The sequence below is a fragment of the Pelophylax lessonae genome, assembly GCF_965119305.1.
Source record: "Pelophylax lessonae genome assembly, chromosome: 2".
Lineage (NCBI taxonomy): Eukaryota > Metazoa > Chordata > Amphibia > Anura > Ranidae > Pelophylax > Pelophylax lessonae.
Genome location: NC_138769.1, coordinates 510,317,388 through 510,389,476, shown reverse-complemented (window position 1 = coordinate 510,389,476; position 72,089 = coordinate 510,317,388). Strand labels below are relative to the sequence as shown.

At 44.1% G+C, this 72,089-nt stretch overlaps 1 protein-coding gene across 1 annotated transcript; it reads right to left on the bottom strand.

Moving 5' to 3' along the window:
• Positions 1–30,576: 30,576 nt before the first annotated feature.
• FBXL3 (F-box and leucine rich repeat protein 3) lies at positions 30,577–64,771 on the bottom strand. Its single transcript, XM_082246265.1, has 5 exons — positions 64,611–64,771; positions 42,983–43,349; positions 34,848–34,970; positions 33,068–33,239; positions 30,577–31,235 (listed from the first exon to the last, which is right to left on the bottom strand). Exons 2-5 carry the CDS (start codon positions 43,346–43,348, stop codon positions 30,592–30,594), a joined length of 1,305 nt encoding a protein of 434 aa, XP_082102391.1. The 5' UTR covers position 43,349; positions 64,611–64,771; the 3' UTR covers positions 30,577–30,591.
• Between the last annotated feature and the right edge of the window lie 7,318 nt (positions 64,772–72,089).

Genomic DNA, 72,089 nt, shown 5'->3' with positions numbered 1-72,089 from the left:
CACAGAAGGCTTTTTATCTTAATGCATTGAATGCGTAAGTTAAAAAAACTTCTGACTTTACTACTCCTTTAAACTGTATCAACAGGCGACATGATTCGATTCGACACCACATACAGTGCAGTGTTTTTCTGCATCAAAAATGAATGGAAATTAGTTAGTCAGTCAAGTTTTTTAGGCGGATCTGATCGGATCCTCCATGCAGCTCTATGGGGCAGCGGGTGTCAGCGGAGACACCTCCGCTGACACCCACTGCCATCCGCATCCGATCCTGTGCTTGAAATCTGGACGGATGGAAACCCTATTTTTCCATCCGTTCAGTAATCGGAGCGTAGCGGATCTGATGAGAGCGGACAAGCGGTCTGCTCTCATCAGATCCCCCATAGAGGGCAGCGGGGGGCTGAGACACCTCCCTCTCCGCTCTGCAAGTGTGAAAGAGCCCTTACATAGTAGTTGAGGTTGAATAAAGACTATAGTCCATCCAGTTCAACATGTGTAGGTGTGTGTGGCCGTAATCATTTTCCATACCCCTGAATGGTCTGATCCTTGAGATGTATGTCCATCTCTGGACTCTCTCCAGCTCCAACACATCCCTTCTGAGGACTGGCGACCAGAACTGGACAGAATACTCCAGATGCGGTCGGACCAGAGTTTTATAAGGTGGTAGGATTATAGTTTTATCTCTGGAATAAATCCCCTTCTTTATGCATGCCAATATTCTGCCGGCTTTGGCAGCTGCAGCTTGACATTGTATGCTATTGCCTAGTCTATCCTCTACTAAGACTCCCAGATCTTTCTCCATTACTGCAAGGTTCCCCCCCTAAAGTGTATTGTGCTTTTATGTTTTTAGTCCCCAAGTGCAAAACCTTACACTTCTCCACATTAAACTTCATTTGCCATTTATTTGCCCACTCTGTTATTTTGTTCAGGTCATTCTGTAAGATATCTGCCTCATGTTGTGAAGTTATTGCCCTGCCCAATTTTGCGTCATCTGCAAAAACTGAGATCGAGCTACTGATCCCGTCCTCAATGCTGTTTATGAATAAATTGAACGAGGTTGGTCCCAGGACTGAGCCTTGGGGGACCCCATTTACCACCCCAGACCAGTCTGAGTACGGGTTATTTATTACCACCCTTTGGACACGCCCTTTTAACCAGTTCCGTATCCAAGAGCAGACCTTGTGGTCGATGCCTGCAGACCTTGTTTTATAAATTAAGCGCTTGTGGGGCACTGAATCAAACGCCTTAGCAAAATCCAAGTACACCACATCCACTGGTCTCCCCCTATCTAGCTCACCTCCTATTAGAATGTCAACAGATTGGTTTGACAAGAACGCCCTTTTGTAAACCCGTGCTGATTACTGCTGATGATGTTGTTGGCTTTAGCAAACTCTTGCATATAGTTGCTTTTCATCCCCTCCAGAAGTTTACATACTATTGACATCAGGCTGACCGGTCTATACTTTCCCAGGATATGCCTCTGCCCTTTTTGAATATCGGTATCACGTTAGCTTTCCTCCAATCACCTGGTACATTTCCTGTCATAATACTGTCAGCAAAGATCAGGAACAGTGGTCTAGATATAGTTTTACTAAGTTCTTTGAGTACTCTCGGATGTAAGCCATCCTGGCCTGGTGATTTATTTGTGTTAATTTTATCCAGCCTTTCCCTGATTTCACCCTCTGTTAGCCATAGCAGGACAATCCTGTGAAGTACTGCTAATCATACAGTCGTGGTCAGTATATCCCTCCTTTTCCTATTTAAAGACTGAGGAGAAAAAAGCATTAAGCATGGTTGCCTTCTCAGTGTCCTCTGTAACCATCCTCCCCTCATCGTTAATTATGTTTGCAACATGCTCGGACCTCGTTTTTTTGCTGTTGATATATTTAAAGAATTTCTTAGGGTTCTTTTTGCTATCCTCCGCTATTTGTCTCTCGAAGTTGATTTTATCCATTTTGATTTCGTATTTACATTTCTTATTTGCTTCCTTGTATTGCTGAAAAGCCGCTATTGTGCCCTCTGATTTATTGAAGGCTATTTTTTTTCCCCTAATAAGTTTTTTTACATTACGAGTTAGCCAGCCTTGTTTGATTTTGGCTCTTCCCAAAGGAATGCACTGCGAGATGCATTTGTTCCTAAAACATTCCCATTTTTCCTCCATGGCCAGTGTTCCTAGGGTTTGGTCCCAGTTTACCTTCTCCATCATTGAGCACAATTTGGGAAAGTTTTCCCTTCTGAAGATTAGGGTTCTTATGTTCCCCTCTTGCCTTGTTATATTGTTATTTAGGCTAAGGCTCCATTCACACCTGGGCGTTTTTCAGCTCCAAAAACGCTAAAAAAAAACGTTGCAAAACGCCCAACAAGTAAAACCCCATTCATTTAAATGGCCCCTGTTCACATCTGAGCGTTTTGCAAAACGCCTGTAGCTGAAAAAAGTACATGAGCTTCTTTTTGGGCTGATTACCAGCGTTTTTGATAGATGTCAATGCCTGCCTGCAAAAAAGCCTTAAAATCGCGGTAAAATCGCAAATTAAAAAACGCGTGAAAACGCTACGCTCAAGTGTGAATGCAGCCTAAATGTGATCATCCTGTGATCGCTAGAGCCCAGGTTGTCCTGGACTACTACCTCCGAGATTAGGTCTGGGTCATTAGTGATTAATAGATCCAGCACTGCATTTTCTCTAGTAGGAGAATCCACCAACTGAGACATGTAGTTGTCCTGTAAGGTTTCCATGAAGAGACGGGCATTCTGTGAGTGAGTACTCCCCTCTTCCCAGTCAATGTCGGGATAATTGAAGTCCCCTAATATGATGACTGATCCCAGCTTTGCCACTTTTCTCAACAGTGATATAAATTCCAGCTCTACCTCCTCCCTTTGGTTGGGTGGCCTATAACAAACCCCCACAATTACTTTCCCCTTTCCTCCTTCCCTATGGAGTTCTACCCACACGGATTCTAACTCAGTACTCATCCCTTCCATAATATCACTCCTCTCCACCACCCTTACATTATTCTTGACATAGAGACATACCCCTCCCCCTCTTTTTCCTACCCTGTCCTTCCGATACACAGAATGCCCTTGGATATTGGCCAGCCAGTCATGTGAGGGGTCGAACCAAGTTTCTGTTATTCCCACAAGGTCTATGTCCTCCTCATGTACTAACATTTCCAACTCATCCATTTTATTAGCTAGGCTCCTGGCATTTGCATATACCCCTCTTAGTTTTATGGAAGTTGACAGTGAATGGTGCTTATTTTTATTCCTGTTTGGTCTGAGGTTTGCCCGCACAGACCCCCCAATTGACGCTACGGATCTACCGTCGCTGCTGGTCCCAATAATACCTTCTGTTCTTTGTTTCCTCCTGACTGACTCTACTTCTGAGCCCTCCCCCCATCTCCTAGTTTAAAAGCCCCTCCAACTTGGTGACCATCTTTCTCCCCAAAAGAGCTGTACTATCCCCATTAAGGTGCAGCCCATCCTTACTAAAGAGCCGGTAGCTGACTGAGAAGTCAGCCCAGTTCTCCAGGAACCCAAACCCCTCCTTTCTACACCAGTTCCTCAGCCACTTGTTAAGTTCCCTAATCTCCTTCTGCCTCGTGTGGCTCCAGGTACCGACAGTATTTCAGAGAAAACCACTTTGGAGTTCCTATTCCTCAATCTATTCCCTAAGTCCCTGAAATCATTCATTAGGATCCTCCACCTTCCTCTTACTTGGTCGATGGTGCCCACATGCACCATGACCGCCGGGTCCTCCCCAGCCCCGCCCAATAATCTGTCTACCCGATCCGCGATGTGCCGATCTTGAGCGCCCGGTAAACAACATACTGTTCGGCTACGACGATCGTTTTGACAGATTGCCCTCTCTGTCCTCTTGATAATTGAGTCCCCTACTACCACTACCTTTCTAATCTTTCCTGAGTTTCAGCCCCCCTCCTTCCTGGAGCTGCCACTTCCCTGGCAGCCGGGGGAGGGCGCCTGCTCCAGCACTACCACCCCTGAGCTGATATCCCCATCAACATGCAACTTGGCAAATTTGTTAGGGTGTACCAACTCAGGACTGGCCTCCCTGGTGCTCTTCCCTCTACCCTTTCTAATGGTCACCCAACTGCCTACCTCTGATGCCTGCATCTCCTCTACTCCTCCCTCCTCTATGCTGGCCCCTGCCAGCACCTGATGGGTAATGTCCAAGCTCCTTTCCAGGTTGTTGATGCTACGCAGTGTTGCCACCTTGTTTTCTAGATTCAGGATCTGGACTTCCAGAGAAATAGTCGCTCACATCTTGCCCTCGATTAGTTCATTAAGGAACGCATACATGCAGCAAGAAGTGCACTGAGCGGTATTCCCAATTCTGTCGGACATTATTACCCTCTACTATATGGGGATAATTTGTAACGACCTGCTATTCCTTACCTACACTACCTTTATCTTCTCTGGTACTCACCATTCACTAAGGTACTTACAAGTCGCTAAGATACTCACCAGTCGCTAAGATACTCACCAGTCCTCCAAAGTACTAACCAGTCGCAAGGTGCTCCCTGACAGACGGTTACTCCCAGTCGCAAGAAAGTCGCCCGCAACTCAGCCGCAACAAAGTCGCCTGCTACTCAGTCACAAGAAAGTCGCACGCTAATCAGTCACCCGCTACTCAGTCGCCCGCTACTCAGCCGCAAGAAAGTCGCCCGCTACTCAGCCGCAAGAAAGTCACCCGCTAATCAGTCACAAGAAAGTCACATGCTAATCAGTTGCCCGCTACTTAGTCGCAAGAAAATTGTCCGCTACTCAGCCACAAGAAAGTCGCCGCTACTCAGTCGCAAGAAAATTGCCCACTACTCAGTCGCAAGAAAGTTGCCCGCTACTCAGTCCCAAGAAAGTCACCCGTTAATCAGCCGACATGATTCGACACGACATGCAGTGCAGTGTTTTTCTGCATAAAAAATGAATGGAAATTAGGTTATATGGGTTTCAATGTCATAGTTCACACCAGCGTAATGCGCTCCAGTTCAAACCAGCTTTTTGTTCCAGAAAAAAAAAAAAGTACATGGTGTTTTTTTCCTGCAAAGATCTGTACTGGAAAGCACTAAAATGCATCAAAAAAGCACCAGACCCCAGTAAAGTGGGGGAAAAAAACAAAACACCTAAAATGCATCCGGGAATACATTAAAAAGTGCAATGAAATGCTGTTTTAAAAAAATGCGCATGCAGAAACTAATCCGTAATGGATCTGGAGGATGTTTTGTGGTGTGAACTGGCCCTCAATGAGACTTTCCATCCAAAATGAAAATTAAAATATCTTAGAGAACCCTGCTATGATTCTCAATTCTGTTCCTGCCTTTCTTTAGCTGTCATGCATCCTCATCATATGCATTTAAAACCCTGTGAGGAGAGTGGGACAGCTTCTAAAGCAACCTATCTCAGCCAGGGTTTTGTGAGACCCTAGGGCTCCTCCAGAGGTTGCTAGGGGTTCCTTGATCATTGTACCTAAGAGATTCCTTGCTCTTTTCTGCCCATTGGTGCCAGTGGTCACTTATCTATCTCTAGGGTAGGGATAGGGAGTTCTTTCCACTGACGACGTATGTAAGGAGCATTCTTCTCACTGATCATTACACTAATATACAGTGAGCTGTAGCTATAGTAATTATTGTGAGGGGTTCCCTCTGTGTTAAAAAAGGTTGAGGAAGGCCACTGTCAAGACTATGGCAGTTACTGTATACAATTACAAACCTGAAGAAAAAAAAAAAGTACCTGCAGTGACAACATTTTAGGGGTTACCATTTCTGACTTATTAAAATGTTAGTTGCCTAGATGTTATGCCAATCCACTGGCCTCAGTATTTCTAGTGTCACTGACCCACATCAAGTATGCAAATTAGCAAAGTCAGAAGTCCTTATCTGCATACTTGTTCCAGGTCAGGAATGCACAAGTGTGCAGTCATGCAACCAGTATTTTCATAAGGAAGGGTTGCTAATGGCAGACTCTAGGTTTCTTTAATGATAAATTGCCTTTAAGAAAATCTTCAGCCAGGACAAAATTAGCTTGAAAATGTATAATTTTAGTTATATATACAGCAGTTAGAATTTGTTTTAAAAAGACAAGAATGTCTTGTCAAAGTGTAAAGATCCAGCACCTCCAAATTCATTACAAATCACTGTCTTTTTTTTTTTAAATGTGCATGCTTTGCTTACTTAAAGCGGTTGTAAACCCTAAAAAATAAAAAAAAAAAACCTGCAAGACAAAGGCATAATGAGCTAGTATGCATCGCATACTAGCCCGTTATGTGTAACTTACCTTAGAACGAAGCCCCGACACGGACCCCCGGACATCGCTGCGGGCGCTGCCATGATCCCTCGCCGTCTCTTCCGGGTTCGGCGGCTCCGGCGCGGTGATTGGCCGGAAGAGACGACTCCGGCGCGATGATTGGCCGGAGCCGCAATGACGTCACTCCCGCGCATGCACGCGGGAGTGATTTTCCGGCAAGCTCCCGGCAAATAAATTGAAGGTTCCCCCGGACCTTCAGAGCGCATGCGCCGCTCGCGCGAGCGGCTGCATGCACTGTAAATATCTCCTAAACCATGCCATACTGATCATGAGATCAGTCTTTTTGCCGATGATGTCATGCTTATTTTTACAAATCCGTTGACATCTTTATTTGAGTTAGAAAGAGTATTAAATGATTTCAGTGCAGTATCTTATTACAAATTGAATACTACGAAATCTCAAACACTGAGCTTTAATATTTCCTCCTTGGTACAAGCACGTTTAATGAATAGATTTTCCTTCACTTCCTCCTCGTCTATACTATCCAACTCACCTTGTGTGTCTCTCAACTTTATAATTACAATTATAAACCTTTTTTGGACACTGTGTCCCAACAATTAGCTAAAGTAAAGGTCCAAGACCTGACTATAACCGGTATGGTAGCGACCTTAAAGATGATTATTCTTCCTAAACTCCTTTACTTATTTCGTACATTGGGGATTCCTTTACCATCTCAATATTGTGTTTCTGTTCAAAAACACTTTACTCAGTTTATATGGGAAGGTAAACCCCCTAGATGTTCCCTCGCTATTATGATGAGACACAGGAAACATGGAGGGATGGGAACTCCTAACGTCTCAGCCTATTATAAAGCATGTGTGCTGGATCAATTGAAGTATTGGTGGTCTCCTGTACAACATAAGATATGGGTGAGATTGGAGGCTAATTGTAGCATCCAGGGGGCCCTTAGGACATCATTGATAGCTGTTAAAATTGGAGCCATCCCACCTACCTCTAGATCCTTGACAACGCAAGCTGCTTATAATATTTGGTCCAAATTTTTTTATACATCATTTAAGGCGGAGACGATATGTGAAATTCCTATCCCTCTTTCGAGCCTTTCAAACTATATTCCAGGTATTGATATATCGTTTTTGCTAAACAAGGGAATTTTATGTCTGAAAGACTTGTTTAATGAGACAGCTATATACCCCTTTGAATACTTTGTTCTCCACTACCAATTACCAGTTTCTGTTTACCTAGTTTACTTTCAAATGTGCTAATTTTTACGGAAAAATCCTCTACCTCTATATCTGAAACTTCCAATTTTGATTTATAAACTCTACCAGGGGACTATGTTAGCTATGAAAGGTATCTTGATTTCTTATGATATACTTAATGTCCATAATGTCTTCTCTAAAGCATCTACTATTGTTAAAAAAGAATAGCGCACACATGCAAAAGAAATTCCTACCAAATTTGAAGACAATCCATAAATAAAATGGGGATTTGGTCCCACCATATGGCCATATAGTGCTCAAGCCCACCACTACGTCAAAGTACCCCATTATCAGTGGGTCCTACACTATCCATGAAAAATAGATGAATCCAGCCTTTCTAACCCTTGGAGATAATACTCCTTGCTGGGAAAGATGTGCAAATGCACTACAGGGGACTCCTCCTATATCCACTTGATAGTGGACACTGATGGAGTACAGGTGTGTGTGGGGGGTGGGGTGGGTTGCTCAACCTAGGTAGTCTGGTCAGACCGAATACATAATAAACAAGCAAAAAATTTGGGGGAGCATACCCATGTATTCTAAAGCTGGTGCAGCTATGAACCAAAAGACATGTATATTAAAAAAAGAATAGCGCACACATTGCAAAAGAAATTCCTACCAAATTTGAAGACAATCCATGAAAAAGAGATGAATCCAGCCTTTCTAACCCTTGGAGATAATACTCCTTGCTGGGAAAGATGTGAAAATGCACTACAGGGGATAGTGTAGGACCCACTGATAATGGGGTACTTTGACGTAGTGGTGGGCTTGAGCACTGTATGGCCATATGGTGGGACCAAATCCCCATTTTTATTTATGGATTGTCTTCAAATTTGGTAGGAATTTCTTTTGCATGTGTGCGCTATTCTTTTTTAATATACATGTCTTTTGGTTCATAGCTGCACCAGCTTTAGAAATACATGGGTATGCTCCCCCAAATTTTTTGCTTATCTACTATTGTTAAATGGGAAAAGGTACTAGGTAAGTTGTGACGGTATTCACTGTCACTGGAAGTGAAAGACAGACAGATACTTAACGGTTTGAATTGCTTCAGATGGGACAGTACTATTTGTCAGCAATATCTTCATATAGAATTAGGATTGCTATGCTCTTCATACTCCCTTGGATAATCACAAACACTTGTAAGAGCTTGTTCCTGCTTCACTCTCTGGGGAAAAGAGAGGGTCACCCACAGGAGCCTTGTCGTAGTTCCAGGGTGGGTAGGAAACGGTGGGACCCCAACCAAGCTGCAGCAGTTCATGGGGTCTGAGGTGGTTATGGTGTCTGGTGGAGTGCTTGGAGCCCTCGGGAAGCACTAGGAGTATCCGTCAACGGAGGTACCCAGTCGCGGTGACAGTTCATCCGTTACATAAGTTACATAAGTACTTTCCAGAAGTTTGTTGGGAGAAAGCTTTTGCCGACATTGTTTTGTCAAAATGCATTAATCATTAGGAATTATATCAGAAAACTCTGAACTATTGGTATCTCACTCCTATTAAGTTATCTAAATGTTACCACTCTTGCTCATCTCTATGGTGGAGGAACTGTGGTGAACAGGGCACATTGTTTCATATAATGTGGTCCTGTAAATCAATCAGGTAATTTTGGAATAAAATATTCTCTATGATCTCTGAGATCGTGGGGTACACTATTGCTCCTAACCCTGAATTAGCTATTTTACATTTGACTATACATGAGATCCCATTTAAATCCCATGCAGTGATAGTACATTTGTTATTGGCGGTAAAGCTTTCAATCACTAGATTGTGGAAATCCCAGAATGTTCCATCTCCATCAGACACTGTCATTTTGCTTAATCGACAGTGTGAGATGAAAAAATTCTAGCTATTATACATTTGATAAAAAAACTATTTAAAGTTAGATGGAGTTCATGGTTGAATCATTCTAGATGTACAGTGTTAATGAATTAAGGAATTTCGGAATCTCGGCTTATGTGTGATGGTTGAACATACATGTTTAGTCTCTATTCGTTGCTGGGATATTTTGGAAGGGGTTTTTTTTTTTTTTTTTGGCTCTCTCCCTTCCCTTCCTTTTTCCTTCCTCCCCTCTTTTTTTTTTATTTTATTCTTTGTTTTTGTGTCGTTTGTTATTATTATTTTGTTAGGCTTTACACCTGCTTTAAATTTAGTGGACATTGCAGAGATTTTTGATTGACTATTTGCTGTTAAGGATTATTTGCATTGATAAATTGGTGTTTATGGTATTGATATCTCTTTCAAGGGGTAATAGATTTTTGACTTATGATCTTCGGTCATATGTATGCCATTATTATTTATTTATCGATGTTGCCATATATGCATTGTTTCCCTTGATATTTTGTATTATTACTATTGAAAACTTTAATAAAGAAATATTGAAATTAGAATTACAAAAAGGGCTAGTTTACACTGGTGTCAGCCCTTGCCGTCTCTCTGAAAAGTGATCCACTGCAGATGTCTTTTCAGGGAGTGGTTGACAGGCAGCTGGGAGGTGATATGCTACCTCTTCACTGCCTGTTTTTACCCTGAAAACCTCTCCTTAACTTACTGCAATGGTGTGTACTACACGTGATTGCGGTGCAGCGCCATTCACTTGAATTAATTCCACTCCCCTCCAGCTGCTGTTTTAAGCAAGAGAGAGATCAGTTTCTGGTAAAATCATGGCTCAACTGTCTATTTTTACTGCTCCCTAACCAGGTGTGGATAAACAGTGATGTCGTTTTCTTCATCCTTTGACACTCCATAAAAGCTGCACTGCTGCTTTCCCCCTCCTGGTCCACCAGGGTCTGCAGCCTGCAGTGTCCTGTGAGTGACAGCAAGAAACAGCCTGCATTTTCTCTACCTGTGAGCAGCACTGGAATTCACTGATGCCACTTACAGGCAGCAGTCAGAATCCTTTGTGACATCAGGGCCAGTATAAGGCCGAATACAGAAAGCCTCTTACACTCCTAAGGCCGGCCATACACGGTTCAGCAGGAACCGGCTGAGATTCAAACCGTTAATGGGGCAGGCTAAACGTACCAAGTTGATCGATCAATCAACTTGGGTACAACCAGCCTGCCGGATTCTCTTACAATTATCACTAGCAGCAGCTTTAGTGGCTAGTGCTAATCACTGTCTTCTCCTGGCGGGGACAGCTTCCCCTGCTGGGAGCAGACAATTGCTCGGCTGGAGGAATTACACTGTCAGAACTGTCCGTGTTGATGAGGGAACCCGTGGTTGCAGGAAAGAAATTCACACTGTGTATGGTCTGCCTAATGCCCCATACACACGTGCAGATTATCTGCAGACTTTCGTCTGCAGACTTACCTTTTCTATGTAGTGCAAGGGCCTGCCAGATTGCATACAAATTGAAAGTGTTTAGGTTTGACCTCATATTATATGGTTTTGGTAAGTCTGCAGACAAAAGTCTGCAGATAATCTGCACGTGTGTATGGGGCATAAGAGTACCAAAGGGTGAAGAAAACTACAAGGTTATTCCTGACAAAAGGCATGATGAAATTATATAGCAAGGGTAGCACCAGTGAGTGCCAGTTCACACTTATGGAAATTCTTTGCGGATCAAATGGGATCAGAAAAGCATAGATTCGCATTTCATCTAAAAAAAAGCATAATTTCCTGTTCACATCCATGCAGTGCGATTTTTATCCGGTTTAAAAAAGGGTGGAATTCACATTGATACGGTGCAAATTTAATCTCCAGCTTTGCCCAGTAAAAATGGCATTAAATTCACAACTGTCACAACAGAAATAGCACTGTTAAATCACACAATTAAATCAATTCAGATTCGCACTGCACCCGTGTGAACCTGGACTAAGTGTTCATTTAACTTTTTATACATGTAAGCAGCCTTAAAAGTGTTATCTAATGACAGTGTCTCTTTAAGTAGTCCCCCTACCACACCCTTTGAGTTAAAGTGGTTGTAAAAATGGATTTTTGTAAGATCTTACCGTAAAATCCTTTTCTCTTAAGCTCATTGACAGACGTAGTCTTCTTGATTCTCAAGAGCTGGGTTATGTTGTCTCCGCAGGAGTAGGACTAGGCAGAAAGACAAAACGTTCTGGCTCCACCTTAGGGGCAGTCCCTGAGGGTATATCCTCCCTCTCTCTGCTACAGGGAATCAGTTCTGTTTAAAGCAGTACAGAGAATTTAACCCAACCCAACTCAATGATAGAGGGGCGGGTACTACGTCTGTCAATGAGCTTAAGAGAAAAGGATTTTACGGTAAGATCTTACAAAAATCCATTTTTCTCTATCGCTCATTGACAGACGTAGTCTTCTTGATTCTCAAGAGCTGGGACATCCAGAAGCAGTGCCACAAATGAGGGGTGGGATTGACAAAATCAAATCCAATCTAGAAGGCCCAACCGGTGCCAAACTAGAAGTTTTAAAGGCTCATTATAAACAAAGAATGAGACTAAAGAAAAATTTTCCAACGGAAAAAACCCTCGAGGTAGACCACTGGTCTCCTCAAATTGCGGCCTGCAAAACCTTGCGGCCAAACGAGGCATCAGACGATGCCATTACATCAACTTTATAATGTTTAGTAAAGGTATGCACCGACGACCAGGTAGCCGCCTTGCACACCTGGACCACTGACGCCTGATGGCGAAAGGCCCATGACGCACTAAGTGCCCGAGTGGAGTGCGCCTTAACAGGGAACGGGGGCTCCCGACCCTTAATAGAATAAGCCTGTACTACCGTCTGTCTGATCCATCTGGAAATGGTCGCGGCAGATGCAGGCAACCCCTTTTTGGGTCCAATCCGTCTTGCGAAACGAGTCTGTCGTTTTCAAGTATACCCTGATTGCCCGGACCACATCCAAGGAGTGTAAAGCAAACTCCCGAGGATGACTGGGCTTAGGACACAGGGAAGGTAATACAATTTCTTCATTCAGATGAAATTCTGAAACCACTTTTGGTAGGAAGGATGGATTCGGACGAAGAACCACCTTATCTCTATGAACCACCAGATATGGTGAACGACAAGATAATGCGGCCAGTTCTGACACCCTGCGTGCAGAAGTAATAGCCACCAAGAAGGCCACCTTCTGGGACAACGTGGGTAGAGGAATCTCCCTAATATCTTCAAAGGGAGGTTTCTGAAGAACCGACAACACTAAATTAAGATCCCAGGGGGGTAACGGCGCGTGCACTGGCGGAGCCAGATGTCGCACCCCCTGGATGAAGTTCCGCACCAAGGAATGAGTAGCCAAAGGCTTCTGAAAGAAGATGGCTAATGCTGAGACCTGACCCTTGATAGTACTCAAGGCCAGTTTCTGCTCAACCCCTTGTTGCAGAAAAGCCAATATTCGACTAATCGAATAAGACCGAGGACGGAACCCCAAAGGTTCACACCATGCAATGTAGGACTTCCATGTGCGATGATAAATCTTTCTGGAAGTCGCTTTCCTTGCTTCAACTAGAGTAGGAATAACTGAAGCTGACAAACCTTTGTCCTTCAGCACCTGGGTCTCAATAGCCAGGCCGTTAAAGCCAGCGATCGTAAAGCAGGATGGAAGATCGGTCCCTGAGACAGTAGATCCTCCCTGAGAGGAAGTCTCCACGGGACGTCCGCCACCAGTCTGACCATGTCGGCGTACCAAGCTCGACGAGGCCAGTCCGGAGCTACCAGGATTACTGGGATTCCTTCCTCCTCTATCCTGCGAAGAAGTCTTGGCAGTAACGCGAGAGGAGGGAAGGCATATATTAGCTGGTATTGCCCCCACGGGGCGATCAGTGCGTCTGCGGTTTCTGCTAGAGGATCGCGGGAGCGAGCCACGAATCTCTGAACTTTCCTGTTGAATCGTGATGCCAACAGATCCACATCCGGGGTGCCCCACCGTAGGCACAACTGGTGGAAAACGTCTGGATGGAGGGACCATTCCCCCTGATCCAGGGTCTGATGGCTGAGATAATCTGCCTGCCAATTCTCCACCCCCGGAATGAACACCGCAGAGATTGCTGGAACAAATCGTTCCGCCCAGCGAAGAATGCAAGCCACTTCTTTGGCCGCTCGGACACTCTTGGTGCCCCCCTGGTGATTGACATAAGCCACGGCCGTGGCATTGTCCGACTGGATCCGAACCGGGCTGCCCTGGAGCTGCTCGGTCCAGTGAATCAGACAAAGTCTGATCGCTCTCAGTTCCAATACATTTATCGGTAACCTGGATTCTTCCGGGGACCAAAGTCCCTGGACAGATAACTGACCGAGAATTCCTCCCCATCCGGATAGACTGGCATCCGTGGTCACTATCGTCCAATATATTGGCAGAAATGACTTTCCCTGGCTGAGCATCGGAGACCGAAGCCACCAAACCAGAGACTCTCTGGTCTGTTTGCTCAATCGTATCTGATTGTCCAGGGATTCCGGATTCCGATTCCATCTGAGAAGAATCTCTTGCTGAAGAATTCGGGTATGGGACTGGGCAAATGGGACTGCTTCGAATGAAGCCACCATCAACCCCAGAACCCTCATGCAAGTCCGAAGGGAAGACCAGTTGTTGGACAGTAACAACTGGACTGCTGATTGAATCTTTCGGAGTTTCCCTACCGGAAGAAAAACTCTTGTCCTGACTGTGTCTAGGATTAGACCCAGATATTCGAGCCTCTGGGTGGGAACCAGAAATGACTTTTGCTGGTTCACCAGCCACCCGAATTCCTGTAAAGAAATCATAGTAATTTCTATGTTTTGTAGCAAGGTCTGAAGAGACTCTGCATGAAGCAGAAGATCGTCTAGGTAACCAAGGATCGATATACCTCTTTGGCGCAGAAGTGCCAACATTGGGGCCAACACTTTTGTGAAGACCCGCGGAGCCGTGGCGAGACCGAAAGGTAACGCCACAAACTGATAGTGGTTCTCCTCTACGGAAAAGCGTAGAAACCGCTGATGTCCTGCGAAAATGGGAATGTGAAGATAGGCGTCCTTGATGTCTATGGACGCTAGGACATCCCCTGGATGCAGGAAGGCTGCTACCGTGTGAATGGACTCCATTCTGAATCTTCTTATGTTGACGAAAGAATTGAGTGCCCTTAAGTCCAGAATTGGACGCACTTTGCCCTCTTTCCTGGGTATTGTAAACAGGTTTGAATAAAACCCTTGAAACCGTTCTGTCCAAGGAACGTGGACTACCACTCCTTGTTGTAGTAAATCTGTGACTGCTCTCCGCAGATCTTCTAAACGATCTGAGGATAGTCGGATATTGGAAGGGAAGAATCGCGCCGGTGGGAGAGATCGAAACTCGATCTTGTACCCTGACCTTATGACTTCGCAAACCCATTTGTCCGGGATTCTGGAAAGCCATGGATCCGGGAACCGGCGAAGACGTCCCCCCACCCCAGTTATGGGTGGGGGCGCACCTTCAGGCTTTGGATGGTTTATCTTCAGGTCTGGAGGGGGCGGGCTTTTGCTTGCCCGACCAACGACCCCTGACGCCTCCTGCAGGAGCTTTGGAGGACTTAGTTTTTTCACCCGCTGGACGAAAAAACCTCTTGTGAGCAGAAAAAGAAGGCCCTCGTCTTTGACGAGTTCCTCTACCTTTAAAATTTTGCGGTAAAAAGGTGCTCTTTCCACCGGTGAGATCCTTAATGATCTCATCTAAGTTGGCTCCAAATAGACGCTCTCCTGAAAAGGGGATATTAGCCAATGCTTTTTTGGAACCTTGGTCGGCTAACCAACCTTTTAGCCACAGTGTACGCCTGAGAACCACTGCTGAGACTGATGCTCGCGCCATTAATGGAGTGGCGTCTAACGCCGCATCACACACAAACTGTAACCCCTGTATCATTTGTTCCAACAAATCTGATACCGCCTGAGGGACCTCTTCTAAGTCCCGGCGTAACCACTTGGTCCATTCAGTTACAGCCTGCGAAACCAGACCAATAGCTATTATAGGTCTGAAAGCTGATCCAATCAAGGAAAACATGGTGCGAGACATAGCTTCTATCTTGCGATCCACTGGATCTTTAAAAGACGGAGCGTCTTCTAAAGGAATAACCGTGGCTTTATTCAATCTAGCAATTGGTGAATCCACCACAGGTGGTTCTGTCCATTTCTTAATAAGGGTTTCCTCAAACGGATAACGCCTGTCAATGCGTTTAGAAATAGTAAAAGTGCGTTTTGGCAGACGCCATTCTTCTTCGATTGGATTGCCAAAACATTTGGGCAATGGAAAAACCTTCGCCACTTTGATGCGTTTTTTAGTCCCAAAAGGGATTTCAGTTTCAGCTATTTCCGATGGAATACCCTGTAACCTTAAGGTCTCTTGAACAGATACAATGAGTGCGTTTACCAACGCTTCCTCTCGGGCTATGGCGGATGCCGAAACATCCTCCTCACTGTCTGAAGAGACAGGACCCGAGACACCAATCCCAGATGAAGTACCTGCAACTGCAGAAATAGGCTCAGAGTCTGAATCCGAGGTTTCAGATAATAAGGGGTTAGGCGGGGGTCGCTTTCTTGCGCCCTGTCCCTGACAAGCCACTTCCACCCGGGACACAAAAGTTTCCATAATAGCTGACAATGATTCAATTGTCAATGTGGTGCTGGAGGATCCCGCAGACCCCTCGAGGGGATCCGGAGGAGATACATGAGTGGCAGGGTCCATGTTAATACAGGACACCTTTGCCAGCAAAACAAAAAAACTTTTTCTTTTTTTTTTTTTGTGTGTCTCCCCCTAGCGCAATAGCGCCCCTCAGAGTACCTGCTTCTCGATCCCAGAGAGAGAGAGAGGGACCCCCAAGGCTCACCAACCGATGCAGTGCAGTTTCCAACCAACTGCAGTCAGCGTCTGTCTTACACAGACTGGAAGGAGCTGTTTGCTTTTTCCCGGGTAGAAGGCGTGGCTCCGCCCCCTGTGTACGCCTTCCGGCGTTCCCAGCCCTCCACGAGGTAGCTGGGCTCACAAAACATGGCCGCCCCCATAGAAGAGACATAAGACTCCAAAAACATGGCGGCCGGCGTGACCTGAGGACATACATGCATTCGGTCTACGGCAAAATGGCGGCGGACCGCCGAAATCGTCTTCCCAGCACATCCACCTGCACTCTGCTAAGAGGTGATCTATGGATCTACAGAGATACACTACACATAAGGTAGGATTATACCTCCTATGTCTGCTGTAATGTTACAGTCTGCTGGGTAGAGTGTTAGCTCTTAAACCAAGTCCACTTCCCACAAACACATGCTGTATTACAAGGGGGACTTGTAAGTATCAGATATATACTGACCATATATGGAGGGGCCCATAATACATACTGCCTCATAACGAGGAAAAAAGGGAACGTTTACTCACCATACCGAACCGACAGGCACCCTCTCTTCACAATACCCTCTCCACCGGGGTGGGGGTTTGTGGACGCCTCGACTCTCTGGTACCTGGCGTCCAAGCGAGACTTTTAACTCGCAAAGTCAGTCCCTTCACTGGGACTCCGTCGCGGCCGACCCAGCGCGGAGCTCTGGTCTGCACGCGCTCGTAGGCAGAAACCGGGGTGACCACTGGATCTCAACATCCAGCCCGTCGCCCGGCCCCGCATACTTACTTGAATATGTCGCGGCCGACCAAGCGCAATGCCATGGTCTGCGCGCGCTCGTAGGCCGGCTGGGGTGACCACAAGTGTCGCCCAGTCCGGCATTTTTGCTTGAAGATCTCACAGGAAAAAAACACTGGAGAAAACTACCTAAAAAATGTCTTTTTCTTAAAGAAAAAAATCTTGCCAGGACCAAAAAGATCCCAGCAAGGAACTTAGGTCCTTACTCCTGACTAGACAGAAAAAAACTGATTCCCTGTAGCAGAGAGAGGGAGGATATACCCTCAGGGACTGCCCCTAAGGTGGAGCCAGAACGTTTTGTCTTTCTGCCTAGTCCTACTCCTGCGGAGACAACATAACCCAGCTCTTGAGAATCAAGAAGACTACGTCTGTCAATGAGCGATAGAGAAAGTCAGGTTTTTTTTATCCAAATGCATTCTATGCATTAAGATAAAAAGCATTCTGTGTGTAGCAGCCCTCTTAATACTTACCTGAGCCCCCTCTCTATCCAGCAATGTCCACTAATGCTTCAGCCATCCAGTACTCACTCTCCTGATTGCCTGAGACACAGCAACAATGCCATTGGCTCCCGCTGCTGTCAATCAAACTCAGCCAATCAGGAGAGAGAGGAGGCGGAGTCGATTGGCAGCTGTGTGTCTGAATGGATACTTGGAGCTGCAGATCGGCTCAGGTGCCCCCATAGCAAGCAGCTTGCTGTGGGGGCACTCAACAGGAGGGAGGGGTCAGGAGCTCCAGCCAGGGACTAGAGAAGAGGAGGATCTGGGTTCCCCTGTGCAAAACCATTACACAGAGGAAGTAAGTATAATATGTTTGTTATATAATAGAAAAAAAAAACAGACTTTACAATCACTTTAAGTGTTATCTATATTTTTCACTCCTTTATCAGAGATTACTAAAAAAAATTGTTCAAAATGCTGTAAAGTGCCAGCTCCCTTACAACACCGATGTCAGTCAGCTGAGTCATGCTTTCAATGTTTGTTTCGAGATTGTGACTTAATACGAGTACCACCTGCCAATCTTATTGGTCTTATTTGGTTTATTCTTTCAGTCAGTAACTGCTAACTTAAGATAGCAAAACCAACTTTCATCAATTTATATGTACTCCAATTTAAATATATTGACAAAGATGCCATTCTGGGAATAGTATGCATTGCATCACGTAAAAGCAATGTGAAAAAAGTAGGAAGTTAAAAAGACAAGAAGAGCTGTACCTATATACTGCAAAATGTATTTAGACTTATATGGCATGTCTGCTTCAGAGAAAAATATAAAAGACAAAAAGGAGCTATTAAGAGCGTGCCATAATCCCATCACATAAAACAAAATGATGGGTGCGGTGGGGGTATACAAGGACCTCTTTGGAGTCTGTGCTGTTTAGGGTGTCTTGTCACTTTAAGAATCTATACATCAGGTATGGTCCTTTCCTTATTTTTGTCTATAGACAATCCTCATTTGAGATTCAATTTAGGTCTTGTTACTTTTATCAGATCATAACACAGTTTTCAACCTGTTGGCTTTAACAGTTCCTGGGACACGGTTGTGTTTTACTTTCTCCATGTACATGGCTGGGTGAGCAGTTTCTTCTTATAATGAAATACATAGATTATAAATACATCAGGATGTAGTTTTGTTCACACCAGCTTTCATTCCTTTTGTCATTAATGTAGGACCAGGGATCTATATCCTATGGGAGGCTCTCTTCTTCTTAAAGGGACACCTTAACAGCATAGTAAACCACTTATGTGATCCGGAGCTATCCTCATTGTATATATTTACAAGGTGAATGCTATAGCTATATACAGTGGGTACGGAAAGTATTCAGACCCCCTTAAATTTTTCACTCTTTGTTATATTGCAGAAATTTGCTAAAATCATTTAGGTTCATTCTTCTTCCTCATGAATGTACACATAGCACCCCGTACTGACAGAAAAACACAGAATTGTTGACATTGTTGCAGATTTATTAACCACTTAAGCCCCGGAGGATTTGGCTGCTAAAGGACCAGGGGTTTTTTTGCGATTTTTTACTGCGTGACTTTAACGGACAATTGCGCGGTCGTGCGACGCTGTACCTAAACGAATTTGACGTCCTTTTTTTCCCACAAACAGAGCTTTCTTTTGGTGGTATTTGATCACCTGTGCGATTTTTTGATCACGCGCTATAAACAAAAAAAGAGCGTAAATTTTGCAAAAATAACAATATTTTTCACATTGTTTTATATGAAATTCCCCAAAAAAAAAAGTAAAAATCAAAATTTTTTTAACATTTTTCGGCCAATTTGTTTTATGCTACCTATGTTTGGTAAAAAAAAATCGCAAAAAGCGTATTTTGATTGGTTTGCGCAAAAGTTATCGCGTTTACTAACAAAGAGAAAGATTTTTGTCATTTTTGGTGTTTTTTTTTTTTAACGCGTAATGGCGGCGATCTGCGATTTTTTTTTCGGTACTGCGACATTGCGGCGGACAGATCGGACCCTTGACTGACATTTTTGACACTTTTGGGGTTACCAGTGACATTACTGCAGTAATCAGTGCTATACATATGCACTGTTACTGCAAAAATGACACTGGCAGGGAAGGGGTTAACTTTATTGGACAGGGAGGGGTTAAGTGTGTCCTAGGGGCGTGCTTTCTACTGTGTAGGGACATTCCTATTGGTGTAAAAGCAAAGATCAACCGTTCTACATAGTAGAACGGTCAGATCTTTACTTTTACACAGGGAGAACTGACAGGCAGCTTGTTTACACAAGCTGCTCTGTCTTTCTCCCTTCACAGGAGCGATCGTAGTGTGGCCGGCGGACATCGAGTCCGCCGGTCACACGCACTGACTTGCCTGTGAACGAGCCGCGGCGGGCGCGCGCCTCGGCGGGCGCGCGCCCGCCCGCGATAGGCTCGCAAGTCAGTGACAGGCGAGTGACGTACCGATACGTCACTCTGCCTGGCCGGGGCTGACCGCCGCAGTATATAGTCGTGCGGCGGTCGGCAACCGGTTAAAAAAGAAAAACTGAAATATCACATGGTCCTATGTATTCAGACCCTTTGCTCAGTATTTAGTAGAAGCCCCCTTTTGATCTAATACAGCCAGGAGTCTTTTTGGGAAAGATGCAACAAGTCTTTCACACCTGGATTTGGGGATCCTCTGCCATTCCTCCTTGCAGATCCTCTCCAGTTCTGTCAGGTTGGATGGTAAACGTTGGTGGACAGCCATTTTTAGGTCTCTCCAGAGATGCTCAATTGGGTTTAAGTCAGGGCTCTGGCTGGGCCATTCAAGAACAGTCACGGAGTTGTTGTGAAGCCACTCCTTCGTTCTTTTAGCTGTGTGCTTAGGGTCATTGTCTTGTTGGAAGATAAACCTTCGGCCCAGTCTGAGGTCCAGAGCACTCTGGAGAAGGTTTTTGTCCAGGATATCCCTGTACTTGGCCGCATTCATCTTTCCCTCGATTGCAACCAGTCGTCCTGTCCCTGCAGCTGAAAAACACCCCCACAGCATGATGCTGCCACCACCATGCTTCACTGTTGGGACTGTATTGGACAGGTGATGAGCAGTGCCTGGTTTTCTCCACACATACCGCTTAGAATTAAGGCCAAAAAGTTCTATTTTGGTCTCATCAGACCAGAGAATCTTATTTCTCATCATCTTGGAGTCCTTCAGGTGTTTTTTAGCAAACTCCATGCGGGCTTTCATGTGTCTTACACTAAGGAGAGGCTTCCGTCGGGCCACTCTGCCATAAAGCCCCGACTGGTGGAGGGCTGCAGTGATGGTTGACTTTCTACAACTTTCTCCCATCTCCTGACTGCATCTCTGGAGCTCAGCCACAGTGATCTTTGGGTTCTTCTTTACCTCTCTCACCAAGGCTCTTCTCCCCCGATAGCTCAGTTTGGCCGGACGGCCAGCTCTAGGAAGGGTTCTGGTCGTCCCAAACGTCTTCCATTTGATGATTATGGATGCCACTGTGCTCTTAGGAACCTTAAGTGCAGCAGAAATCCTTTTGTAACCTTGGCCAGATCTGTGCCTTGCCACAATTCTGTCTCTGAGCTCTTCAGGCAGTTCCTTTGACCTCATGATTCTCATTTGCTCTGACATGCATTGTGATCTGGAAGGTCTTATATAGACAGGTGTGTGGCTTTCCTAATCAAGTCCAATCAGTATAATCAAACACAGCTGGACTCAAATGAAGGTGTAGAACCATCTCAAGGATGATCAGAAGAAATGGAAAGCACCTGAGTTAAATATATGAGTTTCACAGCAAAGGGTCTGAATACTTAGGACCATGTGATATTTCAGTTTTTCTTTTTTAATAAATCTGCAACAATGTCAACAATTCTGTGTTTTTCTGTCAGTATGGGGTGCTATTTAAACATTCATGAGGAAGAAGAATGAACCTAAATTATTTTAGCAAATGGCTGCAATATAACAAAGAGTGAAAAATTTAAGGGGGTCTGAATACTTTCCGTACCCACTGTATATACCAGTCAGGTCCATAAATATTGGGACATAGACACAATTCTAATCTTTTTGGCTCTATACACCCCCACAATGGATTTGAAATGAAACAAACAAGATGTGCTTTAACTGCAGACTTTCAGCTTTAATTTGAGGGTATTTACATCCAAATCAGGTGAAAGGTGTAGGAATTACAACAGTTTGTATGTGTGCATCCCACTTTTTAAAGGGACCAAAAGTAATGGGACAATTGGCTACTCAGCTGTTCCATGGCAAGGTGTGTGTTATTCCCTCATTATCCCATTTACAAGGAGCAGATAAAAAATCCAGAGTTAATTTCAAGTGTGCCATTTGCATTTGGAATCTGTTGCTGTCAACTCTCAATATGAGATCCAAAGAGCTGTCACTATCAGTGAAGCAGGCCATCATTAGGCTGAAAAAACAAAACAAACCCAACAGAGAGATAGCAAAAACATTAGGTGTGGCCAAATCAACTGTTTGGAACATCCTTAAAAAGAAAACGCACCGGTGAGCTCAGCAACACCAAAAGACCCGGAAGACCACGGAAAACAACTGTGGTGGACCAAAGAATTCTTTCCCTGGTGAAGAAAACACCCTTCACAACAGTTGGCCAGATCAAGAACACTCTCCAGGAGGTAGGTGTATGTGTGTCAAAGTCAACAATCAAGAGAAGACTTCACCAGAGTGAATACAGAGGGTTCACCACAAGATGTAAACCATTGGTGACCCTCAAAAACAGGAAGGCCAGATTAGAGATTGCCAAACAACATCTAAAAAAGCCTTCACAGTTCTGGAACAACATCCTATGGACAGACGAGGCCGAGATTAACTTGTACCAGAGTGATGGGAAGAGAAGAGTATGGAGAAGGAAAGGAACTGCTCATGATCCAAAGCATACCACCTCATCAGTGAAGCATGGTGGTGGTAGTGTCATGGTGTGGGCATGTATGGCTGCCAATGGAACTGGTTCTCTTGTATTGATGATGTGACTGCTGACAAAAGCAGCAGGATGAATTGTGAGGTGTTTTGGGCAATATTATCTGCTCATATTCAGCCAAATGCTTCAGAACTCATTGGACAGTGCTTCACAGTGCAGATAGGCAATGACCCGAAGCATACTGTGAAAGCAACCAAAGAGTTTTTTAAGGGAAAGAAGTGGAATGTTATGCAATGGCCAAGTCAATCACCTGAACTGAATCCCATTGAGCATGCATTTCACCTGCTGAAGACAAAACTGAAGGGAAAATCCCCCAAGAACAAGCAGGAACTGAAAACAGTTGCAGTAGAGGCCTGGCAGAGCATCACCAGGGATGAAACCCGGCGTCTGGTGATGTCTATGCATTCCAGACTTCAGGCTGTAATTGACTGCAAAGGATTTGCAACCAAGTATTAAAAAGTGAAAGTTTGATTTATGATTGTTTATCTGTCCCATTAAAAAGTGGGAGGCACATATACAAACTGTTGTAATTCCTACACCGTTCACCTGATTTGGATGTAAATACCCTCAAATTAAAGCTGAAAGTCTGCAATTAAAGCACATCTTGTTTGTTTCATTTCAGATCCATTGTGGTGTATAGAGCCAAAAAGATTAGAATTGTGTCAATGTCCCAATATTTATGGACCTGACTGTGTATATATATATATATATATATATATATATATATATATATATATATATATATATATATATATAAATAAATAAATGTTTGAAGGGTGCGCTGATAAATAAATGTCAGCTGCAACCAAAGATCCAAATTTGGAAATATAAAATGAAAAATAAAAGCTGGTGCTCTAAATCAGTGGTCCTCAACTCCGGTCCTCAGGGCCCACTAACAGGCCAGATTTTAAGTATTACCTTGGGGAGATGCAGACTAGAGTACTACAATCACTGAGCAGCAAATGATATCACCTGGGATGTATTTCAGTTATCTTGCAAATCTGGCCTGTTAGTGGGCCCTGGGTTGAGGACCACTGCTCTAAATGGTGAGGTGTGACTCTCTTGTGTATAGTGGTGAGCAGTATCAAACCTAATCAAAAGGCAAATTAACAAAGTGCCAAAAACTACATATATACCACATACATTAAAATACTGTATAGGTATGCCTTACAGACGTTTCCCACACATCAGGAAATATCCAAGGCAACCCAAAAAAGTGCAAGAAATTCCAAGTGTTGATATCTACAGTCCAAAAATGTGTGCAGTGACAGAAGCCAGTGACAGTCCAAATAATAGGTGCAGATAAAATAAGAGTGATGCTTTAGACGACCACCATGTGTCAAATATAAACCCCTGATGTCACACCACCTGTTCCGGTTTGCTTCTTACCAGCAGATAAATAGTTAGGGCATAAAGCCAGCCACCTCAAGAACAGACTCCTAGTGTCAAAAATCTTCCCCCACCTCCTAAGAGGGGTAGGTGGGCCTCCTACCACATAACGGAGGATCTTAGGCCTGTATATACTCCCATGTAGGTACTCTCTCCTTCCTCCACTCCGGGTTGCCTCTGGGGTGAATAAGCTAGAGATCTCCTGTGGTCTTACGCTACTGTTCTGGTCCCCATATATCTGCCGTACAAAGCTGTTTGAGGTAGTGTCAGAAGACGTACTGCCATCCGATCCTATGAATCTATTTTTCCTTCTTGCTCCTTTTCCAAAAGTCTCACATTCTGACCCTCGTTTCACCAGCCTATATATATATATTTTAGCTTTATGACATGTATAATTACCTTGTTTGGGTTATTTCTTTATAGTATTGCACATAAAAGTAATTTTGAACGTTTATTTAGATTCCTCGCATTTGTTCACATTGTGACATCTTGGTCCATACTACCCCTATACCCGCCTTGGTGAGGCTTTCCTTTTGGTGGTCAGAGGAGGTCATTTCCTAGTAAGCCATGCCCAACATACTATGCATTTGATGGATATATTACATGTTATATGTTTAAATATCCCCAATACTGAATTTGTTTACTTTAAGAATAATATGTCTATGCACTTATGGTCCTGAAGAAGCTTGATGCGAAACGTGTCGACCTGTGAACAGACATATCTTCACATCTATACAATCTTCATGCTATGTATTATACTATTTAGATGTTTGATGTACACTATTTGCACCTATAGGAGACTTGCTCTCCTGTGTTAAGCTGATGCCCAGTGTGGGCTAGCTTTATCACCTTCTATATTTTTACATATGGGTTTCTTTTAAAATGGAATCAAAAAATATATATTTTTTTTTATAAAATAACATATGGTTATATCTGTCTCATGATGTGTCTTTAAAGTCCACCCCTTTGACAGTTATTACATCTGTTCAACCAGAGAGAAATAAACTTTTACACTCGCAGCCTACCCTCAGAGTATTCTTAAACCTTTCTAAAGTTCTTACACTACTATTCCTTATGTAAGCGAAATGAAAAACGTGTACACAATGCTCTGAGACATAAGAGATTTTCATTCCACCAGGGATTATTATGCAAAGGAAAACTGTGAGACAAGAAAGTAGGGCCTTATTTATTAAGTACATACAAATGACAGTTGCATCATGAAGTACAAAAGATGCCCCTTGCCGTTGGCGAAATACACCTCCAGAAAAGAGGTCTACAAATTAAGTGTATACATTTTTAGACGCTTTATGTTTTGCACGAAGCTGAATACTTAAAACAAAATAATTGAAAATGAAGCTGAGCAAAGTACATGTCTCTGGCCCAGCCTTCACACAAGTATAATTTAAGTCAATCTACAGAATTTACAGAAAAAACAAAAGCTGCGTGTTGGTCCTTAGATATTCCAAATTAATAGTGTAAACTGAATAAATTAATTCCCGCACACTTCATTTAAATAAAGCAAAAACAAAGAAGGAAAACTGGTAGAAGAGTTTATTAGCCTGCCATGCAATATATTGAAGATTTAAGGTGCTCTTCCATAAAACCACTGGAAAATGGGATTTTTGACTTACCGTAAAATCCATTTCTCTGATGTTCATTGGCTCAGTTCCTGATCTTCTTAACCATTGGGTTACACTACCCCCCTATGGGAGTAGGACACTAAGCAGAAAACAAAAGTCTGGCTACGCCTATGGGCAGTCCCAGGGCGTATACTACCCCTCTCTGCTATAGGTACTCAGTTTTGTTACAAGCAGTGTCAGAAGAAAATACAACTCCACAGAAGGGTGGGTGCTGTGTCCGTCAATGAACATCAGAAAAATGGATTTTACAGTAAGTCAAAAATCCTATTTTATCTTTAGTTCATTGACAGGCAGAACTCCTGATCTTCTTAACCATTGGGATGTCCCAAGGCAGTATTAAACATGAGGGTGTGAACAGCAAAAAATTCCCAAGGCTAAACAGTGGCAACAAGAGCTCAACCAAAACAACCCACCTGGAAAAAAAATACACCCTCAAAGAGGACCAGGTCCTCTAAACAGCAGCCTGCAAAACCTTGCGGCCAAAAGAAGCATCCGCAGATGCCAACACATCCAGTTGTAGAACTTTGAGAAAATGTGCATTGACGCCCAAGTGGCCGTCTTGCAAACCTGTATCACCGACACCTGATGACGGAAGGACCAGGAGGCATTGAGCGCCCGAGTAGAGTGCGCCTTGACAGGGAAAGGAGGAACCTGACCCCTGATAGAATAGGCCTAAATCACCGTCTCTGATCCATCTGGAAATGGTCAAAGAGGAAGTGGACAACCCTTTCCGAGGCCCATCCGTAAGTACAAATAATGTGTCTGACTACCTAAAAGACTCTGTACCTGTCAGGTACAACCTAATTGCCAGAACCACATACAAGCCATGCAAGGCAATTTCCTTAGGATGTTTTGGCCTGGGACACAGGGAAGGCAACGCAATGTCTTCATTCAAATGGAAATCAGAGACGACCTTTGGAAGGAACTATGGACAGGGGCGAAGAACCACCTTATCTCTAAAGCAGGATGGAAGATTGTCCCTTGGGACAACAGATCCTGCCTGAGAGATAGCTTCCAAGGAAGGTCGACGACCAGCCGCACCAGATCGACATACCAGGCCCGGCGAGGCCAGGCCGGGGCCACTAAGATGACCAGAATCCCTTCTGCCTCGATCCTGCATAGAAATCTCGGCAGGAGCTTGAAAGGGGGGGGGGGGAAGGCTTAAATTAGACAATACTCACCCCCACAAGGCCACCAGCGCGTCTGTGGTATTTGCCAGAGAATCCCGTCACAGTGTCAGGAGCCTCTGCACCTTTATGTTGAGCTCAGACGCCAACAGATTCACCTCAAGGTGCCCCACCAGAGACACAACTGATGAAACACCTCCGGATAAAGAGACCATTCCCCCTGGTCCAACGCCTACCGACTGAGGTAATCCGCCTGCCAGTTTTCCACTCCGGGAATGTGCACGGCAGAAAGAGATGGAACGAAACGTTCGGCCCACCTGAGAATGCCGGCTGCCAGGACACTTCTTGTGCCCCCGTGGTGATTTGCATAAGCACGGTCGTGGCATTGTCTGATTGAATGCGCAATGGACATCCTTGGAGACGATCCGTCCAATGTTCCAGGCATAGTCTGATCGCTCAGGGCTCCAGGACATTTAATCAGCAGTTTGGACTCTTCCAGGGTCCAGATTCCCTGAGCTGAATTTCTTTCGAGAACCCCTCCCCACCGGAACCGTCCAGTATAAGGGGAGGAAGGATTTGTCCTGCCGGAGCGCCGGAGAGCGAAGCCACCAGATCAGGGACCCTTTTGTACCTCGGCTCAGCTGGATTTGGTTGTCCAGAGACATGGACCTCGTGGGAACTGGAACCTTTCAGGGACCTCGCATGGAACTGTGCAAACAGGACCGCCTCTTGAACATCGACACCATCAGGCCCAGCACCCACATGCAAGTCTGGAGGGATTACCATCTGCTGGAAAGCAAAGGAGGCAAAAGTCTGCTGGAGTCTGTCCAGAGGAAGGAGTTCTCTGGCTAAGGCCGAGTCCAGAGTCAGACCCAGATAGCCTAGCTTCAAGGCAGAGTTCTGAAGATTCAGAATCCAGCCAAACTCCTTCAGAGTCCGTATGGTGTTCTCCAGGTTTTCCACCAGCACAGCAGGAGACTCTGCTCTCAGAAGGAGGTCGTCCAGGTAGCCCAAAACCGTGACGTACTAATGCTAGCACCGGGGCAAACACTTTCATGAAGACCCGAAGAGCGGTGGCAAGACCAAAGGGTAACGCCACAAACTGATAATGCTCCTCTCCCAAGGAAAAGCGGAGGAAGCACTGGTGACTGACATATATTGGAATGTGAAGGTAAGCATCCTTGATATCAATGGAGGCAAGAAAATTCCCCTGATGCAGGGAAGCCACCACTGTGCGAATGAACTCCATTCTAAACGTTTGCACCCGCACAAAGCATTTCAGTGCCTTGAGGTCCAGAATTGGAAGCACCTTGCCTTCCTTCCTGGGGACTGTAAACAGGTTTGAGTAAAACCCCTGAAAACGTTCCGAAGTCTGAACTGGGACAATCACGCCTTGAAGTAAAAGGTCTTGCACCGCCCCAAAGAGAGCCTGTAAGCGGACCAGGTACAGTCGCACGTTGGAAGGAAAGAATCTTTCCAGAGGGTAAGCACGAAACTCGATCTTGTAGCCGGACTGTATGACCTCGTGGACCCACCTGTCTTGTACCAGGGAAGTCCACGGGTCCGGGAAGCAGCGAAGACATCCCCCCTACTTCAGATACGGGTGAGGGCGCACCTTCATGCTGAAGGGGCCTTGTCTGCGGGTCTGGAGAAGCTCACTCTTGACTTGCCAAACCCAGTTTGCTTGGATCCTCCAGAGGAGGCCCTGAAGGGCTTCGATACCTTGTCAGTTGACCCCGAGGGACGAAAAAACTTCTTAGGAGCCAAGAAGGAGGGCCCACGTCTACGACGGGGGTCCTTGCCCTTAGTAGCCTGCGGAAGAAAGGTACTCTTACCCCCTGTGAGACCTTTATTAATGTCATCCAGGGTAGCACCAAACAGGTGATCTACTTGAAGGAAAAGATCAGTCAAGGCCTTTTTAGGAAGTCTGGTCCGCAGACCAGCATTGGAGGCTAAAGACTCACCGAAGGACCACTGCCAAAACAGAGAGCCGAGCCACTAGGGGAGACGCATCCAAAGAGACATCGCAGATAAACTGCAGCCCCTGGACCAGCTGGGCCACCAGCTCATCAAAGACAGGGGGAAGCTGCTCCCCCTTCAAGTCACGGTGCAAAAGCTTAGCCCATTCGGGCAGAGTCTGCGACACCAGGGCAATGGTGAATACCAGCCTCAGTGCCGAACCAGCCAGGGTGTACATATTGCGGGCCACAGCCTCCGCCTTCCTGTCAGCCGGGTCCTTAAAGGCCGGGGGCTCTTCAACTGGAATCATGGGTGCCTTCTTTAGTCTGGAAACTGGAGGGTCCACTACTGGTGGAACAGTCCGCTTCTTAACAAGGGACTCCTCATAGGGGTAGTATTGCCTAGCAAATCGCTTAGGGACCCCAAGGGGACGTTTTGTTTGTCCCCACTCTTTAGTGATAATTATGTCAAAATAGGAGGGGAAAGGAACACCTTTGCTGCTCTGGGTGGCTTGTGAGTGCCAAAGGGAACGTGCCCCTCCGTTGCAGCTGCGTCTTCTATCTTTAAGGTCTCATCAGGTTCAAATCAGATTCAGGTTCTGATGAGACAGATGAGGCAGGGGAAGGTGGGGGGTGCTTTTTGCTAGCCCATCGCCCAAAAGCCACCTCCACCCGAGACACAAAGGAGTCCAGGACCGCCGTCAGTGCATCGATGGATGGTTGGGACTCAGAGGGCCCCACATCCTCAGAGAGGGGATCAGGTGGGGAGATGTGCTCCAAAGACTCAATCAGTCAACAGGGGGACCCCCACAAAAAAGTGTAAAACACTGCTAAGGGACAACCCCCACCGCTCTGGCAGCACCACCCGGTTGCCAGTCACAGAACACCAATCGATCCTCAGCAGAGAGGGAGGGGACCCCACCAGACTCACCACCCCGCAGAAACCAGGCACCACAGAAACCAGGAGAATCTGTACTACATGAGCAGCGATCAGAAAATAAAAGGATCCAGAAGTCAGCACCAGGGGATGAAGAGGGGGCTCCCACCTCAAAAAACGCTGCCCAGAAGGCTTCACATACATGCCTGCCGCTGTTTTCTATGGCAAACTACCGCAAAATGGCCACCAGACTACATAAACATAGCCGCCGTGCATTGCAGCACAGGGCTACAACAAAATGGCTGCTCCACGAGGCTCCCAGGGACCTAGGAGGGATCCCTAGGCCTCAGGGACAGGCAAAGGCAGGACACAGCCGCCCCCTCCCCCACACAGCCGATCAGCACCCCCCATCGCTAGCATAGCGCCTTGCCCCCACCCCAGGAGGTGGACCAGACCACTCACACAGCTCCATCATAAGTGGAGGGGGGGGGGTAGGATGGGGGGACAGATGAGAGGGGTGCCTGACGGGACTGAGGGGAACCTGGGGGTCCGACTGTCCCATGGAGGGGCCCACGTCCACCCGAAACCCTCCAGGAGGAGAGGGGGGACAGCTACCCACCATACCAGGAACCAGGCGGGCACCGCTCCAGACAGAACCTCTCGCCATCGGAATGGGGGGGCTGTGGGCCAGGAGGAACGCTGCGACTCGGGCAGAGGCCAGGTCGTATGCGATCTCGCGAGGCGTTTAACTCGCAGGCTAGCCCCCGTTCGGTGGGGCTATGTCGTGGCCAATCTAGCGCAGAGCTGAGGTCTGTGCGCGCTCGCTGGCTAAACTGGGTTGACCACTGGATCTAGATTATTCAGCCGACACCCCGTCCGGAAGTTGATTGTAGATCTCACAGGAAAAAACTAGGAGAAAATAAAAATCTATCTAAAAAGAGTACCTATATTAGGGAGAGGGGGAGTATACCCCCTGGGATTGCCCATAGGAATACTGTAGCCAGACTTTTTTTCTGCCTAATGTCCTACTTCTGTAGGGGGCAGTATAACCCAATGGGTAAGAAGATCAGGAGCTGTATCCGTCAATGTACGAAAGAGAAATAAAGCCTGCTCACATTCTACCAAGTAGGCATCATATCTGGAAACCAGACTCTGCCAAGATGCTTGGACACTTCCCAATGAATTTGCTCCAGATTATACTTCTGGTCAGGGATTAATACTTCCTCCATTATGGAAAGTTGAGACAAGCGGCCACCACACATCTTAACAAATTCTACAAAAGCAGAGCAAGAAACTTCACACTCTCCAAGTCCAATGGCCGTCAGGCTCTTGCACCGCTCTGCAATGCGGATCAGTTCTTCATCAAGTGGACGAAGTCCATTGGCGCACACGACAAGCTCCACTAATCGGGGACATGTCATGCCAACACGGCCAAGCACTTCCTTGCTTACCGATCTTCCAAAGTACAGATGTGTGACTGGTGTTTCATAACGGAAAAAGGGATCAAACTCTTCTTCATAAAGGAAAAAGTACATGACTAAGTTCACCTTTGGAGAGTGCTTTATTAAAGCATCCCAGCTGCTTTTCTGAATGGTATGAAAGTGTGTTTGTCCTGGGTTTTCACTGACAACATCAATACGCAAATGCTCCAGACGAACATGCTTTTCTGAAGACAGTGCCAGGAGGAGCTCATCACTCAGCACATAATAGTTCAATGCCAACTCTCGCAATCCATGACACTGGTCAGCTACGCACAAGATTCCTGCAATCAGATTTAGAATATTTTAGCTTATTTGTATAGGTTATTACAGATATAAAAAACACAATATAGAAGACTTTATGAATCATAAATTTTACAGAATTGGTAGTTCATCCCCTCTTTCATATCGAATCTAATTCTCTCCTATACGGCAACATGCTTCATAGGCACAAACATTTTGGACCTGTGTGTATCCATTATAACGTAAGATATTGGGTAGCCCACTCCAGAAGCATTTATCCTTAGTCCTTCTTTGCGAGACATTGGATTGTGGCAAGTAACGCCTACCTTTACAGCAGCAAAGAGGACAATTACTAATGTGTGGAAGACCCCAGTATTGTCCTATGCAAAATACCAGAATAGAGTCTCTCAATCTATGTTCTTCAAAAAGATTACCACACTTCAAGAGGAAAAACTAGCCTTCTATCACAACTTATTCACATAGGACAAGTGCATCATTCTATTCCATAGCTCCCCATTCATATGAACCCAGCAGTCTGGCCCCCTGCCCGCATCCCAACGCTGCCCTCCCCTCTCATGTGACCTTCCTCCTTTTATTTTATTTGTCCCCTTCAACCCTGCTAGATAGTCTCCCTAACTTATACTCACTCAACGTCTCTGACAACTATGTTCATTGGAGTGGAGTAGGGATGACGTACGAACTTGTGTGTTACTTCCCATGCATGTAATTCTTTTTATTTCACATTTGCTCACAGACGTCCACAATTATATGGGTCCTTTAGGCTTTGGTACTACCATGTTTTGTAACAGTTGAAGAACTGCATTCTATAAAACATGAATAATTCCCACCAAGGGAACACGCATGATAAAATTATTATCTCTGGCGATATTGACACTTCTCAGTTTTCATATTGTTCTGTAATGTCCTCACACAAAAATTCTTTAAAAAACTAAGTTTAAAAAACGTTTCAATTAAAAATGTATTGAAAGAAAGCTATAGACTCTTTGCATTAATAATTGGTAACAATTCAGAAACAAATTCATAAAAAAATAAAATTATGGAGTACTGTAAAAATGTTTGGATTATTGTTGGCGTACAGCAGCATATTCTCCCTAGGACAGCAAATCCCTTACCAGCAGGATCAACAGGTAGATGGAAAAAAAAAAAAAAAAAAAACTTGCATGGGAAAGTAATCCCCTGAAGCAAATGTAAAGGAAGGAAAGCTATAAAGAAGTGATATTTATTTTTTGGGGTTTTCAAACACTTTCAATAATTTTAAAGCATACCTCCATGTTTACTGTGCCTTTAAATAGTTTGCATAGGCCAAGCTGGCCCAAATGAACTACTTCCTTCACGAACAGATGTGCCTGCTGGGCATGCTGTATAAACTGTATGTAGCATCGGCTACTCACTACTTACAGTGCTATGTTCTCATTCCGCATCTGGAACAAAAACGAGTCATTCTGAGCGCTGCTCAACAATTCAAAGGAAGCAGTGCATTCCATCAGTGAATACAAAGCCCCCTCTGATTGGGTAAGGTGGAGAGGTGGGCAAATGACATCAAGATCTCCACTTTAGCCAAGCAGAGGAAGCTTTGTATTCATTCACAGAATACAAAGCTTCCTCTGAATTGACTTGATTTTGTTCTGGGAGCAGGACTTGAAGCTCTCGTTTCGCTGCTGGAATAAAGAACTGTACACTGTATGTAGTTGAGGCTACATACAGTTTATACAGAGCACACAGCCACTGCAAAGGTTGGCGAAGTAAATAGTTTGCTTGAACCAGCTTAGTCCAAGCAAACTAAAGTTAAAAAAAAACATGGAGATCAGCTTTCAGCTTTAAACTAAATCACATATATTGTCCAAATACATACCTGCAGGAGAAACATGTGGGCAACTGCTCATTTTCAGAAGTTTTAATGTGTCGCTATTATTTGCCACTAGCACTTTCAAAGATGGATCATCAACAGGAGTGTCATCAATTTTAAGTGAGGAGAGGGATTTTGAATTGACAAACACAACAGTAAGTGCAGATATGAAGTGTGACTGTGAAGAAGAAAGAAAACAAAACAGTGTGTTACTGCTATAAAATGCCTTTAACCATGCAAGTACAATGCAGAAGGTCCTACTGACAAGACCTTACAACTGCATCCCCCCCTCCCCTTATACAGGAGAGGTAAAGGCAATACCAAAATGTATTATGTTGCAGCTTGCCATATTTTAGATGTAACAGTTAGAGAAAAAACATTCAACAATGGCAGGTGTGCTTACTTAAAATAATCAGCTTTTATTTGCTTATGAAAAACTTTTCTGTAAGCTGTAAGCCATAATCATCAAAATTAAAAGAAAGATATGATGGAAATATATCCCTCTGTGTCTAACGCATCTATAAAAAATATATGAGTTTCACTTTTTGAATTGAATGACTGAAATAGAATATCATCAAAAAGTTAGTTTAATTTTATGAGATGCACCTGTATACGGAAAATAAAATAAATTACACACAGGTGGACTCTATTTACTAATTAGGTGACTTCTGAAGGCAGTTGGTTCCACTACATTGGAGTTAGGGCTCTTTCACACTATGTGTCCGTTAAACGGACTCCGTTTATCTCAGCGGGGGATCGATCCGCCGATCCCCCACTGAGCAGGAGGATGACAGCTGTTCTCCGTGCTGTGTGGGGAGACACAGCTGTCAGTTTCCCATACATCTCTATGGGGGAATCGGATGGGAATGGACCGTCTGTCCGTTCTCATCCGATACGATGGACCGATGGAAGATAGGGTTTCCATCCGTCCAGATTTGACAGATCGGATGTCAGCGGACATGTCTCCGCTGACATCCGATGCCCCATAGGTATGCATGGGGGGACCGTTCAGATCCACCAAAAAAACTGACAGGCGGATCTGAACGGTCCGCCTGTGTGAAAGGGGCTTAAGAGGTATCATAGTAAAGGGGGTTAAATACAAATGCCCGCCACAGTTTTCAGATATTTTTTTGAAAACCATTTATCATTTTCCTTCCACTTCACAATTATGTGCCACTTTGTGTTGGTCTATCACATAAAATCCCAATAAAATATATTCAGTTGTAACATGACAACATGTGGAAAATTACAAGGAGGTATGAATACTTTTTCAAGGCACTGTAAACAATATAAAGAAAGGAGTGTGTTAAAGCATATCTCAACCCAAAAACAAAAATGTTTACCAGGCCATAGATGGCTGAATTAGTTTTGTTCTTCATTTTATTTTCTTGGTAAATCTGCAAAATAAAGCACTAGATCTATGGAGAGAGAAGCATTTTTACCCAAAGCTACACTCCTGATTTGGACTACAAACATATCCTCCTCTCAATCTTTATTACGTACAGTTTAGTGCACAGGAAGTTATGAGACATTTCTTTTCTGACAAGATCAAACAGGCATTTTTGTACTTGCTAAAAACATTAATAGCCTGAAAAAAAATAAAATAAACTAATGCAGCCACCACATCCAGTCACTGGTAAGCTGAAATATATTAAATGTTTGTTCTTGGGTTTAGATATTACTTTAAGATTATTTTCCTGTAAAGGAAATGATGACTGCATCCATGTAAGGTTTAGCAGAGGCAGAATGAAAATCACTGGTTTACAAAACAAACACCAGCATTTACCTTTGGTAGATCCATAAAGCTTGGTCTTGCAGTTGAAATAAGTCCAAGGGTTTTCAGGGAGCAGTTTACCAGTTGCGAAAGAATATCACATGCAGCTTCTGCAGATTCCTTACTGCTATCCACCTGAAATAAAAGATGATGGTTGATACAGACAAAGTTTAATGCATGATAGCGTTTTTTTAGTAAAATTCATAGTAACCACTTAAGCCCCGAAAGATTTTACCCCCATTCCGACCAGGGTTTTTTTTGCGATTCGGCACTGAGTGACTTTAACGGACAATTGCGCGGTCGTGCGACGCTGTACCTAAACGAATTTGACGTCCTTTTTTTCCCCACAAACAGAGCTTTCTTTTGGTGGTATTTGATCACCTGTGCGATTTTTACTTTTTGCGCTATAAACAAAAAAAGAGCGTCAATTTTGCAAAAATAACAATATTTTTTACATTTTTTTTATATGAAATTCCCCCCCAAAAAATGTAAAAATCAAAATTTTTTACCATTTTAGGCCAATTTGTTTTATGCTACATATGTTTGGTAAAAAAAAAAAAATCGCAAAAAGCGTATTTTGATTGGTTTGCGCAAAAGTTATTGCGTTTACTAACTAAGGGAAAGATTTCTGTCATTTTTGGTGTTTTTTTTAACGCGTAATGGCGGCGATCTGCGATTTTTTTTGCGGTACTGCGACATTGCGGCGGACAGATCGGACCCTTGACTGACATTTTTGACACTTTTGGGGTTACCAGTGACATTTCTACAGTAATCAGTGCTATACATATGCACTGTTACTGCAAAATGACACTGGCAGGGAAGGAGTTAACTGTATTGGAGAGGGAGGGGTTAAGTGTGTCCTAGGGGCGTGTTTCTAACTGTGATTGGACATGGCTACTGGTGTAGGAACAGTGATCAACGGTCCTACATAGTAGAACCGTATGATCACTATTCCTACACAGGGGAGAATGACAGGCGGCTTGTTTACATTAGCCGCCTGCCTTTCTCCCTTCACGGCGGATGATCGCAAGTGGCCGGCGGACATCGGGTCCGCCGGTCACACGCACGGACTTCCCCGCGAACGAGCCGGGGCGTGCGCGCGCGCGCGCCCGTTATTGGCTCACATGCAAGTGACGTACCCATACGTCCCTTTGCCTGGCCGGGGCTGACCGCCGCAGTATATGTACTTGTTGGCAACCGGTTAAATGAACTAGGCTTATCAGTTTAAAGTCAACTTTTTTCCACAAGAAGCTAGACTCGAGCATTAAGCCCCCATTCACACCATTGCAACTTGTCTTGCGATTTGAAAGGTCAAATTGCATGACAAGTCACACCCTATTGTTGGCAAAGGAACTGTTCAAATCAGTGCAACGCCAACATTATGGTGCTGCACAGGTTTTATTACTTTTGCCGATTTCAAATGCAACTTGCATAGACATCTGTGCATGAAGGCACACATGTCAGCCAAGTCACACTGACATGCGGCTTTGAAATCATGCAATTTCAAGTGTAGTTGCACGATTTTAAAGCCGCATTTAGTGTGAACCTAGACTAAACTGGCTATACATTATACCATTTTCTTATTCAATTTCCCTTATATTTACCTTCAAATATGTAGTGCAAGATCCTGCCTGATTGCATACAAATTGAAAGTGTTTATGTTTGACCTTACATGTTTTTTTGGTAACTCTAAAGAAAAATTGTGCAAGAAAATTGTACAATGTATATATAGCCAGCCTTAAACGCTGCAGATAATCAGCTTGTAAGCAAAGTTCTGGCAGCAAGTAGCCATTGCACCACTACACTAAAATTAACACAACACCTGAGACTTTTCTGTTAGTATTTTTATTTTTTAACTGTGCATCACCTCACAATAAGGCTTCATGTACATGGGACATTTGAAAACCTCTCCCAAACACTGGAACTTGACAGCTAGTAACTGACGGTTAAAAACGTCCATTTTGTCGCGTTTACACGCTGTGTTTATGAGCGTTCAGCGGCGTTTTTACATTGTAAAGTAGTCAGAAATGCTAATTGAAAACATCTATAAAACGAAATGCTTATAAACACGGGTTACCACGTTAAGACGCGTGTAAACGCTGTTACAAGCATTTGGCGTTTCAAATGCCAATAAACTTCCATCTAAACGCATTTTTTTGCTTTAAAAAAAATGGCACTAAATGACTTTAACTACCTCAATACTGGGCACTTTGACCAGCTTCCTTCCCAGGCCAATTTTCAGCTTTCAGCGCTCTTACAATTTAAATAACAATTATGTGGTCATGCAACACTATACCCAAATTACATTTTTATCATTTTTTTCACACAAATAGAGCTTTCTTTTGGTGGTATTTAGTCACCACTGGAGTTTTTATTTTTTGCGCTACAAATGTAAAAAGACCGAAAATTTTGAAAAAAAAATAGATTTTTGTCTTGCCGTAAAACCCTTTTCTCCGATGTTCATTGACGGTCACAGCTCCAGAATCTTCTTGACCATAGGATTTTTCTGCCCCCTACTGGAGTAGGACACTAGGCAGGAAAAAGCTTTACCACAACTATGGGGCAGTCCTAGGGGGTATTACTCCCACTTCCTGCTATAGGCATTCAGTTTTGTTGCAATCAATGTCAGAAGAAAAATAACCCAACTCAATAGAGGGGTGGGTGCTGTGTCCCTTAACTGCTTGCCGACCGCCCGCCGCAGATTTACTGCGGCAGGCTGGCTAAGCTGTGCGAACTGACATAGGGGTACGTTGGCTCGCGGGAGCGGTCCTGGGGGCGATCGCGTGCCGCCTTCCCCAACTAGGCAGTGGGGATGCCAATGTACGGGACTGACGGCACCGACTGCCGCCGGTCACCCACGATCGCTCCCCGCTGAGAGAGAAGAACGATCAGCTGTTGTAAACACAGCCAACCGTTATAATTAAAATATTAATTATACAAATGGTGACATATTAATAACAAAAACTGTGCATCTGTGTGAAAGAAAGTCCATTGAAGAAATAAATGAATTAATAGAACAAGTCCCAGAATGGGCAATGAGATGGAAGACGTTGTTCCCAAGGAGATGGTAGAACAGGAATACACCCGTGAGGAATACAAAAAATGGCTGCTTACCAGAAGCTTAGGCCCCCAAATTAATGGATAGGCCACAAACGCTTAGATGTAAACTGCAATGTTATTATTCCTTCAGGTATCAAGGGAATAGATGTATATCTGATATGAACCCTCGTATTCAACTCCAGGAGTAATAGGAACCGAATGTATAAGGAGGAAAAAAAGAGCACATAGCGTAATCCAGTAAAAGGTGAACCAAAAGTTTAATGTGAATTGCACTTACAATTTTTCCATTAAAAGCAGGCAGAATAATAAAATTGCGGCGTCCCGCGTGTGGATACAGAGCTGGCGTCTAAGGGGGCGTGGTAGCGTCACATCAGGTACCGCCCGACCGGTTTCGTCATACGTGTGCCTGTGATCCTTCTATATAGGAACACAGGTCTCTGTGATCATTTTACAAGTCAATCCCACCACAGTTAGAAAACACTCCCCTAGGCTCACATTTAACCCTTTGATCACCCCTAGGTTAACCCCATTCCCTGCCAGTGTCATTTATACAGTAAGAGTGCAAAATTTTAGCACTGATTACTGTAGTAATGTCACTGGTCCCCCCAAAAGTGTCAAAAATGTCAGTTAGGGGTCCGATCTGTCTGCCGCAATGTCGTAGTCCCACTAAAAATCGCAGATCGCTGCCATTGCTAGTAAAAAATAAATAAAAATAACATAACTCTTTCCCCTACTTTGTAGATGTGGCTAACTTTTGCGCAAACCAATCAAAATATGCTTATTGCGATTTTTTTACCAAAAATATATAGCAGAATACAGATTGGCCTAAAAGGATGAAAAAATTAGATTTTCACATTTTTTTGGGGGAGGTGTTATATAGCAGAATGTGAAAAATATTGTTTTCTTCAGAATTGTCGCTCTTTTTTGTTTATAGAGCAAAAAATAAAACACGCACAGGTGATCAAATATCACCAAAAGAAAGCTCCATTTGTGGGAAAAAAAGGACATAAATTTTATTTGGATACAGCGTCGCACGACCGCACAATTGTCAGTTAAAGTAAAGCGGGTTCGAATCGCAAAAAATGGCCTGGTCATTAAGGGGGCAAATCCTTTAGGTCCAGAACTGGTTAATGCACATCAAAAGAATAAAAGAAAGACAAAAAAATATATTTTCTCTTTCATTCATTGACGGATGCAGCTCCAGAATCTTCTTGAGCAGTGTCAAACATGAGGGGTGGGAAAAAACACAGCAGAAAAAAACTACCAAAGGCTAAACCTAGCCAACCAGGTAACATGGAGCTCAACCAGGAACAACTGGAGCTCACCTGAAAACAACACACCCTCAAAGAGGACCAGGTCCTCTCAAACAGCAGCCTGCAAATCTTTGCAGCCAAAAGCAGCATCCGCAGATGCCAACACATCTACTTTGTAAAATTTTGTGAAAGTGTGCACAGACGACTAAGCGGCCGCCTTGCAAACCTGCATCACTGACGCCTGATGGCCGAAGGCCCAGGAGGCACTAAGTGCCCGCGTAGAATGTGCCTTCAAAGGGAAAGGAGGAGCCTAACCCTTGACCGAATAGGCCTGCATTACCGTCTGTCTGATCCATCTGGAAATGGTCGTGGCAGATGCGGCCAACCCCTTTCCTAAATGACTTGGTTGCCGCCAGGTACACCCTGATCGCCCGAGCCCCATCCAGAGAATGCAAGGCAATCTCCTTAGGATGATTAGGCTTAGGACACAGGGAAGGCAACACAATGTTCTCATTCAGATGGAAACCAGAGACAAACTTAGGAAGGAATGACTGACAAAGGCGAAGCACCACTTTATCTCTGTGAACCACCAAATAAAGTAAACAAGACAAAGCTGCTAGCTCGGACACCCTGCGTGCGGAAGTAATCGCCACCAAGAAGGCAACCTTCTGGGACAATGTAAGCAGAGGAATCTCGCAAATATATTCAAAAGGCGTTTTCTGAAGAACCTACAGTACCAGATTGAGGTTCATGGAGGCAATGGAGATTACACAGGCGAAGCCAAGTGGTGAACCCCCTGAACAAAAGGTGATAACCAAGGAATGCGTAGCCAAAGGACGCTAAAAGAAAATCGCCAAGGCCGAAACCTGGCCCTTGATAGTACCCAAGGCCAGGCGCTGTTTCACACCTCTTTAGAGGAACGCTAAAAATCGAGCCACCAAAAACTCACACCATGCAATAATCAACTTCCAGATGCGATGGTAAATCTTTCTAGGAGGTAGATTTTCTAGCCTTCAATAGCGTGGGAATCACAGAGTCAGACAACCTCCTATCCTTCAGCACCTGGCTTTCAAAAGCCAAGCTGTGAAAGCCAGTGACTGTAAAGCAGGATGGAAGATTGGCCCTTGGGCCAACAGGTCTTCCCTGAGAGGTAGTCGCCAAGGGACATCGGCGACCAGCGGTACCTAAACTGCGTACCAAGACCGGCGAGGCCAGTCTGGGACCACAATGATGACCAGAATTTCTTCTGCCTCGATCCTCCGCAGAAGTCTCGGCAGAAGTTTGAGAGGGGGAAATGGGTATATCAGACAGTATTGCCGCCTAGAAGGCACCAGGGCATCCGTGGCATCGGCTAGAGGATCCTGACACCTTGCCACGAATCTCTGCACCTTCCTGTTGAGACGAGAGGCCAACAGGTCTACCTTGGGAGTTTCCCACAGGAGACACAGCTGATGAAACACCTCCGGATGAAGTGACCATTCTCCTTGATCCAAGGCTTGTTGACTGAGGTAATGCACCTTTCAAAAATTCTGAATGATCCCAGAAGCATCTCAAACTGATGACATCAACACAGAATCATAACCTACTGACACAGGTCCTAATACTGTCTCTGTCCTTTTTTTTTTTTTTTTGGCATTCATCTCTTAAAGGTTTTTGTTTACCAGTTGGAGCAGATATAGCAGTAGGTAATCTTTAATATTTTATAAAAATGAGAAAGAGAAGTAGACTTGATGCTTCTGCAGGCATACAGTATCCCACAAATGTGAGTACACTCCTCACATTTTTGAAAATATTTTATTATATCTTTTTATGTGACAACACTGAAGAAGTTACACTTTACTACAATGTAAAGTAGTGAGTGTACAGCTTGTATAACAGTGTAAATTTGATGTCCCCTTAAAATAACTCAACACACAGCAATTAATGTCTAAACCGCTGGCAACAAAAGTGAGTACACCCCCTAAGTGAAAATGTCCAAATTGGGCCCATTTTCCCTCCCCGATGTCATGTGACTCGTTAGGGTTACAAGGTCTTAGGTGTGAATGGGGAGCAGGTGTGTAAATTTGGTGTTTTTGCTCTAACTCTCTCATACTGGTCACTGGAAGTTCAACATGGCTTCATATAGAAAGACCTCTGAGGAACTGAAAAAAAAGAATTGTTGCTCTACATAAAGCTGGCCTAGGCTATAAGAAGATTGCCAAGACCCTGAAACTGAGCTGCAGCATGGTGGCCAAGACCATACAGCAGTTTAACAGGAAAGGTTCCACTCAGAACAGGCCTTGCCATGGTTGACCAAAGAAGTTGAGTGCACGTGCTCAGCGTCATATCTACAGGTTGTCTTTGGGATATAGACGTATGCATGCTGCCAGCATTGCTGCAGAGGTTGAAGGGGTGGGGGTGGGGGGGGGCAGCCTGTCAGTGCTCAGACCATACGCCGCACACTGCATCAAATTGGTCTGCAAGGCAGTCATCCCAGAAGGAAGCCTCTTCTATATCAAGAGTGTGTGGCGGCAACCAGGTGAAGAGTACAAAGACAAGTGTGTCTTGCCTACAGTCAAGCATGGTTGTGGGAGAGTCATGGTCTGGGGATGCATAAGTGCTGCCGCCACTCGGGAGCTACAGTTCTTTGAGGGAACAATGAATGCCAACGTGTACTGTGACATATTGAAGCAGAGCATGATCCCCTCCCTTCGGAGACTGGGCCGCAGGGCAGTATTCAAACATGATAACAACCCCAAGCACAACTCCAAGATGACCACTGCCCTGCTAAAGAAGCTGAGGTTAAAGGTGATGGACTGGCCTAGCATGTCTCCAGACCTAAACCCTATTGAGCATCTGTGGGGCATCCTCAAAACGGAAGGTGGAGGAGCGCAAAGTCTCTAACATCCATTAGCTCCGTGAGGTCGTCATGGAGGAGTGGAAGAGGGTTAAGGCAGTGCTGGAAAATAATGGTGGCCACACAAAATGTTGACACTTTGGGCCCAATTTGGACATTTTCACTTAGGGTAGTACTCACTTTTGTTGCCAACGGTTTAGACATTATTGGCTGTGTGTTGAGGGGACAGCACATTTACACTGTTATACAAGCTGTACACTCACTACTTTATATTGTAGCAAAGTGTCTTTTCTTCTGTGTTATCACATGAAAAGATATAATAAAATATTTACAAAAATTAGAGAGGTGAACTCACTTTTGTGAGATACTGTATAACAGGTGAATATGTGCAGCACACGATGCCGATATTCCCAGTTGAATTTTGAATGTGTATGCCCAATTTAACCCTCTATCTCTGAATTTCACAACAGCTCACGAGTGTATCCCCACAGATGTGCAATGGGCATGAGGAGGGGGAGCTTCAACCCCCCACTCTTTTAATGTATGCCGTCAATATGGTGGTAAAATCAGTGCATGGATAGTATTGTTTGGTTTGTACCACTACTATAGCACAAGCGCTGGATCCAACCACCATTTTTCTGACATCACAGTATCTCACCAAAACCTGTGCATGTGTAGTAGTAGCAATATGGAGCAGTCACTGCCTCTCATGCACCATATTGATGGCGGCCTTTCACGAGTGAAAGCAACTCTCATCCTCCCATTTTCATGCGCACAATAAACTCCTGCTCACACTATAGTGCTGCACTCTGCCACATGTACTCACCTATCTCTGCTTTAACTATTCTTCCCTGCGCCCGCCCCCTCCTCCCCACCACTGTGCAACCTCTCCCCACCTCCAAATTGTAACACTTTTGTTGGTTTCTAAAAAAAATAAATAACATGCAAAACATACCCCAGCATTTAATTCTTAAAAATACAATGTTTCAGTAACCTACCTTAAAGCTGACATACTGCAGGTGATTTGAATGTCTTTTTATAATCTGTTTGATCAGATCAGGATGTGTTGCCTTTAGGTAAGATGTAGCTGGTTGATTAAGTTCAAATTCAAAGCAACGCCACAGGTCCGGCATGTGAAATACATGGTTCCAGTTCCTGCACACTTGTGAAGCATGTGCGCGATCTAAAAGTGGCAAATACTGAAAAATCTGTAGTATTATATCTGGGAGTAGATTTCCCCAATCATGTGACTTTGACATCTTTGTGGTTTCATCTCCTGGACTTTTGGGTCTCTTTGACAATTCCCCCAGTTCTTCTACTGATAAACCATTGTTGGTATTACTGGCCATTCTTCCTCTTTTCATCCTATAAAGATAATATACACATCAGACATCTAAAATCATAAGAAAAAATTGTAGTGCGATCAATAAACAAAATAGAGATAGATTGGTATTTGCTCTTCATAGAGTTAACTTGTGGATGAAAGTAAGGCTAATTCAAGTACAACTATAGTCAAAACTTTTTTTCCCCATTTTGGATGGAATAAGGGAGGGTTATAACCCCTAAAAAGTTTACCCGTATTTATCGGCGTAGAACACACACTTTTTCCTCCTAAAAATGGAGGGCAAAACACCAGTGCGTGTTATACACCGATCTATTAAAAAAAAAAAAATAACAGTCCAGGTAGCGCTGAGAGGCAGAGGAGGGGGGCGGGCCGGGCCGAGTAGAAGGAAGGAAGAACGGTTGCTGTCATAGGAAGTCCCGCCTCCTATGATAGACCACACAGTGATCCAATGCCGGGACGTGTGACGTCTATCATAGGCACTGGGACTACTGATGACAGCGGCCGCTCATCCTCGCTTCTCCTCGGTCTGGCCCGCCCCATCCCCCTCTGCCTCTCAGCATGGCCTTTTTAAAATACCGGTATGTCACCGCTCTTTGCAATGGCGCTGGCGAGGCTGCTGTTACTTTGCCCTGCATTGATGGACACTGCGCTGGCGAGGCTGCATTGGGGGACACTGCGCTGGCGAGGCTGCACTGGGGGACACTGCGCTGGCGAGGCTGCACTGGGGGACACTGCGCTGGCGAGGCTGCACTGGGGGACACTGCGCTGGCAAGGCTGCACTGGGGGACACTGCGCTGGCAAGGCTGCACTGGGGGACACTGCGCTGGCGAGGCTGCACTGGGGGACACTGCGCTGATGAGGCTGAATGAACCCTGCGCTGATGAGGCGGAATGAACCCTGCGCTGATGAGGCTGCATTTATGAACACTGCGCTGATGAGGCTGCATTCATGGGCATTGTTAAGACTGCATTTGATTAAAAAAAAAAAAAGTTCTAAGTTCAATGATGTTTATTTCAAATTTAAGCTTTTTTCCTAAAATTTCCCTCCTAAATTTGAGGTGCGCGTTATACGCCGGTGCGTGTTATGCGCCGATAAATACGGTATTTTTCCCATCTTTGTCCCATTGGAGAGATTTTGCTTCACTTCCTGTCCTATAGCCAAACAAGAAGTGAGAGGAAATCCCTGCAAATTAAGGGAATTCTTTGGGGACCCCCAGCTCCCCAGAACTACTGTCCCCATTGGAAGATTTCCCCTTGTTTATTATACTGAGGACACCAAAAATTTGGGATTCTCTTTTACTTTTACTGATAATAAAAACCAACAGGTTTTCTAATCCCTCTCCACAATAGTCAAAACTAATAAATATGTTTTGCCTTTATTTATACTTTAATTTAAACCTGGAGTTGCAAATCTTGTCATCAGTACTGTCAAGGTGGGCAATACTGTAATGTAAGAACACACTGGCTTCTGCCCACTTTAGGACTGGAATGGACCCATTCCTATATCCTTGTTCTATTTAGAAAATAACATCATTTGTTACTTTGCAGTTGCGTCATTTTCCCAGATACCAGTTACAGAACAGTTTATGGGGTATGGCAGGGCACCCACATACCCGCAAAGAAGTCTAAAGGTTCTAAGGAAAGATTAGAGCATGGTACCTCTTCACCCCCAGATTCTTTGCATTAAAAAGGTAAACAAGTGTCTCATTACCCTGGGAACTTCTGAAGCAGAAGTTAGAAGGCAGTCTTGATCAAACCTTTAACTCTTCTATACAGGGAAGCAATTCTTAAAACATAGTTATAACCCTTTCCTCCCCTTTTTACTAATCAATTTTAGATTATTAAACCTATACTAGTTGTTTTTATATAAATCATCAGTTTTGCCATTTTCATGGCAAATTGAAACTCTTGAGGTTTTGTAATGGTAACACAAATTGTTGCTGTGGTTTATATATATATATATATATATATATATATATATATATATATATATATATATATATATATATATATGGTTTCCGGCCACAAGATGGCACTAGAGTCTCATGTGCAGCAGTTGTATTAGAAGGATATTTGTGAATGACTGACTATTTTGTGACTTACAGTAGCTTTTGTTAATTTGGGATTTCGTTTATGCACACTATTTATAATATGGCCTGGTCTTTTTGATTAGCCTCAGAATATGCCGAGGATGTGGGTACGTCCTCTTCATTTTTTCAATCTATTAATATGATGGTCAGTTCCGGGTCCGGCGTCACTTCGGGCCTGGACATAACCATTAGTCTATCGGGAATGCGTCACTTCTGCTTCTGGTTTTATCGAGGAATACAATTGGGGTAGGGAGGTCACCTCTAGTCCTCACGATACACACACACACATATATATATATATATATATATATATATATATATATATATATATATATATATATATATATATATATATATAGCGCTGGCTCCTAGATTAAAAGCAAATTTATCAAGCCCTGTTCTAATATACATTATAAATAATGTCTGTTAAACTGGCCATACACAGATTTTTTTTGTTCAGCCTGCACGTCTGGAAAATCAAACCGATTCCTCCATCAATACTATGCAGCGCTCAATAGAATACTTTGACAGCCGGCCCCACTGGCTGTCAAAATTGTTTAGCCAACAAATTTCCAACTGAAGGATATTGGACATGAGGATCCAAGAGGGCCACCCACTAAGCGAATTTTGGCTGGTTCATCAGAAACTGGATAAAATTTGTATAGTGTATCATCAGCCAATTCCCTCAACTGGGTTTGTTGACGGAATAATTGTATAAATACATTTGTCTATACATGACCTATACAGGATCTCCTATTTAAGCTAATAAAATTTAAGCTCCACCTGCAACATCCCAAACAATGCAAAGGCACTGTTCTAACTGTTTAGAAACAAAGAAACTATAGAACATAATTTATTCTATTTTAAAGGATCTTCTTTTCTTCCTTTTTATCCTTTTTGCACTCCAGAGCTTTTCAGCGGCCAGTTTTAGAAAGAACAGATGATTCCATCTGCCTTTATGTCCATATAGTGTGAAAAGGAAGCATTTTCTTTGCAATTTTTACAATTCTGCTATGGACCCGTTTATTAGGCCTTTTTGCTTTGCAATAATTATTATTATTGCAACATAGCTAAACTAGCAAAACACACTTTCTTTATTTGACAAGTGTCAGTTTAAAAAAAAAAAATATAGTGTTACTGCAGATAAATTGATTGCAATTTATTCTGTAATTTCTCCTGTTTAAAATGACACTACAATTATGATTCTGGTACAAAGCACTATAAGGAGAAGTAAGGAGTTAATTAGGGCTGATTAGAGTAAACTAAGGGTTAATAAGGCATTAAACAGAGAAACAGGTTATTAACCACCTCCTTACCAGGCCATAGTCAAAAGACATCCTTGGTAGGAGGTGGAATACGGGGGTTATGGCTGCAGCAATATGCCATAACACCGCTACTATTTTCTTCAGTCAGTGATTTTCTAACTGCTAAAAGTGATCCGAGCGGCGGATTCCCAGTGGCTTGATGAGTGCAAAACACTGTAGCTACCTCCTTTCCTATGTGACACTAGACATCTGGGGCAAAAAAAAAAATGGATCCTTGGTAGAAGATCTTGTGAAACTTTAGGAAATCTTTTGAGATCTCACAGTGTATACAGGAGACTTCCCTGGAAGGAACTGATGACATAGCCTTCCCAGGGGGCAGATGTGAGGCCTTGGCTACATCACCAGTGCCAGGATGTAAAACCTACCATAATGCAAGTTAGTGCCTCATGCCATTATATCACCTTGCAGAGTTGCATGCAATAACTGACTTGTAATTTTGGGGGTAAGGATCTACTCCAAAACAAGGGATATTTTCACCTCTACCAAACAGATGGCCTTTCAGTTAAATTATACCTTATCTAAGCAAGCCCTGATCAATGGTCTTTTAGTTTCCTCATGAGTCCCCCTTTGTCCTGCGCCTAATATATCCCCTCCAACACCAAGCCCCTCCCCCCCCCCCGAGTTTTCATTTCGTTCCTCCATTTTTCTTTAGTGGTATCTTCTCCCCCACCCTCCTTCCTTTTGGGTGGAACTCCGCTTTAAAGATGTAGCCTGTATCAAATTTTTCAACAGAGAAATTTTACTCCATTCTGATCCTCCCTCTCTACATTGTGTTGCCAATGCATGCCGTAGTTGTAGATACATATAAAAATCTCTATTCAGAAACCCAATTTCTTCTTTTAACCGCTTAAAGACCAGCCGCCGCAGATATACTGCGGCAAGCTGGCTCACCCACGCAAACTGACGTAGGGGTACATTGGTTCGCGGGAGCGGGTTTGGGGCGATCGCACGCCTGCTATCTAGCCCTGCAGCTAAGCAAGGGGTCTGGCAGCCGCGATGGCCGCCAGGAACCCGGCGATTGCTGCAGGGACTGACAGAAGGCGGTGGGCTGTTGTAAACACGGCACACCGCCCATCTGTCACTGATTGAAACAGGGCTCCTGTGTTCCTGTTATCTCGGAACACAGGAGCCCTGTTTCCATCCACCAAGTATGGCCCCCACACAGTTAGAATCAGGTACACATTTAACCCTTTGATCGCCCCTGGTGTTAACCCTTTCCCTGCCATTGTCATTATTACAGTAACAGTGCATATTTTTAGCACTGATTACTGTGGTAATGTCATTGCCCACCCCCCCAAAAGTGTAAAAAAATGCCAGTTAGGGGTCCGACTTGTCCGCCGAAATGTCGCAGTCCCGCTAAAAATCACAGATCGCCGCCATTACTAGTAAAAAATTATAATAATAAATAAAAATTACGTAAATCTTTCCCCTAGTTTGCAGACGTGATAACATTTGCGCAAACCGACCAAAATACACTTATTGTGATTTTTCTTACCAATAATATGTGGCAAAATACAATTTAGCCAAAAATGATGAAAAAAAATTGATTTTTAATATTTTTTTTTATTGGGAATGTTATTTAGCAGAAAGTGAAAAATACAGCTTTTTTAAAAAATTGTCACTTTTTTTTGTTTATAGCACATAATCAAAAAACCGCAGAGGTGATCAAATGCCACCAAAAGAAAGCCCTGTTTGTGGGAAAAGAAAGGACGTCAATCTTATTTGGGTACAGTGTCACACGACCGCGCAGTTGTCAGTTATTGTATATATTTGAGATAATCTTATCACTCCCTTCTGTTTCCATCTACTAATATTCTCCAGTCCCCTAAGTTCCTTTAAAGTTTCATTATCCCATATAGGTGTATACTCTGTAAGACCCGAGTACCCAAATATTGATTTTATTATTTTCCATATCTTCCCCAGTAGTTTCACTGTTAAGCATGCCTCCCACAACCCCCCAAGAGTTTGCTTCCAATGCCTCTATGAGCGATGTATATGGGGTATAGGCCAATAATGTTCGAGAGCTATAGCAGCTGGTATCATTACCCACTTCCCAACCCCCATCTGTTGTAACTGGGCTGCCGGGAAATAGCTCCATGTTCGGCCGTCCTGTCGGCACTGCGGGTGCTTCATTTTTAGGTAAGTACTTCATAATGAGCTAGTATGTGATGCATACTAGCTCATTATGCCTTTGTCTTTACGATTTTTTTTTTGTTTAAACATTTTTTTTCAGCGGGTTTACTTCCTCTTTAACAATGTTAATAAACATTTGCTGGGGCTCTTTTTTTTTTGACAGCTGGGAGTGAGCAGAGAACAGCTCTGTAAGAATCGAGCACATGCTGTTTTAAGATCGTGAGGGGGGTGAATCAAAATCGTGATTTTTTTATAACTAATTATCATGCAGCTCTACAGCATTGATTCGCAGGGTTTTCAGCATCGCGCCAGTGTGATCCGGGACTTTAATAAAGATCTTTGAGCAAAACAAAAATAAAACAAAACAAGGGATATTAGCCCTACACTACAAAAGATTAGCATTACTCACTAGCACAAGATTAAAGTGAAACTGTGGCAAAGTAAAGCTATATGAAATAAATCATGCAGTAGCTGACAGCATAAGCTTGTTTGCTCATGTCTACACCGGAAATATATCTAACAGCCCAGTGCTGCCCAAAGCCCTGCCAAATTGGTTACCATAGTGGCTAGTTGCATAGCTAGAAGCACACCCACGTGTTAAAGCACCTGAAAATTTGCACAGTGCGATGTGGGTAGGGAAGGAAGCAAGCACAATGCAGGAGGAAACTGATGCTCTGCATGAACAGATCATTCAAGTAAATTAACTCTGATCAGTTTATGGTGTCATGTTTTAGCTATGTAGGTTAGTAGATAATGTTTCACTTTGTTGCTGTTTCGGAGACTGAAGCTAACCTTTGGCAAAGAGGTTCGTCTCACGCTAGTGCGAGAACAAGAAAGTCTGTGTAGTTCAGACTTTATAACAGAACAAAAAGGAGAATTTCTCATTAGCATACACACAATTTTCTGTAAACACAATGATTCAACCATGGTAAAAAAAAATTCAGAAATAAGAAAATAGAGCAAATAAAGTCAAAAGATGGTGCCAAGTTTACTTATTTAAAAAAAAAAAAAAAAAGGTTCCGAGGATTTTGTTGCTCATTGGCAGAGAGTAAAATGATTATTTTTTACCATTCTGCTGAAAGAAGAACCATGCAGAGTTTGCGATATACAATGCATGATCCATTTCAAATGAAATTAGAAAAGCCCAAGAACTAATGTAGAACAGGCATCAATCCAGGAACCAATGGACACTTTTTGAATATATCATCCAAACTACCAGGTCACTGGGCCAAGCAAATTCTTCCATATTCAAATTCATAAAGTAACATTGGCTTCTTATGAATAGGCTGAGGGTAAGGTCACATGTTCCAAGGAAGTAGTAACAAACCTATTGAGGGACTGAACAAAGTCAGGCTCCACCCCTAACAATGAAATTGGCAGACAGTCTTTATTTTAATTACATCTAGTTGCTCTTCTGAAAATGCATAACATTTCATACCACTTATTCAGCACGAGACACAAAAGCAAACAGCGCCCAACAATTTATTTTACAATTATGGAAGGAACTAATTTCCTATCTTGGTCCACACCCATGATTCTGTAACAAGTGTCCCGGTATATCTTTATGGAGTATCTGCATTTAATTAGTAACCAAATACACGGAGGGAGGAGAGTCCCTGAGTTTTCTCGCAGTGATTACCCTATTTTGTTACGGTGATTTGTCGAGGAGAAAATAATATAGATTTTCCATGGAATAACAAGAGAAACTCTGATGCTCAGAAACTGAAATTCATCTCGGTTTCAGCTCGGTGTCAAAATCACTAGCAACAATTACTCTTAATGGATTTCTACAAAACGTTGCAGCAATCACTATGCTTAGCTACAGATAATTGAAGGAGAGCGATCTGTAGCAGAACACAATCCAGCGCTGCAGCAAATTGCCAGTATCTTTAGGGATTAAATTACTAGTTTTAAAGCGCTGTTAATCAGCGGCATTACTGATTTGTAGCAGTGGCTTAAACCCTCGCAAAAATAACACAAAAAATGCCCATGTGTCATATACAATATCTCACAAAAGTGAGTACACCCCTCTTATTTTTGTAAATATTTAATTATCTTTTCATGTGACAACACTGAAGAAATGACACTTTGCTACAATGTAAAGTAGTGAGTGTACAGCTTGTATAGCAGTGTCAATTTGCTGTCCCTTCAAAATAACTCAACACACAGCCATTAATGTCCAAACCTCTGGCAACAAAAGTGAGTACACCCCTAAGTGGAAATGTCCAAATTGGGCCCAAAGTGTCAATATTTTGTGTGGCCACCATTATTTTCCAGCACTGCCTTAACCCTCTTGGGCATGGAGTTCCCCAGAGCTTCAAAGGTTGCCACTGGAGTTCTCTTCCACTCCTCCATGATGACATCACAGAGCTGGTGGATGTTAGAGACCTTGCGCTCCTCCACCTTCTGTTTGAGGATGCCCCACAGATCCTCAATAGTGTTTAGGTCTGGAGACATGCTTGGAAAGTCCATTACCTTTACCCTCAGCTTCTTTAGCAATTGGCAGCGGTCATCTTGGAGGTGTGTTTGGAGTCATTATGATAGAATATTGCCCTGCGGCCCAGTTTCCAAAAGGAGGGGATATTGCTCTGCTTCAGTATGTCACAGTACATGTTGGCATTCATGGTTCCCTCAATGAACTGTAGCTCCCCAGTGCCATCAGCACTCATGCAGCCCCAGACCGTGACATTCCCACCACCATGCTTGATTGTAGGCAAGACACACTTGTCTTTGTACTTCTCACCTGGTTGCCGTCACACACGCTTGACACCATCTGAAACAAATAGGTTTATCTTGGTCTCATCAGACCACAGGGCATGGCTCCAGTAATTCATGTCCTTAGTCTTCAAACTGTTTGCAGGCTTTCTTGAGCATCATCTTTAGAAGAGGCTTCCTTCTGGGATGACAGCCATGCAGACAAATTTGATGCAGTGTGCGGCGTATGGTCTGAGCACTAAAAGGCTGACCCCCCACCCCTTCAACCTCTGCAGCAATGCTGGCAGCACTCATATGTCTATTTTCCAAAGACAACCTCTGAATATGACAATGAGCATGTACACTCAACTTCTTTGGTCGACCATGGCAAGGCCTGTTCTGAGTGGAACCTGTCCTGTTAATACCACTGTATGGTCTTGGCCATTTGCTGCAGCTCAGTTTCAAGGTCTTGGCAATCTTCTTATAGCCTAGGCCATCTTTATGTAGAGCAACAATTGTTTTTTTTCAGATCCTCAGAGAGTTCTTTGCCATGAGGTGCCATGTTGAACTTCCTATGACCAGTATGAGTGAAAGCGATAACACCAAATTTAACACATCTGAGACCATGTAACACTAACGAGTCACATGACACTGGAGAGGGAAAATGGCTAATTGGGCCCAATTTGGACATTTTCACTTAGGGGTGTACTCACTTTTGTTGCCAGCGGTTTAGACATTAATGGCTGTGTGTTGAGTTATTTTGAGGGGACAGCAAATGTACCCTGTTATACAAGCTGTACACTCACTACTTTACATTGTAGCAAAGTGTCCTGCACACTGGATGTTTTTATAGCGGCTGTTTTTGTCGTCAGAAGTTTTTTTCTGCAGCCAATAAACTCCCCAGCATGTTCTCTGTGTCCATGCACACATAGGCTGTTTTCAGAAGTTTTTGGCAGGGGCAGTTCCTGGCTGTAAAAAAAACGAAAACTAGTGGGTTTTGAGTGTCTTTTTTCAGCTGTAAAAACGCTCTAACATCAATAAATGCCAAAAAACGCTGCTAACTGGCATTTCTTGAAGCTTTTTTATTCCACTGCTTTTCTTATGCCTGGGTTCTGTTTCGAGGTGTCGATCATTGAACATAGTCTGGGTTCACACTGGTGCATGCTGTACACCGCATGTAATTTGTACCAAAAATGCACCGCATTCCTGTGCATATCACATGTGATGTCCTTGCGATGCGATTTGAGCCATATATTTTGTATGATTCGAATTGCATCACATTTGCCCCAAAATGTCGTAGGACCCTTTTTTTCTCCACACCTAATCACCCATGTGATGCGATTCTGGCAAGCACACTGCATTTTGCAATCTGTTTTGGGGTATCGTTCATGGAACATGAAGCCCTGTTGACATTGTGCTGATTTGGCATGTGATTTGTCATGTCGAATCGCATGTCAAATCGGAGCCTATTGCCGACAATGGCACCAGTTCCCACTGAGGGCGGGTTTCAAATGATTTAGCTGAATGCACACGATTTCAAACTTGCACGTCAGTGCGATTTTGGTGGCAATTAGACAGACATCTGTGAGGCTTCATGCACAGATGTCTATTGAAATCGCCGTGATGACTCCAAAAGTAGTGCAGAAACTACTTTTGGGAATCGGTGCGGCGCCACAAAGTCAGGGTTGCACCAATTCGGACAGTGACGTTGCCGGCAATAGGCTCTGATTCGGCATGCGATTTGACATGTCAAATCTGCCAATGTGAATGGGGGCTTATTGTTCCATGAACGACACCCGGAAACAGATTGTAAAATGCAGTAAGCTTGACAGAAACCACACCCATGTGTTCACACCCATGTGATGCGTATTTGATGCGGGGAAAAAAGGGTCCACATTTGCACCAAAATGTTGTAGGACCCTTTTTTCCCCCCGAACCTAAATCTTATCGCATGGGTGTGAACACCCATGCAATGCAATTCTGGCAAGCATTGCATTGTGGGAAAGTCGGAGTTACTAAAATAGCAGAGAGCTGATTTTTAGCTATAAAAAAAACGCCAAAAAACGCTAACGCCAATGCAAAAAATCTCAAAAACGCTGAAAAACTCACTACAAAGCTACTGGCGTTTTTAGAACCTCCAGTGTGCATGAGGCCCAAAAGATATAATAAAATATTTACAAAAATGTGAGGGGTGTACTCACTTTTGTGGGATACTATAACTATACAGTTACACTGGTAAGGCAGCCATGACAGATTGTGAAAGAGGAAGGTGCAAGAAACAAAGGTCGCTTTCACACTGCCCTAACTGTGCTTAAGGGCTCTTTTACTATAGGGTTGATTTACTAAAGGCAAATAGTCTGTGCACTACAACTGCATCAGCTAGATCTGAGATGAGGAAAGCTCAGCTGATTTCTATCATCCAATCATGTGCAAGCAAAAATGTGTTTCTTTTTTTTCTTGCATGTTCTGCTCAGATCTAGAGCAACTGCACTTGCGGTACACTTATAGAGCACAGACTATTTGCCTTTAGTAAATCAACCCCTATGTGTGGCAACTGATATTTCCCCACACTGGATGAATGCCAGCTTCCACAAGGACACATAGATATTGTTTTCTATGTGCCCGGTTGACAACGCTGATATGATATGCTCCATTTTTGCAGCACACTAGATGGCACGGCACGGCAACACTATGCACCATACTGCTGTGCAGAGACATGAATGAAATGTCATTTTGTGCACCTCAAAGAAAAAAAAAAAAAAAAACCTAGAAAACAGTGCAATGTGCTAAACACACATCACACTTGCCCCTCACCACAGACCATAAAATGACAGTGTGAAAAAGCCCTAACTCCAGGCTGAATTACCATCACAGCTTTCAAGCAGGCAAACATTATCCTTCCTAATGAAGACCTTGCTGTCATGTCAGGCATACTTCTATATGCTGTAAATCATTATATGCCAGAGGATGCATTTTCAGCTTTAAGCACAAGACCCTCGCACTATGGGCACAGTCCTGTATGTGATGATGTTTTGGTGGCAGGTTGTCTTTAATGACTGGATGTCTAAAAGTCCCTGGAATGTTTCCTCTGTGCTCCAAACAATCTAATGAAGTGCAGATTGCACTGCATTCAATTCTTTCCAGGCCATGCTGTCTGGGGAAATTGAAAGGGGGATCTAAAAGTGACGGTATACAGGTCGCTTCTGGGTCAGCAAGAAGAAGGGGAGGAGAGCTGGCGCTTTTGCCCTCAGCACCCTCCCTCTACCTGGCGAATCCTGCCATGCTGGTCCTCGAGCCACAGATGGGCAAGTGAAGCCCGTGATACATTGCAGGGGTGCCCGTTACTAGGCAAGTTGGAAGCAATCCGGCAGATAAATACATTCCAGATGCATCAGAATAAAAAGGTGTGCAAAGTCTTTAATATTATTAGCTGAATTTTAGAAAGACTGAGTTTGAGAAAGGGGACACACAGGGACATAAAGTTCAATCGTACTTTACCCACTTCAAGACCGCAATACGTATATATATATATATATATATATACATATATACATACACACACACGTTTTGGTTTGCAAGTGGTTTACCAGGATTATGGATGAAGATACCAGCCAAAACCCCAGTAAGGTTTTCTGCAGCCGGCTTTCTCAAAAAAAGCATTTAGAGCAGCTCAAATGGCATACCATTTCCGCTGGTTCGCCCGAAAAACGATCTGACGGTGCAGCCAGCTGCTCCCATAGGCGATCAAAGAGTAGATACAATAAAGTCCTCAATAAAGATGACCTGTCATGCTTATTTCTATTACAACGGATGTTTACATTCCTTGTAATAGGAAAAAAAGTGATAAAAAATAAATAAATGGGTCAGTGTAAAAAAAGTAAAATAAGAAAAAAATTTAAAGTGCCCCCATCCCTCCATGTTTGTGCGCAGAAGCGAACGCATACGTAAGTCGTGCATTTACGTAACAGGTATTCATACCACACGTGAGGTATCGCCACGAAAGTTCGAGCAAGAGAAATAATTCTAGCGCTAAACCTCCCCTGTAACCCAAAACAGGTAATCTGTAAAGGCGTTTATTGTGTCCCCTACGGAGATTTTTAAGTACCGTAGTTTGTCGCCATTTCACAAGCGTACGCAATTTTAAAGCGTGACATGTTAGGTATCTATTTACTCGGTGTAACATCATCTTTCACATTTTACAAAAAAAGTGGGGTATATTCAGTAAAACCTTGGATTGCGTGTAACTTGGTCTGCAAGTGTTTTACAAGACGAGCAAATCTTAAAAGAAATTTTTTTAATTTATTCGAGGGAGGTCTTGCAATACGAGTAGCGTCGAGCAGCGCCATTTAAGTGTAGTATGATCACAGTTTTAATGTAAAAGAAAAAGTGGAATGACACAATGTTACATAGTTATATAGTTACATAGTAGGTGAGGTTGAATAAAGACAATAGTCCATCCAGTTCAACCTGTGTAGATGTGTGTGGCTGTAATCATCTCACATACCCCTGAATGTTCTGATCCTTGAGATGTAAGTCTAAGAGTCTTTTGAAAGCCACCATACTACCCGCAGAAACCACCTCTTGTGGTAGAGAATTCCACAATCCTGTAGCCCTAACAGTAAAGAACCCCCTGCGTTGCCTGAGGTTAAAACGTTTCTCCTCTAATCGCATTGTATGCCCTCGAGTCCTCATGCAATCCCTTTGAATGAACAGCTTTTTTTCTAAGCTGGGATCCCCATTAAGATATTTATAAATTGCTATCATGTCCCCCCTCAGACGTCTCTTCTCCAGGGAGAATAAATCGAGCGATTGCAGACGCTCTTCATAGTCAAGGTCCTCCAATCCCCTAATTAGTTTAGTTGCCCTTCTCTGGACTCTCTCCAGCTCCAACACATCCCTCCTGAGGACTGGTGACCAGAACTGGACAGAATACTCCAGATGCGGTCGGACCAGAGTTTTATAAAGTGGAAGGATTATAGTCTTATCTCTGGAATACATCCCTTTCTTTATGCATGCTAGTATTCTGATGTTAAACAATATCCAGCATTAACCACTTAACGACCGCCCGCCGCAGTTCTACTGCGGCAGGCAGCCGCTCCTGGGCAAAGCGACGTAGTACTACGTCGCTCGCTCAGGAGACTCGAGTGCGTGTGCCCGGCAGCTCTGATGGCCGCCGGCTAGGGCTGCACGATATTGAAAAAAAATCACATTGCGATATTTTTTTCCCAACTAAATATATTGGGATATTTTTTTTGGAGGCCCTCAGAAATATAACTTATATTTTCCAACACATATTATAGTAAAAAACGCCCGCCAGTCTAGTAAAACCTGGATCTTTTGGGCCCTTTCCAGCAGCGCGCTTACATCTAAATCTATATTGGTCTTGGGAGGAATTCCTCATTTTAGTAAGTCATTTATTACACAGTGTAATTGCTTTATGGTCTCGACCCACAGCGTGCCCCCTTCAATGCAGAATGCCCACAGTGTGCCCCCTTCAATGCAGAATGCCCACAGTGTGCCCCCTTCAATGCAGAATGCCCACAGCGTGCCCCCTTCAATGCAGAGTCTTCCTCTCTGTTACGAAGGAAGAATACCAAGGATTGGAACAATAGAACACATCATAAAAGTCGTACTTACACTTATGAGGAAATGTCCTGACTGAGCGGTGAGCCCCGTGAGCACAGCGAACCAATCACGTTGTGAGTAGCGGCACAGCGAACCAATCAGGTGTGCAAGCACGCGTGATTGGTTGGCTGTGCCACTGCTCACGGCGCGCTGCTCACCGCTCAATCAGAACAAGCTGCAGGCCAGGCAGACTGAACATGTGGGACGAATCGGATGTCAGGCTTCTACCACCACTGTGAGTCTCCCAACTTCTCTGCCTTCCATATCGTATGTTCCGGCGATGTGACTATCGCCCACGCTCGCAGCACGATAGTCGATATCACATCGACTATCGTTCAGCCCTACCGCTGGCCACTCGCGATCTCACGCAGCTGAGGGAGAAAGACAGACGGCTGATGTAAACACAGCCATCTGTCATTCTCCCTGAAGTGATCATAGAGGCTATGCGATCCTGCTATATAGGATCGCATGTCTCTGTGATTACTTCACAAGCCACGCCCCCTGACAGTTAGAATCACGCCCCTAGGGACTCATTTAACCCCTTGATCACCAGTACAGTTAACCCCTTCCCTGCCAGTGTCATTTTTACAGTAACAGTGCATTTTTTAGCACTGCTTACTGTAGTAATGTCACTGGTACCCCCAAAAGTGTCAAAAATGTCAGTTAGGGGGCCGATCTGTCCGCCGCAATTTCGCAGTCCCGCAAAAAAAAAAAAAAAAAAAAAAAAAAAATCGCAGATCTCTGCCGTTGCTAGTAAAAAAAAAAAAATAAAAATTACATAAATCTTTCCCGTAGTTTGTAAATGCAATAACTTTTGCGCAAACCAATCAAAATACGCTTATTGCGATTTTTTTTACCAAAAATATGTAGCACAAAACAAATTGGCCTAAAATGTTAAAAAATTTTGATTTTTAAATTTTTTTTGAGAATTTCGTATAAAAAAATGTGAACAATATTATTTTTTCAAAATTGTCGCTCTTTTTTTGTTTATAGCACAAAAAATAAAAATCACACAGGTGATCAAATACCACCAAAAGAAAGCTCTGTTTGTGGGGGGAAAAAGCACATCAATTTTGTTTGGGTACAGCTTCGCACGACCGCGCAATTGTCTGTTAAAGTCACGTAGTGCCAAATCGCAAAATAGGGCCTGGTCTTTGAGCAGCCAAATCCTCCGGTCTGAAAGTGGTTAAGGAGTCTGGTGCTCAACCACGTAAAGCCGCTGGTGTATACGTGGCCAGAGGTCCGGGGGCGCTGGTGGCTCCCAAGGCTTCCTGGAGAACTTGGAGACACTCCCAGCCAGATGGGGGCGTGCTGTAGCGTTCGTTCAAGGCAGCCGGAAGTGACGTCAACAGTTCCCCAGTGTCCCTGAGTTCTCCAGGAAGCGCTGGAAGCCACCAGCGCCTCTGGCCACGTACACACCAGCGGCTTTACGCGGATGAGCGCCACACTCCTTAATGCTGGATATTGTTTTTAACATTCTGAGTGTCATTCAACTTTTTTTACAGTAAAACTGTGAGCATACTTCAGTACACTTAGAAGGTGCTGCCCTTTTTGATGTTTATGTTTCCAGAGTCCCTTCTACCCTTTTCACCTTTAGGCTACGTTCACATGTGGGCGCAGCGGATCAGGGCAGAATCAATGCGATTCTGCCCGCGATCCGGAAATCATTGCAAATTGCGGGACGCCTAGCGTTGCCCGTGATTTGCAATGGCACCCCAAACGCTGTGCGATGTTGCCGCGATTTCCGCCTGCCGAATCGCGGTAACATCGCGCAAACAGAATCGCGGGACGCATGACGCCCAAAAAAGGTACAAGAGCTTCTTTTGTGTGATGTTACCGCGATTCGGCAGGCAGAAATCGCGGCAACATCGCATATCGTTTGGGGTGCCATTGCAAATCACGGGCATCGCACAGGCGTCCTGCAATTTGCAATGATTTCCGGATCGCGGGTAGAATCGCAGTGATTCTGCCCGTGATCCGCTGCGCCCACATGTGAACGGAGCCTTAAACCACTTCAATACGGGGCACTTTCACCCTCCTTCTGCCCACGCCACTTTTCAGCGCTGTAGCACTTTGAATGAAAATTGTGTGGTTGTGCAACACTGTGCCCAAACATAATTTAAGACAGATAGAGCTTTCTTTTGGTGGTATTTAATCACCACTGGGTTTTTTTTTTTTTGCTAAACAAATGAAAAAATACCGAAAATGTTTAAAAAAAAAAAAATGTTTTTCTTAGTTTCTGTTATTACATTTTGTAAATAAGTAATTTTCTCCTTCATTGAGGTGCGCTGATGGAGCTGCACTGCCCGGCACTGATGGGCATTGATGAGAAGGCACTATTATGCAGCACTGATGGGTGGCATTGATAGGCAGCACTGATGGGCACTAACAGGTAGCACTGATGAGGCCACACTGAGGAGCACTAACAGGCATCAATGATGGACAAAGAAAGGTATCACTTATGGGCACTAACAGGCAGCACTGATGAGGAGCACTAACAGGCATCACTGATGGACAATGAAAGGTAGCACTGATGGGGCTGCACTGTTTATCAGTGCAGATGTCCCCACTGAGAAAAGCTGCTTATTGTCTCTCTTCTCCTCACGCACTGTCAGCGTGACAGGAGGAATGCTGATAACAGGCTTTTCCTATTTACACTGTGATCAGCTGTGATTAAACACAGCTGATCACATGGCAAAGAGCCTTTGTCATAGGCGCTTTATTGTGATTGGAGAAGCGGTGTGTATCCAAGAGACACACTGCGCCACTAATTGCTGCGCTATGAGTCCCATTCTGAAGGAAATCATATGACATCCAGTCAGAACGGTAACGCCACCGCCTGGCGATCAATCCGCCATGGATTAAAAGGAAGTGACTACAGGAGCTGGGACAAGCTCCATCCCTTGCCGGCGCTCACAGCAGACGCGGAACCATTCACATTACTCCCCTTATCGACAGAGCCTGAGCAGCACACAAACAAAGCATGGGTCACAAAGGGGAAGGTGACATTTGGTTTTGGACCCGGATTGGCTGATTCGGTCAGAGCTGCTTTTCTGACAGGCCTGACACCCCCTAGAGGGGACTGAGCTCTGGTGAATGTGGGACCAGCAGGGGAGCACAAATTATGGAGCACTACCAATGTCACAGATACCTTTGAAGCACTTTGAAGAGCACCTGTCACTTTATTTGTAGAGGATTTTCCTTGCGACAGAAATGGTTTACATTTGGACACATACTTTTGGAGTTTAGTACTTTAATTTAACACTAATCACTTTAATGATATTGACTCCTATAAAGTATGAATTTGTGTTTCACAGTTTGTACTTTTTCTAGCACTTTGACACTTTCTTTATTTCTACATCAGTGGTATAACAAGATGTAATGCATTCAAAACTGGAACAGAGTACATATTGAATTTATTTATTTTTTCATCCTTTTATATCTCAGCAATGAGCTACAATACACTTCACTAGTAAGTAGCCTGCTGAGGATCACACACACTTGGTGACAATAATTTTCCCTGCATATATGTGTAAACACCAATAGGTTAGTTGCTATAGGAACTATTTATTTTAGCAGCACCATACCCATGTATCACCTCTTGTATATCTACTTTCTCTTTTCAAGGGATAGTAATTGGTAAGGCAGCAGCTAAATTCAAATTTTACATTTCACCCTCTACTATTCCCTTTACATTGTGCGGGACTGCTTCTTATTACCTTAGGCCAATATGCATTCTGCTACATATTTTTAGTAAAGAAAATCCCAATCTGTGTATATTGATGGGTTTGTGCAAAGGTTATCGCGTCTACAACCTAGGGGAAAGATTGATATCATTTTTATTTATTTATTTATTTCGTTTTTTACTAGTAATGGCGGCGATAAACGATTTTTAGTGGGACTGCTACATTGTGGCGTATAGATCAGTTACCTAACTGACATTTTTGACACTTCTGGAGGGACCAGTGACATTACTACAGTAATCAGTGCTAAAAATATGCACTGTTACTGTAATAATGACACTGGCAGGGAAGGGGTTAACACCAGGGGCGATCAAAGGGTAAATGTGTGCCTAGGGGGTGCTTTCTCACTCACTGGATGAACACAGAGACCTGTGTTCTGAAATAGGAGGAACACAGGATCCCTGTGTTTATCACTGACAGAACAGCGGCCTGCCGTGTTTACATAACAAAGTCTATTGACCATGTATTGGTGGTCACATCACCACCTGATGAGGACTTTTTACCAGAAAAAACCCTAGCTGGAGTGTGCCAACAACCTGTGTTTTTTGTGTCTCTAAGTGTAGCAGTATGGTTACATGGCATTGCTGTAATCATTTTTATGTGAATATTTTATCTGAATACAAATGCTTGTGAAACAAATCGTCTGAGTTTCCATTATTTAGTATAGAGGGAGGAAACTGTTTTGATATACGAGTGCTTTGGATTACAAGAACATTTCCGGAACAAATTATGCTCGCAAATCCAAGATTTTACTGTATGTGTTTTGTTTGTTTTTTTAATTCAAAGTGTATTTTTACTATTATTAATTAGTATTAATAATTAAAGTGTATTTTTACTATTATTAATTAGTATTAGTAATTAAAGTGTATTTTTACTATTATTAATCATTAGTATTAATAAAGTGTATTTTTACTATTATTAATTAGTATTAGTAATTAAAGTGTATTTTTACTATTATTAATTAGTATTAGTAATTAAAGTGTATTTTTACTATTATTAATCATTAGTATTAATAAAGTGTATTTTTACTATTATTAATTAGTATTAGTAATTAAAGTGTATTTTTACTATTATTAATTAGTATTAATTAAAGTGTATTTTTTTTTAAAAAATTGTGTTTGCAAAACCGCTGTGCAAATACCATGTGACATAAAAAATTGCAACGAGCACCATTGTATTCCCTAGGGTCTCTAATAAAAAATATCTATATAATGTTTGGGGGTTCTATGTATTTTTCTAGCAAAAAAAAAAATACTGATTAAGTCCCCGTTCACACTGGGGCAACAGGTCGCCTTCCATAGAGAAGCTGCGGACCCGTTCTAATAGGAGCGACACAAGTCGCTCCGACTTAGAAAAAGGGTTCGGAGCTTCTTTGGGGTGACCCGGAGCGACCTGCATAGACTTCAATGTTATGAAGTCTGTGCCGGCCGCTCCGAGGTCGCGGTGCAATTAGCGTTGCCCCAGTGTGAACGGGGCCTTAAACATGTAAACAAAAAGCCTGGTCAGCAAGAGGAGTACACAAATAACTGTAATACACAACACATGCTGGTGAAACAAAGCACCGGCTTAAATGCTAAGGCTACGTTCACACCTGAGCGTAGCGTTTTTCGCGCGTTTTTTACCGCGATTTTACCGCGATTTTTGCGGCGTTTTTTACCGCGATTTTACCGCGATTTTTACCGCGATTTTTGTACAGGCGTTTTTAGATTGAATAGAGATCAATGGAAAACGCCTGTAATCTGCCCAAAAAGAAGCTCATGTACTTTTTTGAGCGTTGGGCGTTTTGTAAACAGCGTCAAAACGCTCAGATGTGAACAGGGGCCATTGAAATGAATAGGATTTGTCTTGTTGGGCGTTTTGAGAGCTGATCCTAGAGCAGAAAAACGCCCCAAAAACGCCCCAAAACGCCTAGATGTGAACGGAGCCTAAATGTTACTTTAAGGCCCCTTTCACACTTGTGCGACCTGGGACTGCAAAATCACATGACAAGTCATACTCCATGATTTCCAATGATTACCGCTCAGATCTGTGCAACTTCAAGTCACAACAACTTCAAAGTAGTCCCTGCATTACTTTGGGACGATTTTAATGGGTTTTGAGGTCCATAGACATTGGCGTTGCATCAAGTCCATTCAAAATCGCGGTTAAAAAATGGTGGCAAAATCGCACGACTTTTATGTTGCATTAGGCCCCTTTCAGTGCCAGTTCACACTATTGCGATGCAGGAACACTGAGAATATACTGCATGTTCCCGCATCCCATCCGCAGCACAGGCAGTTCACACTGCCATTTGCGATACGCTGGGCGTGTCAATTCAAAGTTAACGACACCCCCAGGTCAGATCGCATATCGCAGTGTGATCGGACAGTTCGCACAGGAATCGGATTGCACTGGTGTGAACTACCATGCGATCTGATTCTGCTGCGGACCAAAAAAGGGTCCTGTGCGAGTTCACTGCAATTGCAGTGCGAATCCAGCCATACAGAATTTACACGCACGGACATCACATGTGATTTTAGGAGCAGTGCGCTCCGAATCATATGCTATGTCTGTGATCGCATTAGTGTGAACCGGTGTTCTAAAATTTTATCGGACCCATGAAAATTCTGGACCTCGTCACTTCCGGCTGGTGCGAGCCCCGGTGCGCATGCGCACAAGGTCCGAGGAAATTCTAAGACTTAGCGAACAGCTGATTGAGAGGAGGAGGGGCTGAGTTATGATGCACACACCACCGCGGGAAAATTGCTGTCACGGGCGAACCATATATGCTAGAGACCCCAAAATTGTATTGCAGGTAGCCAAGACGCTCCCCTACAGCTGTTAAAAATTTGGGGTCTCGAGGATGAAAGGGTGCGGAGCACTGGTCCCCGGTTCTCGGGGTCACTGCTCCGCGCCCTTTCATCCCCGAGACCCACGGGGTCACTACTCCGCGCCCTTTCATCCCCGGGACCCCAAATTTCTATCAGCTATAGGGGAGCGTCTTGGCTACCTGCGATATAATTTTGGGGTTTCTAGCAGCTTTGGTTCGCCGTGACAGCAATTTTCCCGCGGCGGTGTGTGCGTCCCACCTCAGCCCCTCCTCCTCTCAATCAGCTGTTCGCTAAGTCTTAGAATTTCCTCGGACCTTGTGCGCATGCGCACCGGGGCTCGCACCAGCCGGAAGTGACGAGGTCCGATTTTTTCACGGGTCCGACAAAATTTTACAACACCGGCACTCACACTTGTGCGATTTGGGACTGCAAAGTCACATGACAGGTCATACTCCATGATTTCCAATAAGTACCTTTCATATCTGTGCAACTTCAAGTCGCAATGACTTAAAAGTAGTCCCTGCACTACTTTGGGCCGATTTTTATGTGGCTTGAGGTCCATAGCTATTATTTCAAGTCCTGTCAGAATCATGGTAAAATTGCGCGACTTTTAGGTCGCATAATGTGAAAGGGGCCTAACATGATCCGACCAAATCCTTACAAAAAAACATTTTCATCTACAGAAGGCCAACACCATGAGGGGGGAGGGGGTGAGCTGTGTTTACATACATACAGACGTGACTGGCCGCCCACCTGTCATTTCATACACATAGCGCACAGGAGAAGGGGGGCGTCACATGATTGCGCCCTATACAGCAGCATCACGTGACGGCGGCCCCAGTATAGTGAATGTATACAGTACCTAGATGGTGGCTACGGTGATGTGGTTCGCACAGGACTGGTCGCTGAATGGCCTCGTCTCCTGGTCACATCAGCCCGGGACTGCAGTGTTGTAGCTCAGCTTCCTATCACAGCGCAGCCCTCCCCCGGAACTCATTAGACAACAAGGCCGTGGCCTCTCAGCACGGCGGTCAGTGTGGGCGCCGTCCTCCGGTATCTCCCAGTCCCTGTGGCGCTCGGCCTCGTATTATTATCGATGCTGTCCTGTCTGGTAAGATGGCGGTACTGGTGCGCGTTCCCCTCACGAGATGGCTGCGAGTGCAGAACGATGAGGCGAGCGGGCGCTCGTGCCAGCCTTCTAGGCGGGAATGCGCACAGAGGAGGAGGAGGAGTGCCTGGCTGACTGGAATCCTCATTGCACCGTGTGTGTAATACTCTGTACCGGGAGCATCACCCGCCTCAGGATGGAGGGGCTGTCTGTATAAAATACTAGCTTAGGCATCCTTCACACTTGTGCGACTTTGGTCTGCAAAGTCGCATTACGAGTCGTACTCCATGATTTTCAATGAGTATCGTTCATATATATGCGACCTCAAGTCGCAACAACTTCAAAGTAGTTCATATTTGTGCAACTTCAAGTCGCAACAACTTCAAAGTAGCCCCTGCACTACTTTCGTCCGATTTTGATGCATTTTGAGGTCTGTAGACCTATTACTTCAAGTAGCAGCAAAATTGCACAACATTTAGGCTCCATGTACACGGGACGTTGTTAAAAGTCCCTTTGAATGCTGGAATTTTTAGGACGTTTGAAACGTCCGTTCAGTCGCGTTTGTACCCGCGTTTAGTGGGCGTTTAGCAGCGTTTGCGGGTGTTTGCGTTTAGAAGCGTTCCTAGAGGTCATAAAAATTATTCCCCTTTAAAATGAAAAAACGCGAACGCTAAACGCGGGTCATCGCGTTCGGACGCGTTTGTGCGTTTGAAAAAGCCGGGAAACACATGTTCGAACACAAATAATTGCGTTCTAAAAACAGTCCCTGAACGCAACTGCCTGCAAATGACTGTAAACGACCTGGTGTACATGGACAGATAAGATAAAATGTAGATGGGTTCAGGGGCTTCTGAAAAAAACGCCCAACTGCTCCTAAACGTCCCGTGTACATGGAGCCTTAGGTCACACAAGTGTGAAAGGGGCCTTAGACCATTTTTTTTGCTTGTTTTCTTTTACAAAACGTGGAACATTTAGAGCCGGTTCACACTAGCACGACTTGTCAGCCTGACAAGTCGCACTCCCTCGCAGTCCATTGACTGCTACAGGACCCATTCTAATAGGAGCCACACAAGTCGCTCCGACTTAGAAAAAGGGTCCTGTACTACTTCGGGGCGACTTGCATAGACTTCCATTATGTGAAGTCCCTGCAAGTCGCTCCGAAGTCGTGGTGCATTGTAATGCACAAGTCGCCCCCAAAGTAGTAAGGAGTCGTGTCGCCCCAGTGTGAACCGACTCTTACTAACAGCACATTTTGTTTACTGACACTCTGAAGCATGAGAGAAACTCCTATTAGAACCTAAGATAGGTAAGGCCTGGGTGCCAATATTGCGGCTTTGCGTCAGCAGCGGAGCGTATTCATTTGAATGGGGAGCTATGCCTGTGTTTCCTCCAGGGAAAAAGGCTCTTGCAACATCTTTAAAACAGCGGCAGGGAAATTGCACAGTGTTTTGCACTTTCCCAGCAGTTCCCAAAGGTGTTACATTTTAGGGCATGTTGCCCACTGCAGCTTGAAAAAGCTCCATAAAGCTTTTTTTTTTTTACTGACCTACAATACAGTCTATTAATTGTAATATGCCTTTGCACACAGATGCGTAAACAAGCCCTGTGCATTCTTCATTAACCACTTAAGCCCCAGGCCTGTTTTTCACACTCGGTGTTTACAAGTTAAAATCTTTTTTTTTTTGCTAGAAAACTACTTAAAACCCCCAAACATTATATATATATACTTTTTTTCAGAGATCCTAGAGAATAAAATGGAGATTATTGCAATATTTTTTATCACACCGTATTTGCGCAGCGGTCTTCCAAACGCGATTTTTTTGGAAAAAATTCACCTTTTTGAATTAAAAAATAAGAATTCAGTAAAGTTAGCCCAATTTTTTTTCCATAATGTGAAAGATAATGTTACGCCGAGTCATGCTTCAAAATTGCGCACGCTCACGGAATGGCGACAAACTTTGGTACTTAAAAATCCCATAGGCGACAATTTAAAAATTTCTACAGGTTGCCATCTTGGAGTTACAGAGGGGGTCTAGAGCTCAAATTATTGCTCTCGCTCTAACGATCGCCGCGATACCTCACATGTGTGGTTTGAACACCGTTTACATATGTGGGCGGGGTTTCTGTATGCGTTCACTTCTGCGCGCGAGCTAACGGGGACAGGGCGCTTTCATTTTTTTTTTACTATTTATTTTATTTGTTATTTTTAATTTTTACACCGTTTTTAAAAAAATAAAAAATTTGATCATATTTATTACTATTATATAGAAATAGGCACGACAGGACCTCTTTTTTGTGAGATCTGGGGTCAAAAATTTCTCAGATCTCACAAGTACACTAAAAGATGAAAAAATATATAAATACAATAAAATGAAAAAAAAAACAATGGGGTCTTTAAACCGGTTGCTAGGCAACAAAGTTTGCCGTTGCTCTGGTCCTCCAAGACCATAGAGTCGAGTGAGGGCAAGCTTGCCCTCACTCGACATCCTGTCTGTGGGGAGACAGGTCCGGATCGTTTTCCCCGCTGAGTAATGGGACGCAGCGCGAGGGGGGCACCTCTTTTCCGCCGCCCCGGAAGGGTGATCTCGCGGCAAATCCGCCACTGGGACCACCCTTATCGGAAAGCCGACCACCAGTGTTGCCAACCGCCTGTAGATTTACGGACAGCCCGTTAAAACAGGGCACTTTTCTCCTGCCCGTAGCAGGAGAAAAGTGCCAGTAAATCTACGGCGGCAAGGTCGGAACTGCGCATGTGCGGCGCGCAGTTCCGAAGATTCCCGACTGACTCCGAGTTCTCTCGCAGAGATCAATGCAGCAGGTCCGCCTGCGCCCAACCCTGCCTCCGCCCCCGCCGTCATTCAAGTTTTCCCGCCGGCCGCTGGCGCTGACAGTGAGTGCGTGCAGCGTGTGGACTGTGCGTGGAGACCCGCCCATTCTGTGACAATAGCGAATGAGAATTCGCTATTGTCACATGGATCCTCCTCCTGGCCAATCAGGGAGCGGGTCCTCCCGCTTCCTGATTGGCCGAAAGGCAAACACCGTGCCATTGGACGAGGAGGGGGCGCCGTGGGAGGACTAAAGACTCGGAGACGCGGGGAGCCGGGGACGAAGAGAAGCTGCGAGAGAGAGGTAAGTGCGGGGGGATGGCTGGCACTCTGCAATTATTGGGGGCAATGTGTGGCTGGCACTCTGCAGTCATTAGGGGCAATGTGTGGCTGGCACTCAGTCTGCAATCATTGGGGGCAATGTGTGGCTGGCACTCTGCAATCATTGGGGGCAATGTGTGGCTGGCACTCTGCAGTCATTAGGGGCAATGTGTGGCTGGCACTCAGTCTGCAATCATTGGGGGCAATGTGTGGCTGGCACTCTGCAATCATTGGGGGCAATGTGTGGCTGGCACTCTGCAATCATTGGGGGCAATGTGTGGCTGGCACTCTGCAATCATTGGGGGCAATGTGTGGCTGGCACTCTGCAATCATTGGGGGCAATGCTGTGTTCTGGCACTCTGCAATCATTGGGGGCAATGTGTGGCTGGCACTCTGCAATCATTCCTTATGGTGCAGTCCACCATGGGAAGAAAGTTGTGAGCATATTAGTGATTAAAGTATGTAACCGTTTAACTGGCAGTGTCAACCTTTATTGGGACTCGATTGATTATGGGCAGCCAGATAATTGGACTCTAAATATGGACCTTTCTGATCCAAGGTATGGGCAGCACCACTAGGGGGAATAGCACAGCCAATTGTAGCACCACTAATTGTAATGCAATGGACAGTTCTTTATTTTCCAGTGGATGTACTACCTCAACTTGCAACCAACAGTTATTTAAAGCAGAGCTCCACCTAAAAAGGGGAAGCTCCGTTGGTTTTCTTTCTCACCCCCCCCCCCCGAGTCCGACAGCTAGCAGCGCACTGCAGACTGGAGTAGTAGAGAGAGGAGTCAGGGCCCGGGGGCAGAGGACATCAGTGTCCTGCTCCTGTGCCCCCTTCACCTCTCCATGTTAATGGAGAAATATGGTTTTTGACTTTTGTTTAACCTAAACACATTGCTAATAGCACTATCTACATGTTTATAGTTTAAGTATTAATATTTGCACGGTTTAGCACTGAAAACAGCCTGTTTATGTACATTTTTGCAATGGCAGTAAAAAAATTGGTGCCGTCCGTAAATTTTGGACGTTTTGCCAGTAAATTTCCCTCCGGGAGGTTGGCAACACTGCCGACCGCCCGCAGTTTAAAAAAATACCGGGGTTATGGCAGCTATCTGCTGCCATAACACCGGTATTTAGGTTTAAACTGCCAACGTAAATAGTCGTTGGGCGGTAAAAAAAAAAAAAAAAAACCTGCATTTTTGTTCAGTAATTTACACCTCTTACGCGCAAATGTCCATTTGCAGATTGTGTGAATGCATATGCATGAAAATAAACGCGAATACATATGGGGGAAAAAAAGTCATGAAAAGTAGATGCTCAAACAAGAGTATCATGTGCAAGCCGCCTGAGATGGCTGAGGGTGCCATTAAGAATGAATGGCAGCCCCATGCTTTTGTAAAGAGCAGCTTGTTTTGGCTGCAGGGGCAGGAACTGGTGCGATTCCTGCACTTGCAATAGTGAGAACCTAGCCTAAACAGACCCACTTCAATACCACAATACGTATACAGGTGCATCTCATAAAATTGGAATAGCATCAAAAAGTTATTTTACTTCAGTAATTCCATCCAAAAAGTGAAACTCATATATTTTATAAAGACGTGTTACACACAGAGTGATATATTTCAACCATTTTTTCTTTTAATTTTGATGATTATGGCTTACAGCTAGCAAAAACCCAAAATTCAGCATCTCAGAAAATTAGAATACTATGTAAGACCAATAAAAAAAAGGATTTTTAATACAGAAATGTTGGCTTACTGAAAAGTATGTCCATGTACAGTATAGTATGCACTCAATACTTGGTCGGGGCTCCTTTTGTATGAATTACTGCATCAATGCAGCGTGGCATGGAGGTGATCAGCCTGTGGCACTGCTGAGGTGTTATGGAAGCCCAGTTTGCTTTGATAGCGGCCTTCAGCTTATCTGCATTGTTGGGTCTGGTGTCTCTCATCTTCCTCATGACAATACCCCACAGATTCTCTATGGGGTTTAGGTCAGGCGAGTTTGCAAATCACTAATCAAGCACAGTGATACCATAATCATTAAACCAGGTATTGGTACTTTTGGTAGTGTGGGCAGGTGCCAAGTCCTGCTGGAAAATGAAATCAGCATCTCCATAAGGCCCCTTTCACATCCGTCCGCTCCGTCGGCGGACTCCGCTTTTCGCAGTGGGGATCGATCCGCCGATTCCCTGCTGAGCAGGCGGATGACAGCTCTGTCTCCGCTCTGTGTGCAGAGACAGAGGTGTCAGATCCCCGCTGTCCTCTATGGGGGAATCGGATGAGAATGGACCGCCTGTCCATTCTCATCCGATCTGATCCGCCAGACTGATGGAAAATAGGGTTTCTATCCGTCCGGATTTGATGGATCGGATCGGATTTCAGCGGACATGTCTCCGCTGACATCCGCTGCCCCATAGAGATGCATGGGGCATCCGTTCAGATCCGCCTGAAAAACTGACAGGCAGGTCTGAACAGTCCGCCTGTGTGAAAGGGGCCTAAAGCTGGTCAGCAGAGAGCATGAAGTGCTCTAGAATTTCCTGGTAGAGGGCTGCACTGACTTTGGACTTGATAAAACACAGTGGACCAACACCAGCAGATGACATGGCTCAAATCATCACTGACTGTGGAAAATATTGCATTTCATTTGGAAACCAAGGTCCCAGAATCTGGAGGAAGAGTGGAGAGGCATAGAATCTAAGTTGCATGAGGTCCAGTGTGAGGTTTCCACAGTCAGTGATGATTTGGGGAGCCATGTCATCTGCTGGTGTTGTTCCACTGTGTTTTATGCTGTTTCCATAACACCTTAGCAGTGCGACAGGCTGATCACCTGCATGCCACGCCGCATTGATGCAGTAATTCATGTAAAGGAGCCCCGACCAAGTATTGAGTGCATACTATACTGTACATGGACATACTTTTCTGTAAGCCAACATTTCTGTATTAACCACTTAAGGACCAGGCCTATTTCTGACACTTGTTTATAAGTTAAAATTAGTATTTTTTGCTAGAAAATTACTTAGAACCCCCAAACATTATATAAATATAAATAAATATATATATATATATTTGGCAGAATTAAATGGAGATCTTTGCAATATTTTTATCACACCACATTTGTGCAGTGGTCTTACAAATGCAGTTTTTTTGGGAAAAAATACACTTTTTTTTAATTAAAAAATAAAAATTAGTTAGGTTAGCCCAATTCTCTTATAATGTGAAAGAGAATGTTACGCTGATTAAATTGATACCAAACATGTCGTGCTTCAAAATTGGACACGCTCGTGGAATGGCGACAAACATTGGTACTTAAAGCGGAGTTCCGGGCACAGAAATGATTTTTCAATAAACATACCCCCGGGACAGTCAGGGCTAGTACATTCCACAATGGCTAGCCTCTGATCTGTCCCGGTTCGCACTTACCTTTTAGAATAAATATTTACTTATAAAAAATTTTTCACAGCGTTTCCATCTCCCTTTGGGAAGCTGAAGCCGGCGCGGTCCTCTTCGGCGTCTTCTTCCGCGTCTTCTCCCAGAATGCGCCTGCACCGGCCCCTCTCGTCACTTTCGGTGCGGCGCCGCATTCCTCCACAGCTTCTGGGCATGCCCAGAAGCTGTTTAGCAGGGGAATGCAGCGTCGCCTGGAAGTGACGAGCGGGGCCGGTGCCGTCGCATTGATTCCTGGGAGCGATGACGTTCAGCTCCCAGGAATCAGTGCAGGCCAGGAAGTGACGGCAGAGCCGCGGCGCTCAGGGAGGAAGTGAAGACTAGGTGAGTATATTCGATCTTCAATTACAAGGTGAGTTTTAAAAAAAAAAAAAACCTAACTATCCAATTCCTTTTCAGGTGAAGGGGAACAAGCGGACGGGCACAAAAAAAAATATCGATTTTGTGCCCGGAACTCCGCTTTAAAAAATCTTCATGGGAGATTTACTGATTTCTAGAGGTTACAAGTTTAGAGTTAGGGTCCATGTACACGGGAGGCTGGAAATGGCCGTTTAGGAGCAGTTGGGCTTTTTTTTTCAGAAGCCCCTGAACGCAGCTCCATGTTATCTTATCTGTCCATGTACACATGGTCGTTTA

Bases quoted from the DNA above. Each gene is read 5' to 3' on its own strand.
- FBXL3 (XM_082246265.1), bottom strand. From the start codon at position 43,348: ATGAAAAGAGGAAGAATGGCCAGTAATACCAACAATGGTTTATCAGTA. The intron at 34,971-42,982 runs GTAGGTTACTGA...CTTTTATTTCAG, and splicing joins TGCAGTATGTCAGCTTTAAG to GTGGATAGCAGTAAGGAATC. The intron at 33,240-34,847 runs GTAAATGCTGGT...TCTTCTTCACAG, and splicing joins GCTTTATGGATCTACCAAAG to TCACACTTCATATCTGCACT.